The following is a 72,089-nucleotide window of genomic DNA, read 5'->3' as shown; positions in this document are numbered from 1 at the left end:
TCATTTGTTGTAACATCTCAGGATCTATATATGTGTATATTTTGTGTTAAATTGTTCCAAGGATGTCTTATGATTTTTCTCATTCCCTCTCTCACCCCCACAAACCAAACTATGAATAATGAAATAATTCTCCTTAATTCTTTCATTTAGAGAGGTACACAAACAGAACACATTCTCTCTTAAGAAGCTTTAATTTCAGCAAGATTTCCCTCCACAAGAGACATACTACCTTTAAAATCATGTTCTAATTTTTAAAAATTATCTGAATAAGTTACATCTAGATTTATGCAGCATAATATCCTATAATATTCTAAGATTGCAAATGCAAATCTGACATTATTATTTTTCCCAGGAAGCCTCAAACGAGCTATTACCAATGAAGTACTTTTGGCTGTGATTTGTCATAAATCTTAACCAAACTATGAATAATGAAATAATTCTCATTAATACTTTCATTAAGGAAGAATTTTGACAATCTAAAATTGTCAATACATTTTTCCTGTGGAGGGAAAGTAAAACCATAGGAACCAAGGCATGCCATGGTAGGAGCCTTTCATAAATCTTTTAAATAAGGAGAAACAAGTGCCTTTAATAACTTCAATCCCAGGGTTAAGAATTTGAAAAATTGAGAATGCTAAACAAAGAGGAACTGATATTATTTCAGAATACTTCAATATATTATCCAATTATAAACATTTTAATGATACCTTAAAAGTAGATAGGATATTGTCTCCATTTTATAAATATGGAAACCAAAGACTAGAAGTTAAATGACTTATCCAAAATTGTTAGCTACTTCTATATTGAGGACTAGAACTGAAGTTTCTTGGTCTCCAGGGTCTTTCTAATAAGCCCTATTATTGAACACCTGTTTGTGTGAAGGGGCAGCTATGGATGCCATTTAAACTCACGTAACTGAGAATTAACTTTTGGAATGTAGTTACCAAATCAAAGAGCTCACCAAAAAATAGCCCAAGACTATTTAATGCAATCTTATATAGTTACCATTTGTTATTAAGTTAAAGCTCAGTTGGTATTACAAAGAGGAAAAACATTAAGCTAAACCTAAAAAAAAATAATGGGTCATTAAATTTCAGAAAGGAGCCTTATTACAATTTCAGATTTGAGTATAATTTCCATCACCCTAATTCAACTATTTGAGCTTTTTTTAAGAATACATGTAACTTGACTAGTATTAGATTACTCACCGTTTCCCATCTCTGTATTAAACATAAATCACAGATACCAAGATTCACTTGAGATATGAGGAAAATGGTTTTAATGGACACAAAGGAGTCAGCCACGTTGGAACCAACATGGTTTCATACCACGTTGAAACCATGTGTTTGATATGTGAATAACAGCAAATACTTTTTTCACTATTGTCAATGCCAATGCATTGAAATGCCCAGAAAATGAGAAAAGGATAACAAATAAACTTTTGATAAAAAGGTAAGATTTTCTGTGTGGATGTTTCTCAGTTTCTGGGAAAATTTTGCTACAAAAGACACTTAAATAATTTAGGAGGCAGTCTTTCGCATGGTATTTTTGGCTTAGCTTTGAATTCAGTGGACCTGTAATGTGTAAGAATGAAGAACGTGCTTAGCAAACTGAAATGAGAAGACTTCTATTTCTTAAATTTCTATTCCTGAGATTATACAAAATTTCAAGCAAAGAGTAAGCATTAGCTTTAAATACTTCTTCCAAATGTTCATAGAATTTTGAGACAAAGATTGTAAAAAATTAATGTTTGTCTTTGTTTCAGGCAGAACTAGGAATATTAAGTAGTGAGAGTGCTACAATTTCCCTTTTGCCTACATAAAAGCATTTTAAAATTAGTTTTATGATTTCTTTGTAAGCTTTATTTAAATTCGAAGTCTTTTTCATAACACTTAGAGAAAGAGCCCTTTGTACTTCTTAGTATCTCTTTGTCCTGGCCGGGCGCGGTAGCTCAAGCCTGTAATCCCAGCACTTTGGGAGGCCGAGACGGGCGGATCACGAGGTCAGGAGTTCAAGACCATCCTGGCTAACACGGTGAAACCCCGTCTCTACTAAAAAAAATACAAAAAACTAGCCGGGCGAGGTGGTGGGCGCCTGTAGTCCCAGCTACTCGGGAGGCTGAGGCAGGAGAATGGCGTAAAAACCCAGGAGGCGGAGCTTGCAATGAGCTGAGATCCGGCCACTGCACTCCAGCCTGGGCGACACAGCAAGACTCCGTCTCAAAAAAAAAAAAAAAAAAAGTATCTCTTTGTCCCAAATATAGTCTGTGGTTTATTTTAGGAAAAACATCAACTCTGAATACCTGGAAAAGTCAAGAGAAAATAAAATTGGCAAAATGAAAAATTTCCAAGTAAGATAACCGGTTACATTTGTGAGTTATGTGAAGTAAATTTAGAAGTTAAATTTCCATTTTCTAAGAGAAAAACATCTTACTTGGCAGATCTTTTCTTTTGGAGCTAATTATTCTTTAAGTCCACTTAAGAGAATGAACTTTGATATCAGCTTTTCTGATTTTTTAACAAAGGCTACCCTTGTTTATTATGAAAAATATTACTTTTATAATTCTATTTTGAATTTCTAAATTTTGAAATAATTCCAAACTTACAGGAAGAGTTGCAAAAAAAGTACAAAGAACCTTTTTCCCTGAGCCATGGAGTCAGTGATGCCCCATGATCTTAAAGGCTTCAGTGTGTCATTTCTACAAACCAGGACATTCTTTTACTTAACCACAACACAGTGATCAAAATCAGGAAATTAACACTGATATATTACCATCTAACCTACAGACCCTGTTCAAGTTGCCAGTTGTCCCATCAATGTCCTTCATAGTCAAGTGCTCACATTGCATTTTGTTACATCTCTTTAGTCTCCACCACTCTTACAAGTTTGTCTTTCTTGACTTTAATTACTTTAACATTTTTTAAGATTTCAGGTCAGTTATTTTGTAGACCGTTCCTCAATTTGGGTTTGCCTGATGTTTCCTTTTTATTAGATTCAGATTGTACCTTTTTGGCAAGAAAACCACAAAAGAGAGATTGTCGTCTTCTTGCATCTTATCAGGTGTCACACAGTTTTGATTTGTCCAGTTTATTTCCTCTGCACTAACCCTGCAAAGGGCTTTTTCTCTAAGATCTGATCTCTTTTAGCAGAAAATGGTATTTAGAAACCAAGATCTGGGCAGTAGGCATGCTCATTGTTTTGTGCCATTGCTGTTTCCAAGCCCTCTCATGGAACAGAGCTAGGGAACAAACATGAATGCATGTGCATGCACACACACACACACACACATACACCTATACATCTCTGTATCTACACATACTGAAATCTGTAAGAGTTTATACCAGTACTTCCAATTCCAACCTTATTCTAGTTTTCACCCTTTCCAAATTTGTAATTCTCTTCTCTGACTATAAGAAATCTGGCTCCTGCTTTTTCCCTGCCGCCACCGAGTTGTATAGAGGTGGAGTCTCGGGTGCATTCAAGATTTGGCTTCACTCGTAACCCACTGCCATGGCGGAGGATGGCAGTGCTGCTGGAGGTGCAATGGACATTAATACTGTTTTACAGGAGGTGCTGAAGACCGCCGTCATCCATGATGGCCTAGCATGTGAAATTTGCAAAGCTGCCAAAGGCTTAGACAAGTGCCAAGCCCATCTTTGAGTGCTGTGTGTGCTTGCATCCAACTGTGATGAGCCTATGTATGTCCAGTTGGTGGAGGCCCTTTGTGCTGAACACCAAATCAACCTAATTAAGGTTGATGACAAGAAACTAGGAGAATGGGCAGGCCTCTGTAAAACTGACAGAGGGGAAACCCCGTAAAGTGGTTGGTTGAAGTTGTGTAGTAGTTAAGAACTATGGCAAGGAGTCTCAGGCCAAGGACGTCATTGAAGAGTACTTCAAATGCAAGAAATGAACAAATAAATTTTTGGCATACACACACACAGACACGCACTTAAAAAAAAAAGAAAAAAGAAAGAAAAAAGAAATTTGACTCAGTCCTCCTCAAAAATAACCAATCTATTGCTGCGTCATTATTCACAGTCCCCTCCCTGCTGCCCTCAGATGTTCTCCTCAGGCTCCACACTGCAGCCCTACACTAGGCCACTACCACTGCCCCCTGTGGTAACATCTTCTTGCACTTTGTACAGAACAACCAAATGGCATTTGTCCTGAATTATTCAGGAAGGGAGGCAGACAGGTAGGAAGGAAGTCAGGAAGGCAGAAAATAAAAATCGTTTGATACCACAGAAATACGAAGGATCAAAGGAGATTATTAGGAACAATTATATATTATATGCCAACAATTGGATCACCTAGAAGTGGACAGATTTCCAGACGCATACAACCTACCAAGAATGAATCATAAACAGAAAATCTAAACAGACCAATAGCAAATAAGGGTCACCATTACTCTGAGGAGAGGACAGTAGGTAGGGAAGCAGTACAACTTTTAACTTGGAGCAAAACCATGCTCTAGGGAAGCATTATTAGCATCCCCAGCAACAGCAGCAGCCATCGCTGCTGCCAATACCTGCAAATGGGAAAAAGGCCAGCAGCCAAAATGAAGGCTTGACTATTGACCCCAAGCATTTTAGGAAACCAGGAAAGAAGCCCTTCACCAAACAAAGCTATTCCTTTGTGGGAAGTGTTCCTTCTGACATCACTGAGGAGGAAATGAGGAAATGTGAGAAATACGGGAAGGCAATTTCACAGAAAGAGGATTTAAATAAACAAAAAGGAAAAATTAAAAAATTAAAAACAATAACAACAATAACAAAAAAGAAACATGGGAAGGCAGGTGAGGTCTTCATAAGGATAAAGGCTTTGACTTTATGCACTTGGAAGCACAAACCCTAGTAGAGATTGCCAAAGTGGGTCTGGACAATATGCAGCTGTGTGCACTCTGCCTGCCACAGTGCATCCCTTACAGTCCGAAACCTTCTAACAAACTTTTGGAAGAAGCCTTTTCTTTATTTGGCCAGGTGGAGGGGGCTGTAGTCACTGTGGATGATCAAGGAAGGCCCTCAGGGAAAGGCACTGTTGAGTTCTCAGGGCAGCCAGTTGCTCAGAAAGTGCAGGCTGCTTCCTGCTAACCACATTTCCTCATCCTGTTACTGTGTAGCCCATAGGCTAATTAGGTGACAAAGAAGGACTTCCAGAGAAGCTGGTTGTAAAAAATCAGCAATTTCACAAGGAGTGAGAACAGCCACCCCAGTATGCACAGCATGGCTTTTGAATATGAGTATGCCATGCACTGGAGGGTGCTCATTGAGATGGAGAAGCAGCAGCAGGACGAAGTGGATCACAGTATCAAGGAGGCTCATGAGAAGCTGGAGATGGAGATAGGGGTTGCTTGCCTTCATCAATGCCAGGTCATGCTAATGAGGCAGGATTTGATGAGGTGCCAAGAAGAGCTGTGGAGGATGGAAGAGCTGAACAACCAAGAGATGCAAAAACGACGGCAACTGGAGCCCATGCGAGAGGAGTGCAGGCACTAGAAGGAAGTGATGCACTGGTAATGGTAGGAAAGATTCACCGGAACCTTCTCTGATATGAGAGAGCAGGAGAGACAGCTGTGCCAGATGGCTGCGGGAGGTGCTACGGGCATAACAGAGGCACCATGCCCCCTGCTTCTGTGCCAGCTGTTACCCCAGCTCTTCCAGAACCTGAACCTATGATGCTAGTTGACCTCACCAACGATGGAATGCTTTGGCCAAGCTGCTGCAATGGAAGGAATTGGGGCAATTGGTGGAACTCCTCCTGCATTGAACTGTGCAACTCCTGAAGCTGAATTTCCTCCAAACACACGTTGCTGATACTAATAAAGTTACAGTGTCTAGTTCCTGAAAACCTTTAAGAGGACCCATTTGGACTAGCCAGAATTCTACCCTAGAAAATTGAGATTCCTCCCGATAGTTAGGTCTACACTACCTACACTACTCTAGGGAGTATTTTGGAGGAAGAGAGCAAGGGAGGAGTGGTATTTAACAAACCAGTTCTGTGTGGTATACTGTTTAACTGAAAATTCTCTGTGGTGCATTACTGAAGTCTTAAATGCGACTGTTGAAGACCTGGGGGAACCACGGTGAAATGAATCCAGTTAGAGACCCATTAATCTTGATCATTCCTTTTTTCTCCATCCTGTTTCATTTGCTTTCTTATCCATACACTAACCAACCCCAGAGACACCACACATATACCACAAAAAACAAACCTCCTCCAATGTCCTTCGCCCCACTGCTCCATTCACTCCCAGGTGAGAATTCAGGCAAATGTCCACAGAGGTCACAAACAATGTACATATAGTTCTTTTATATCCCATATATTATCCCTTCATGTCCTAAGGAAGACATTTTCTCTTAGAGATTCATTTCAGTATACCTTTTTAAAAATCTTGTATTAACTTGCCTCAATCTTTTTCTTGGATGAGGACAATCCAGGAATGGCCCTTTTGTGTCTATGATGTTGCTATTCACAGCTTTCCTTGATAGGCCTAGTACAGTCTTGGAAACAGGGTTGCTGGATGCTGAAGGTCTGAGAGCAGCTCTTAGCCTTGCCTATCTTACTTAGTAGTTATGCTGTGCATATTTAATTGATGTACTATGTTTGATTTGTTGCTAATAGTTTAAATTTGAAGTTTTTCTGAGAAATGGAGCAGCAATGCAGCATCACTTGTTAAAATACATTTTAAGCCTTAAAAAAAAAAGGAGATTGAATCAGTAATCCCAGCACATTGGGAGGCTGAGGTGGGTAGATCACAAGGTCAAGAGATTGAAACCATCCTGGCCAACATGTTGAAACCCCGTCTCTACTGAAAATACAAAAATTAGCTGGGTGTTGTGGCGCGCACCTGTAGTCCCAGCTACTTGGGAGGCTGAGGCAAGAGAATCACTTGAACCCGGAAGGCAGAGGTTGTAGTGAGCCGAGATCGCGCCACTGTACTCCAGCCTGGTGAGAGAGCGAGACTCAGCCTCAAAAAAAAAAAAAGTCTCCTTTGGGTATATACCCAGTAATGGGATGGCTGGGTCATGTGGTACNAAACCTGCACGTTATGCACATGTACCCTAGAACTTAAAGTATAATAATAATAAAAAATAAATAAAAAATAATAATAAACAAATCAGCATGGGTGTGTACCAATAAAACTTTATTTATGGACACTGAAAACAAACAAAATAAAATAAAATAAAATAAAATAAAGGATTTAAGGAGAGGCCAGGCCAGCTATGGTGACTCGTGCTTGTAATCCCGCACTTTGGGAGGCCAAGGCGGGTGGATCACTTGAGCTTGATCCACTTTGGGAGGCCAAGGCGGGTGGATCACTTGAGCTTGAGTTTGAAACCAGCCTGGATAACATGGTGAAACTCCGTCTCTACAAAAAATACAAAAATTGGCCGGGCATGGTGTCATGCACCTGTAGTCCCAGCTACTTGGGAGGCTGAGGTGGGAGGATCTCTTGAGCCCAGGAGGCATAAGTTGCAGTGAGTTGTGATCGTGCCATTGCACTCCAGCCTGGGTGACACTCCAGCCTTTTGAGACTCTGTCTCAAAAAAGAGAAGAGACACCCTAGATCTCCATCCTTCTCTCTCTACCATGTGAGGATGGTGGGAAGGCAGCCATCTGCAAGCCAGGAGGAAAGCCTCAGCATAAACCATCCTAGTACCCCTGATCTTGGACTTTTAGCCTCCAGGACTCCGAAAACAGACTTTTGTTGGTTAAGCCAAAAAAGGAAAAAGGAAAAAAATCTTGAAAGAAGGCACTTCAGTACTCTACAAAATTATTTCAAAGGACAGTTACATATGCAACCATATTCAGCAACAGCATTCCATAAAAAATGTCTAATGTTTCTAAGCAACCAAAACTACCTTTTCCTATTAGGAAGATGCTATAAATATGAAGAAAATCTGATTGATATTTTAAAAGTTAAATAGCAACAAAATTTCAGCAAGTATTTTAGAATATTTCCATTTATTATCAAGAAAAAAATCACTCTATACAAAGATATTACAAATGTAATAAAATATTCTGTATAACAAACGGCATTTTGGCATTTTAAAAACAATTGCATCTTGATACTAAACTTAACATTAAATAACTGAACAGTACCTGAGAACTTTAAAAAATCACTTTCATCAGTGCCTCCAAATTCATTTCAGTCATTAAGCATATACAAATACTCAGCCAAAAAAATAGGATTTTGGCATTCTGCTGGGATCTAGATTCATCACAGCCAAAGATATTTTAAGTACATACTTTTAAAACAGAAATCACTTCTAAAGGATTCACCTGGTCAAAACCATGCATTTAAGAATGCTGGTTACCCAAAAGTTTTGTGTTTTTCTTGCCACGTCATCTGAAAGCTACTTGAACTGTGAGACAGTGACCAACATTATCAGCTAATTACCCAGTAAAACTCAAGTGTATCACCAATGAAGTCTCATTAAACTCAATTCCACAAATGGATCCTCAAATATTCCAACCTTATCTATATTTTATTACATCTTATGGAAAACTATGTTTTGATTAGATAATAAAGTTTAACAGGAAAAATGGGCAAGATGAATGTTTGATACTTTTACCAAAAATTTATATTTCATTTACTTGCTGATTTCCCTGAAAACTCAATTTGTTGAAGAAGCAACATTCTGTACTAATTACTGTGTATTACTATTCACACACAGGTGTTTAATGAATTTGACTTGTAAATCTTTAAATTTTTGAAAGTCCAATAGTAAACTAAAGTTGTGGAAACAACTGATAAGAATATTAGAGGATGATAAATTCTACATCTTTAAATAGATAAGTACTAGCAGGTGGTATTTTCCTAAAGCCATAGACATTTAGAATAAATAGAGGGATTACTTTTTAAAACTTTGATCTGTATTTTGTTTATTAATAGGGCATGAGTGGTTTTGTCTGTGCTTTTTGCATGCATTACAAACATTACAGACATGATTACTTTTGAGATTCAATCTTACCCACTGTTAACCTTGTGCTTAACTAACTGCTAAGATGTATTAGTTAAAATATTAATTTGACTATGTCTCAGACAAAAAAGGCATAAAACTGGATACAGACAACCCATACATTTATCTCTGATTAGTCACCTATTTCTGGGCTTATAACAAATGATAAATGGCATGACATTTTCTATTACATGTGATATAAAAAGCATTACAATTTTTCCCCTTTTATAGTCAACATTTGAAAACAAAACAGATGAGAAACATTTCAGTGGCAACTTCATGAGCTATGAGATTCGTTTTTAGGAAAAGTCAAACCACTCCCAATTCATAATCAACTTTTACAAATAAATTAAGAGTCACAAAATTTCAGAATTGAAGTCATTAAAATTGGCCTTACCTTCACTAATCAATAGGAAATGTTTCTGGAAAAATAAGGCCAAAAGAAGGCTCTCCAAATCTGGGCAATAACTAGTCATTCTAATGAGAAGTCCATCTTAGGTTTCTTACTAAAGAACCTAATCCATAATGATCTTTCTCACTCTGTTGTGTATGAGATAACTAGAAGGAGTATCTGAATTAAAGATTAACCAGGGCCATAGGTTATACACAGATATTGGTTTATTAACAATATTTGCATATACACCATGGAATACTATGCAGCCATAAAAAAGGATGAGTTCGTGTCCTTTGTAGGGACATGGATGCAGCTGGAAACCATCATTCTCAGCAAACTATCGCAAGAACAGAAAACCAAACACTGCATGTTCTCACTCATAGAATTAGGGAATTGAACAATGAAATCACTTGGACACAGGAAGGGGAACATCACACACCGGGGCCTATTGTGGGGAGCAGGGAAGGGGGAGGGATAGCATTAGGAGATATACCTAATGTAAATGACAAGTTAATGGGTGCAGCACACCAACATGGCACATGTATACATATGTAACAAACCTGCATGTTGTGCACATGTATCCTAGAACTTAAAGTATAATAAAAAAAAACCAATATTTGATTCGCACTACATAATTTACAGTGTATCTTATGTACCATTTTATTTAGTACAATACAACCTGTTAGGTAGCAGGCTGGGTATTACCTGACTAAAAAGTCCCTATTCTTTCCATTTCTCCATGCTACTTAATAGCATGTGGTGATCCTTCAAGAAATCAATTAAAGATATAACAAATTATTTGATGCCATTAGGCACCCTGGATCACCAATTCCAAGTATTTTTTTTTGAGACAGGGTCTTGCCCAGGCTGGAGTGCAGTGGCGTAATCGCTGCTCACTACAGACTCAACCTCCTGGGCTCAAGGGATTCTCCCACCTCAGCCTCCCTAATAGCTGGGACCACAGGCACATGTCACCATGCCAGGCTAATTTTTTTTTTTTTTTTTTGCAGAGACAGGTTTTCCTTATATTACCCAGGCTGGTCTTGAACTCCTGGGCTCAAGCAATCCCCCCACCTCGGCCTCCCAAAGTGCTGGGATTACAGGCGTGATCCATCCACCATGCCCAATGTCCAGCTCCATGTCTCTCTTAACATGGAAACTATCACAAGTTTTCCTGAAGTATTAGGTTAGACATTGATAACCCAGCTGTTTCTGTTCACTATGGTTGTGAGAGGCCCAGTTATTTAAAAGGCCATTAAGATTGAAAATAGATTTAGAGGTGTAGGTACAGATTGGGAAGGGGCATGAAGGAAATTTCGGGGGTGGTTGGAAATGTCCTAAACATGGTGGTGACATGGGTGTTAACATACATAAAAATTAATTAAGCTGTACATTTAAAATTAGTCTCCTTTATGCATTTTACTCTACATGTGTTATCCTTGCAAAGAAAAAGACTGACATCTTTGAGAGCAAGAGTTTTTGTCTTATTCACCTCTGTATAATTTCCAACATGGGGCTTTGTACATTAGACATTCAAAAAATGTTATACAAGATTGGTTGCATCAATACTGGAGTGTCTGTGTAAGGGTTAGGTGCTGAGGCTGAGAAGTATACGAGGGAGACTTGAGATTAAACCTGCCACATAAAGTGGAGAGAAGTAGCAAGGTCAGGGCTATGAAATAATCCTAAAAACTTTAGAATTTCTACATAATACAGTTGACACTACTATTCTCAATAGAGCTGCTTTCAGTCTCAAAGGGCTGTGGTATGTGTGCGTGTGTGTGGTAAAAAAGGGAAGCAGCAGGTCAAGGAAGAGAAGTGTATTTCACAAGACCTAAGTAATCTTGTCATTGCTGCTTTTCCTGCCAGAAAATCATTACCTTTCCCTTTAAAAATCATTTCCATATACATTGCAATAATCGCTCCTATGTCAATTCCACCCTTCCTTCTCTAATAATAGCTACTATTTATTCAGCACCAACTAGTATACTAGGGACTATGCTGGGTGCTGGAGTCCCAATGACGAATGAGACAAACACTTAAATAAAAGGATGTCCATAATACAGGCATGTACAAAGCTTCACCTCAACTGAGGAGGCAGGACCAACCTTCATAGAGAAGCCCAGTCTTCAAGGATGAGTGTTCTAGTTCCAGAAGAGCAGAAGCAGAGTGGGTAACATGTTAAAGGTATGGAGGCCTGAAAGAATTGCCTTTTTTCAAGGAATGCTAACTATGTAATAAGGTATAGGGAGAACGTGGTATTTTAACTGGAACATATGGAAAAGATTATTACTAGGGAAAAAAGAATGAAGGCCTTTACTAAGAAAGCAGCAGGAATGAAGAAGGGACAGATGCAAGAGGAGACAAGCTCAAAAGGACTCGATGATTAAGTATGAGTGTGACGGAGAAAAAGAATACAATACTTTGAGGTCCTAGTAAGCTTCTTGGGTGGCGTGGTAAATGGTAATGCCATTATGGAAGGTAAAGAAGAGAGGGAGCCAGTTTACCAGGGCATTCAGGTAGCACGAAAGAAAACTGAACCTGTGGGCTCTGATAAGATCATCCAGGGGGAAAAATAGCACCAATTGAGGGGAGAGGTTGAGACTCATGGGAAATAAATCTCAGGGAGGAATCTTGTCTACCACAGAAAACCCAGACGAATATCCAAACAGGGAAGTATAGGAGGTTATAAATAGGTCAAGCAGTGTGAGGACAGATAAAAAGACACTAGACTTGACAAGACGGGCAGTCTCTGCTCATCTTTCCCAGAATATCCTAAGAAAATTGTAGGAGCTAAAGATAGAGATCACTGGGCTAAGGCATAACTGGGAAGGGAGAAAACGGAGGCTGGAGGCATTTCAGAAGTCAGGATGCAAAGGCATCCAGGTGGTAGGAAAGGTTTTATTTGGACTTTCCTTTTAGGCTAATGAAGACATTTACCCTGTTTATACAAAGAAAGGAAGCACTAAGTGGTGATGTAAGGATTTTAAACACAGCCTGGGAGAGAAAGGAGGAGGGATCCAGTGCACAAGTAGAGTTCAGAAAAGTGCCTTAGAAACTAAAAGTGGGTGTTAAAAGAGCAGGGGAAAGGATAAATACATGTAGAAATAGAGGAGAAATGTTGCCAAATTCGTTTTAAATTAAAGTCTATGATCAAAAAATAGCACCTGAAAAATGAAAAATCCATTGGGAATATTCTAAACACAGTGTAGCAGAACCTTAATTCTGCTTATACTTACTTATACTAAGTAGCCAAAGCTTATTTAGTTAAAAAAAAATCCATATAGCTATTCTAACAGTCAGTGTTTAAACTGATTGGTGCTAATTAATCCAAAACTATGAGATTGTGTTAAAAAAAAAAAAAAAAAAAAAACCTCACCACCTATCCATCACCATCTAGAGCCATCCTGGGTTCATATTTTGAACAGAAAAGAAATTGTGCCTTCAGGTTTTTCTTTCTCCCTGGTAAGTTCTATTTATGTGCTTATGATTTTAAAAATTTATTTTAATTTATATTTTTAAATAAAAAATAAAAAAATATTTTCTACCTTTTTTACTGCAGTCTATGATTCTTGTGAGATTTCACAACTGCTGCTCATGAAAAATTTATAATACAGAAATATTTCCTTTTGAAATAATAATTTCTGAGGAATATTAATGGTACTCTTAGGTTCTTTAATTCTTTTTGTTTTTCCTTCCTGAACCATCCTGACCCCAAGCCTTATCTTGCTCTCTTCCCTATTTCCCAGTATCATTTAACTGAGAATTTTTGTTTTTATGGCATTCATACATTCCTCAATTTGACCAAAACAACTAATTCATGTAAAGTTATGGTTTGGTTAGACATCGTGTAAGTAAAATGACAGACTGCTTCTTGCTAGGAAGATATTCAACATTTAGGGCAGGTTCTAGTTGTAGCAACAAACTAGGTCTTGAATAAGTTAATTACTTAGCATAATGATAATTCCATCACAATTAAGATTACTGCCCAACTTTAATCTGTAATGAAATATAATGATCTAATTAACCCTTACAATGTCTTTGAGAAATAAAAGGGCAAAATAAATAATTACATATCAAATGAAAACTCCTAAAATATAACTATGTTTTGAAGCACAAGTAAAAGGTTTCTAAATGCCAGAATTACCAAAAGTTAGGAAACAGAAAGGGCAAATACAGTGTCATGTTACAGCTACAACAACTCAAATAAAGCATGCAGAAACAACTAGGAAACACTGAGAATTTTAAATCTGATGAAGGAGCCAGCAGAGATTACCCAGCATTCAGCTCACCATTTGAGACCAGCCAAATGAATATGTGACAAGTCTCTTTTAAAAATCTTGCACTTTGAAAAGGAAATGTGTTATAAGCGTTACTCAATCTAGAAGTTATGGTGAGCTTGACAATGTCAAAACATGGATTTAGAGATTCTCAATGAACAGATGTTTTACCTTCAATAAAATCTCCTTTCGTAAAAGGAAAAAAAAGATTACCCAAATTCTACCATCATTTTGCCACTGGGATTATTTTCCTTTCGAACAATTTGGATGACCATTATTATTCCTGGACTTGAATGTACATGATTCTTATAAACCCAATGTCACACTAAGTAAAACTGCAAAAATCATATACATCTTATAATTAAAGTTACTATTTCTTTCAAAAACTAAAGTTCTATTAGTATTACTTTTAATGTTCAATACATATTTTCTGAGTGTTTAATATAAGGTATCCATTTTTCTACAAATTGGAGATTCAACAGTAAAGCACAAAAATTTCTGTCCTTAGAAAGTTAGTATTTCAGTATGGGAAAACAAACAGTAAATGAATAAATGCTTAGTAAAGTCAGATCATGGTGAGTGCTATGGACATACATAAAGCAGGGGGGACAGCAAATGCTGATGTATATATTCAAGGAAGACCTGCTCAGGTAACAGTGGAGTGACACCTGAAGGATGTAAAAGAGTGAACTATGCATTTTTCTGGGAGAAGAACATTCAAGGCAGAGGGAATACAAAGAGTCCAAGGCATGTGCATACTTGATGCTTTGAGGAGCACTGAGGCCAAGGTGCCCAGAGCTGCATGACGAGGTGGGACATGGTAGTACCTGAAGTAGGACAGGGAGTCTAGGCCTGCAACTTTTAAGGACTTTGACTGCTCTGAGTGAGATGAGAAGCCACTGGATGGTTTTGAGCAGATGAATGGTAGGAGTTGACTTGTTTTAAAAATAATCATTCTGGCTACTTTATGGGGAACAGACTGTAGGAATGCAAGGATATAAGGAGAATTTTTGTAGATGACAGCTTCAATCCAGGGAAGAGATGATGGTGGCTTGGAATAGGGCGTTAATACTAGAGATCAAAAGAAGTGGTCAGCTTTAGATATATTATGAAGGTAGGGTCTACTAGACTTGCTAATGGATTGGATATGGGATCTAAAAGAAGAATCAAGGATGACTTCAGGGTTTTTGGCCTGAGCAACTAGAAGTATGGCATTGCCATTTACTGAGTTGGGGAAGACTGAAGGAGAAGCAAGTTTGGGAGGGAAGACCAAGAATTCAGTTTCAGATACACTGAGTGTGAGCTTTAATTAGATTTCTAGATAGAGATGTCAAATAGGCAGTTTTATGAGATCACGGGGAGTTAGAACATCTAAGAAAGGAGAATGGTCCAAGGAAACTTCTTCCCCTTAAAAAATATGAGTGTAAAGCTAAAATCATAAGCAACTCTTAAGGCATAGACTGAAATAGTATAAAATGTAGAAAACCTCCCATACCTTGAAAGCTCACTTCAACTGCCTTCTGCCCAACTTAACATTCTAAGGATATTTTGATACACATACAAATCTAAGAAGCCCCAAGAAGCCTAAGAAAACCCCTTAGGGGTTACCTTGGCCCATGGGCCTCAAAAATAAGAAATTAAGTTTTTCAATGGCATAGCCATTACAAGTTTTATCTTAAATTTGCTTGAAATTTAAGAATACATTAAAACATTATAAAAAGAAATATAAAAAAGCATTTTTTTTTTTTTTGAGACAGAGTCTCACTCTGTCACCCACGCTGGAGTGCGGTGGTGTGATCTCAGCTCACTGCAACCTCCGCTTCCTGGGTTCAAGCAATTATTGTGCCTCAGCCTCCCAAGTAGCTGACAGTACAGGTGCGTACCACCATGCTCAGCTAATTTTTGTATTTTTAGTAGAGACGGGGTTTCACCATGTTGGCCAGGCTGGTCTCGAATTCCTGGTCTCAAGTGATCCACCCGCCTCGGCCTCCCAAAGTGCTAGGATTACAGGTGTGAGGTCCTGCACCTGGCCTCTGAGTTGTCCTTTTATGACAGCTTCCAATTTTGTATTCACTATGTCCAAAGTTGTATGCTTCTTCCCTGAAAAAAGTTTTTTATATTCTCAAATACAGTATTATTCTTCTCAGTCAGTATTATATATACAGTATAAATACAGTATTATATTCCCAGTTAGACAAATACAAAACGGTGCATCTATACCGGTGGTATCAAGATTTAAAAGGATTTAAATCTTGCAAGTTATACTTGAAAAAATTCATATGGAAAGGAGTCACTCAATTGCTCATTTTGCATACTGCCAATACCTGAATACTGAGTATCTTGAACAAAACTATGACTGTTTGGATTAGTACTGTTTGATGGGCCCGACTCATTTATCATGCTGTTATCTGCACAATTGAAGTCAGATCCCTCAAATGCATCTGATTGTGAAACAAAAACAGTAGTATTGGCATTGGCACCTGCCGACATACTGGAAGAGGACATCTGATGGAGCTGTCTCAAGTCTCTTGGGTCTAACACTGAATTACATGAGGGGTTTTCAAGATTCATGCTCAGAAGTCTTGGATTATCCGTCTCTTCCATGCTATCATTGCTGGTTGTCATCATATTCACAGAACAATTAGACAGCATGTTGTGATCAGAAATACCATATAAGTCTGCTGGTGGCATGGATGACGCTTCCATTCCAACTATGTCATCGGCATTGTTATAAATGCAAGCGTTAGAAGCATTTAAATCATTCCCAATAGGTATTCTCAGGAATGGTGGGATACCTTGCGAATTAGAAGGAAGTGTCCCTGTTGAAAAACTACTCAGTGGGTTTGTATTGCCTGAGCGTGGGTTGGGGTGGGCCACTGATGACCAGCTTGAAGAAGGAAGAGGTGTCATTGAGGCATGATGTGACAATCCACTTGAGATGGGCCCAGGTGAGGGATAGTAGGATTCTGCTTGACTTGAAACCCCTGTAGGCATTTCTCTCACAACTGCATCATGAGAAAACAAGTTTGGTTCTGTGGGAGGAAAAATTTGTTTTACAAAATTAAAAGGAACAAAATTATAAAAAGTATTTCTAAATTAAAATTGCATAAGCACACAAATATATATATAAAGAAAAATGTCAGGGAAACCAACGTAACATTTCAAATAAAAAAATGTAAAAAGCACTAAAATTATTACACGAATCCAAAATGAAATTCTGTAACATACATACCATTTTACAAATACAGGTAAAATGATTTTTGCAAGTTACTTTGGCATATGTAATGTCACTCCAGTTAAATATGAAAATCTAGTTTCTGAGGCTCTATAAAGGTATTTTTGAAAACTAAAAGATAAATATTAGAATTACAATTAATGGGACTCCAAATAGCCAAAATCATCTCTTAGGAGAAAATGGAAGGATGGAGAAAACACTCATTAGGGATAAGAAAATACACACAACTTTTAAGATATATTACGACAGAACCCTAAGAGACTATAAAATTCACAGTCAGAAAAAATTACAGAAAAAATTAATTCTGTATTTATTTACATATTATACAAATGCTTTATGAACTAAACCAGGAAAAAGCACTGATTTAAGAATGTACATGGGGGAAAAAGACTTCTAATTAGCCCTTGGTTGAATTATCTAAACTAGGAATTGGTAATTTTTTTTTTCTGTAAAAAGTCAGATTGTAAATATTTTAGGCTTTGTGAGCTATATACAGCCTCTGTTCGAACTATTCAACCCTGTTACCATAGTGTTAAAAAAAAAAAGCAGTTTAGAGATAATATTTAATCAAATATTCATAGCCATGTTCCAGTAAAATTTTATTTATAAAAATAGGTAACTAACCAAATCAATAACATTTTTTTCCATGACGCAATGTAACTAATAAAATCACTACCATATGAATGACATGTAATTTCTTGAACAATAAATTCCAAAAACACGATCGGTTTCTAACACAACCTTCAGAAGTCATGCTTAATTTATTCTATACTGAAAGCATGAAAAATTTGGAGAGAAAATTTTCAAAGAAGCAGTTATTCATTCCTAAAAACAGAATTCCAATATATTGTGCAAAGCACTGGTCTTTCTGATCACGAGAAATATGCTATAGGAAATAAAATACCTTTTTTGAAGTATCTTCCTTCTCCAATTGAACCGAGGAGACCAGGTCTTGGTCTCTCAGGAAAATTAACTGTTAGGATAAAGTTTTTCCATTATTAAATGGCATCTGAAAAATAACATTATCAGTTAAAATCTGAAAAACTGGCAGGGAGTGGTGGCTCCCACCTGCACTTTGGGAGGCCGAGGTGGGTGGATCACCTGAGGTCAGGAGTTCAAGACCATCCTGGTCAACAAGGCAAAACCCCGTTTCTACTAAAAGTACAAAAATTAGCCGGGTGTGGTGGCACACACCTGTAATCTCAGTTACCCAGAAGGCTGAGGCAGAATTGTTGAACCTGCAAGGGGAGAGGTTGCAGTGAGTTGAGACTGCCCCACCGCACTCCAGCCTGGGTGACAGACAGAGACGCTGTCTCAAAAAAACAAGCAAAAACAAAACAAAACAAAAATAATAAAATTTGAAAAACTGAATACAGTAAATAAAACAAAACCTATTTAAATATGAATCAATCCAAAATATTCTTACCGTGATCCTGGCACAGTTTCTGGAAAAGCAGAGTTGTCTTTTGTTTCTTTGCTTTATTGCCATAAGTATCTGATTAGAAAGAAATCAGGAAAGCAGACAAAAAATTATAGGATTGTTTCCTCTCCTTTAATAAACAAATATTTTATTCACATATAGAAAATGTTTTCAATAAATACATATGTAATTTAGATTAAATAAGTATTATAGAATACGTCCCAAATCAGTAGTATCAGTAGAAAAGGATATTTTTCTCTTAGTAAAAAATTGTTTAAAGTAATCCCAGCACTTTGGGAGGCTGAGGCAGGTGGATCACTTGAGCCCAGGAGTTTGAGGCCAACCTGAGCAACATGGCAAAACCCTGTCTCCATAAAAAACAGAAAAACTGGCCGGGTGCAGTGGCTCATGCCTGCAATCCCAGCACTTTGGGAGGCTGAGGCAGGTGGATCACCTGAGTTCAGGAGCTTGAGACTAGCTTGGCCAACATGGTGAAACCCCATCTCTACTAAAAGTAATACAAAATTAGTTGGGTGTGGTGGCACATGCCACCAGCTAATCAGGAGGCTGAGACAGGAGAACTGCTTGAACCCAAGAGGCAGAGGCTGCAGTGAGCCGGGATTACGTCACTGTACTCCAGCCTGGGCAAGACAGAGTGAGACTCCATCTCAAAACAAAAAAACAAAAAAATCCCACCAAAATTAGCCAGGTGTGGTGGTGTGCACCTGTAGTCCCAGGTACTCAGGAGGCTGAGGTGGGATGATCACCTGAGCACAGGAGGTTGAAGTTCTGGTGAACCACGATCATGCCACTGTACTCCAGCTTGAGTGACAGAGTGAGACCCTGTCTCAAAAAAACCCAAAACAAACTGTTTAAAATATTCATCTTGTTTTCTTATCACACAAGTTAGTAATGTCAACTAGTGCAATAAGGTTTGATAAGAAACCAATATAGAGACTATTCTCTGAGTGGTAAGGGCACAAGGACTAAAACAGACCTTCAAAAATAAAACAGAAATTTTAGTAAGCAGTTTAGATACTTTGAAATTATTCCATCCTAATCAAACCTCTTTCTGAAGAAAGAGATGCAGAGACAAGTCTAGCCAACATGGTGAAACCCTGGCTCTACTAAAACTACAAAAGTAGCCTGGCGTGGTGGCACGTGCCTGTATAGTCCCAGCTACTCGGGAGGCTGAGGCAGGAGAATCGCTTGAACCCGGGAGGTGGAGGTTGCAGTGAGCTAAGATTGTGCCACTGCACTCTAGCCTGGGTGACAGTGAGACTCTGTCTCAAAGAAAAACGAAAAACAAAAAAACAAAACAAAACCAAAAAAACAAAGAAATGCAAAGAGCATAAAGAAAAAACCCAACAGAAAGCTTCCAGGAAAAGAAACATAAATTGTGAATATACATAACTGTACTCAAATGAATCTTACAAGATGTTATTAGCAGGACCACTTTAAGAAATATATAAATTATCACCAGCAAAATGTCATACCTTTTTCATCTGGCAGATATCTAAAATCCATAGATTCACTAACTTCCTGGTCAGAAGGTCTCCGCAACTGCATTTTTACTGTTACGGGTTCTGTGATAGCTTTGCAATATGGCGGAGTTTTGAAAACAATGGCTACTTGACGGTGTACATCAGCTTGTGAAAAGATGCCTTTTGCTTCCCAATCGTTCAACACAAAACGAACTTCTATGTCATCTAGTGAATAAGAAACCAAAAAAATAATAATGGGAAAACAAAGTAACTGTATCTATTAATCTAAAATTTATTCTAAATTCAATGAAATAAATAAATACCTTTCTGAACTTTGTCGCAAAGTAGAAATATTTCATCTCCTCCTCTGACACTTCCACAATTCTTGTTTACACGACAAATCCTTAATTCTGCAGTATTTGGAGCACCTAAATAAAAAGGATTTTCAAAAAAATGAGTTGCTACCTTAGTAATATTTTATTCCTTTTTGCAGGGAAGAATTTGAGGAAAACCATATACAAAATAAAAGTTTTAGTGTATAAAGAACACTAAATACATTAATCATCTATGTATCTGTCCACTTCCTAACTGCTTTACTTCAGACTTTGTGGCTTCATTTCTAGGTAATGACATATTCTTTAATTACATCTCCCTGCTTCTAAATTCTGATTCTGCCAGTCAATCCTATGCACTGTCACCAGATTAATCTTCATAAATCATGACCATATCTCTATGGCAATACAATTTTCCCTACGGCAATACATCTCCCTATGGCAATACAACTTTCATGCTTCCTATTATGTGGCCATAAGATTATTATAATTATTCCTGGCATTTAAAGCTCTACATGATAAGGATACTCTGATCTACCTTTATAGCCCTACATCTCTCTATCCTTCTACACATAAAACAGGTATGGCCATACACCATTGGTGAACGTATATATAAGTCTATGTACACACACACACACACACACAGTATTTTGGGGGAAAGTTTCATAATCTTTTAAAATGAGATATATCCATATCCTTCGATCCAGCATTTGCCATGCAGTGAGGCATGATTACACCACTGCACTCCAGCTTGGGTGACAGAGTGAGACCCTGTCTCCAAAAAAAAAAAAAAAAAACCAATTTAAAAAAACATATACAAGAATATGTATTGCAGTACACTTTGCTAGGCCAAAAAGAAAAAATGAGAAAAGAAACAAACCAAATGTCTTATAAGAAGGTAATTAATAAAATTATGATATAACTACATAATAAAATATGCTGCTACTGAAAAGAATAAGGTGATTGAAAGGAAGATGTTCAAGATATATGGTAAGAAGAAAGTTTTTAAACAATCATCACTTATGATTTTAAGTTGCCACAATTGTACTGTGTCAAAAATGATGACAACAATGTATTTATGTATATATAGGAAGAAAAAACTGGTAAAATATGTACCTAAGGATAGTGATTATCCCTGGAGGATGAGATTAGAGAAGATTTCCTTTCTGTTATGTATTTCTGTAATGCCTGGAAGTTTTCCTATCATGAATATATTGTTTTTCTAATTACCAAAATACTTTTAAGACTTAAACCATTACAAAAAAACAAGACTACAAATGTAAGAAAATGAAGTACTTACGGTTATCATAAATTGGGTTCGAGACAACAGGAGGAAGAGCAGTCGTCAAATTACCATGTTCATCAGGGAGGAAAACTTGAAAACATAGTCTCACCACATTGAGGTCACAATCTTCAATATCATTCAGCTGTTTTTCAGGGACTGAATAGTAAAAAAAAAAAAAAAAAAAAATTTAAGAATGTAATAGTCACATAGACCTAAAGTCCTGCTAGGTCCTCCTCCCTGCCCATTATAGCCAATAACCTTGAATAGAATCCAAATCTGTACGAATACAAATAGGATAGTATACAAAGAATGCCTTGTATCATTCTTATCAAGTAGTCACTATCAAACAGTATTTGATAAATTATAGCCATGTTCAGGAAGTAACTATCTCCTCACCTGGGGATAATCCCAAGTTGACATTAATACCAAATCAAAGTTTTAAAAAAAAGTTGCAAGTTTGTACACAACAAAGAATGGCATTTACCCATTCATTCAGCAAACATGTATTTGGTCCAGGTGTTGTATTAAGGACTCTGTAAATTATCTCCTAAATCTGTAAAAGAATTACTTTCACCCTCATTTTACAAATGAGGAACTGAGTTTAATTAGCTTTTTTGAGATGGGGGTCTCACTCTGTTGCCCAGGCTGGAGTGCAATGATGCGATTTTGCCTCACCCCAACCTCTGCCTCCCAGGCTCAAGTGATCTTCCCATCTCAGCCTCCCGAGTAGCTGGGACTACAGGCACATGCCACCACGCCCAGCTAATTTTTCTATTTTTTTGTAGAGATGGGGTTTCACTATGTTGCCCAAGGTGGTCACGAACTCCCAGGCTCAAGTGATCCAGCCACCTTGGCCTCCCAAAGTATTGAGTTTACAGGCGTAAGCCACTGAGCCTGGCCTGGAACTGATTTTAAAGAGAGGAATTACTTGCCCAAAGTTTCACAGTGGCAAAGTGGAAATGTGAACTCAAGTCATTAAATTTAGAGCCTATGCTTTTAAAAATTGAACTCTATTAGAAAATTGTACATATGTTATACATAAAAATGACATAAACAAGAATATCTACTAAAATGTGGATCAACATTTTAAGGATGAAATACCAAGAAACAAACAAAGTAAGATAGCTAGTTTCCATAAGAAATTTTATGTGTAAATTAGCTTTGTTTAAAAATTTTTTTAATTAAAAATTTTACAGTTCTATAAAACTAGAAAAGCTCATGACAGAATATAGTATAATAGTTTGTTAAATTAATATTTGAACCAGAAATCCAGTTCCAAAAGAAAATATTGCCTTTTCAAATGCCATAAGCTAAAGCACTAAGTTATATTTTTAAAAAGCATGACATGCACATTATTTACACAACAATTTTACTTTGCAAAGTATTAAATTTTGAAACACTAAATTTAGAAACACAGTTAAGCCCAAATTCCTTATTTTACAGGCAATAACTAATAAAAATGATTATGTATTTTGTACTGTTTTTATTTAATGACACTGACAGCCTACGTAGCTATCACATTTAGAAGTATCCCAGTATTAGCATTCTTAGCCTAACCTTTGAAAGAGTGCATTAAAAAAATCTGTACTCTGTACAACTGAAAGGTCAAAATGTTATGATACCAACGCTTGGGTTACAGCAGCATACTCTACTGGCACTATTGTGTAGGCGATACGAGAGCTACCTCTTCAAAACCCATTTTTATAGCATTATAAATGTAGCGTTCAAGATATTGGTGTCTATCAATTGCAAAGATGAGTAATCAATATGCAAAAAAGATAAATTTGTAGCTAGATGTTCCTGATAAGTTTAAAAACAAACCTATGTGAACTCTGTCAATGGATAAACCAACTGTGGTATAGTCCTACAATGGAATAAACTCAGCAATAAGAGAGAACAAACTGGCCAGGCGTGGTGGCTCACGCCTGTATTCCCAGTACTTTGGGAGGCCGAGGTGGGCGGATCATGAGGTCAGGAGATCGAGAACATCCTGGCTAACATGGTGAAACCCCGCCTCTACTAAAAATACAAAAAATTAGCCGGGCGTGGTGGCGGGCGCCTATAATCCCAGCTACTCAGGAGGGTGAGGCAGGAGAATGGTGAACCCGGGAGACAGAGTTTGTAGTGAGCCAAGATCGTGCCACTGCACTCCAGCCAGGGGGACAGAGCGATACTCCATCTCAAAAAAAAAAAAAAAGAAAAAAAGAACTATGGGGGGTATATACTCCCAAATGAATGTATCTCAAAACCATGCTGAGCAAAAGAAACCAGATACAAAAGTATACTGTATGCTTCCATTTATATGCAGTTTTAGAAAAGATTAATCTCCAGTGACAGAAGGCAGATTAGTAATTGACTGAGGCAGAGGCAGGGTAGGGAAATGAGCGAGAAGGGGACCAAGGAAATTTTAGGGGGTAATGGAGATGTTCCACATCTTGATTGTGGTGGTGGTTATGTGGCAGGATATATTCTGGTAGATTTTATTGCACCTCAATAAAAATTTATTTTAAATATTTTTAAATGTTACATAAAAGAAAAATAAATAAACTGGTCAATAAGCCAAAGTTTAAAAACATTTAGTCACATAATAGCTCTACTACAGGGAAGAAATTTTACCTACCTCTCAGAAAAAATCACTATTTATGAGATTTTGCTTTGAATCTTCTCAATGTGTGGAAATACAATTACTACTGCATCAGAATTACTTTCATCTCTGCACAACATGGTTAAAAACTCCTGACAGGCAAGAATGACAGATACCCTTTTTTACCCAATGCAAAATTCAGTGTAAGGCTGAAAACCCAGTTCAAAACTTCTTTTCTATAAAGCCTAACTTCATCTTCTGCAGTGGAAGGAATATTTCTCCTCTCTAAATCAGTGCAAGACTTGACCTATACCTTTTTTTTTTTTGAGACGGAGTCTTGCTCTGTCGCCCAGGCTGGAGTGCAGTGGCACGATCTCGGCTCACTGTAAGCTCCACCTCCTCGGTTCACACCATTCTCCTGCCTTAGCCTCCCGAGTAGCTGGGACTACAGGTGCCCACCACCATGCCCGGCTAATTTTATTTTATTTTTTTGTATTTTTAGTAGACGGGGTTTCACTGTGTTAGCCAGGATGGTCTCGATCTCCTGATCTCGTGATCTGCCCGCCTCGGCCTCCCTAAGTGCTGGGATTACAGGTGTGAGCCACTGCGTCTGGACGACCTATATCTTTCTTATGCACTTAAAAGTTTTAAAATCTTACATGATAATCATTTATGTATGCCTCTTCTATCTTATTAGACAAAGTTTCAAATGAAGTCAGAAGGGGTGTCTGATGTATCTCCACTAGGCATCGAACATAGTGGTTTTCAAACATTTGGTATTTATTATACATTTCCTCAATTAACATAAATGACTGAAGAATTACTTAAAGGCCTATCAAATAACCAAACATTTAGATATTTTTCACAAATTACTGAAGAAAGCATAAAGTAAAAGTTAATAAAAAAGAAGTTCTACTTTTGGTAATGGCAGATGATAATCCATAAACTGGGACCAATTCAACCATAAGAAAGTGGACAAAATATGAAACAAAATTTCTCTAATGACATCAGACAGTTAACAGGGTCATAAAAATCATGGGACCAAGATAGGAGAGAAGAAAACCCACAGTTCAGAATGAGAGGCCACTTTTATCTAAATATAGCCTGACAATTTTCTAAGAGATGGTTAAGAAGATTGAGATGAATTCTCAATAAACTATGGGGGAAAATAAAGGAGTTAAGAGTCTGCCAAGGATGTGGGATCTGATAAATACCCAAGGCTTTGGGGGATTTGAGGTCTGGAAGAGCTATACCCTAGGAGTAAGGGTGAACTGGAAACATATCAGATTTCAGGGATGAAAGCCCATCTTCAAATAACCTAAATCATTCACTGATTTTAGGTGATCTGGGATTGCTAGTGTACTTGGCCACTAGCCAGAAGAAAATTTTCTGCAGGGAGATAATATTGTAGGCCTAAAATCTTTACACTTTTTCACAGAAAATGACTGGTATTTTATCTTAGATAATCAGACATATGAGGAGGCAAAATAAAAAAAATTTTTTTTTTTTTTTAAAAAGAAAGCAACAGGCAATAAAAACATACCACAAAATATCCAAATAATGAAGTTTTCAGAAACATAATTTAAAGTAACTATACTTAATATATTCAAGGAATTAAGATTGAGAGTTTACTGGAGATCTTGAAACTGAAAAAAAGGAATCAAATTCTAGAACTGAAAAATATAATAAATTGAGATGAAGAATACAATCAAATTTATCAAAAGTTTTATAGAAAATATGTTGTGTCTTGTCTTTTTATACCCCAAGGATTGAAATGTTTACCAACATAGTCTACCATAAATTTTTAAAGTGTTGATTCACTTTAAAGCCTTTAATCCATCTTCAGCTGATATTTGTATATGATGTGAGGTAGGGAATCCAACTTAATTAAATAACTATTTTTTTCAAGCTTCCTTTCTCGAACATTTCCTCCTTTCCTCTTGATATGACATGCCACCTCTGTCATACATTAAAGTTGCGTATTTCCTTAGCTCTGTTTCTGGGCTCTCAATTCTTTTTCTTTTTTCAATAATTATACATTTTTATCTTATAAAAATTGGGTGAATATGTAGATTTAAATTGACAAAAATGTGTATTGAACAGTTCTGTCTTTTATAGCTTAAAAGAAAGATTTTGGACGAAAATGAAATATCTCTTCTTGAAATGATTTATTTCTATTTTATAATACTTTTGAGCACTCTTGCAACTTCAGAAGATCTTTTATATTTTTAATTTCAAATCTGCTTATACAAACAGTAAGTCTTCACTTAATGTCTTCTAGGATGATGTCTATAGGTTCTTGGAAATCACAACTTCAAGTGAAACAACACTGTAATAAAACCAATTTTACCATAGGCTAATCAATATAAATAAGAGTTAAGTTTCTACGGCAAACTTCTGGTCACAAAAACATTACTAAATGTATAAGTAAAGACCAAAACACTTGTAATATTAAATACTGAAATAAATCTGAGCTATACATACATTTAAGAAAGATTAATAAAAACAAGTTAAGATAATAATTTACCCAATTATTCCAGTTCAGGGTCACAGGTGATTGGAGTCTCTTCGGGGCTCTCAATTCTACTCTAATTAGTCAATCTGTCTATTCTTATCCCAATATGACACTGCTTTAATTAGTATTAATAGTTCTCTCCGATGAGGTCAATTTCTCCTCACTGTTCTTTTTCTATAAAGTATTCTGTTCCTGTTTAGAATTACCATATTTAATATGGAATTGCATTGAATCTATTTATCAAGTGGGGGAAAATGACTTTTTTTTTTTTTGAGACAAGAGTCTTGCTCTTCACTCAGGCCGGAGTGCAGTGGCATGATCTTGGCTTACTGCAACCTCCACCTCCCGGGTTCAAGTGATTCTCCTGCCTCAGCCTCCCGAGTAGCTGGGACTACAGGCCCATGCCACCACACCCAGCTAATTTTGTATTTTAAGTAGGGACAGGGTTTCATCATGTTGGCCAGGATAGTCTCAATCTCTTGACCTCGTGATCCGCCCACCTTGGCCTCCCAAAGTGCTGGGATTACAGGTGCAAGCCACCGTGCCCAGCCCAGGAAAATGACATTTTTACAATATTACTATTAGAGAGCATGGAATATCTCTCCATTTATTTAAGTATTCTCTAAGATCTCATAATAAAATTTTATAATTTCCCCTAAATAAATCTTGATTATCATTTCTTTGTTTCTACGTACTTTGTATTTCCTGACGATATTTGCTTTAATGATGTTTTCTAGCTATTTGCTGCTGAGGTATGGAAACATGATTGACTTTTGTATACTAATTTTTACATCCACTAACCCTTTTAAACTTTATTTTTTATTCAGTCTCCAAAAAGACTGTCAAAAATTGCCAATGCTGACTATACTGAAAGTCATGACAACAGGGTATTAGGAAAAAGTTTTCAATTAACAATAACCACTCCTGAGATAAACCTCACTTGGCTATACTGTCAATGTGCAAAGCTCACTCTTTTAAACTTATTTGAAAAATCCATTTATATATCTTTTGGGTTATCACTATAATAATTTCAAATAATTACAGTTTTATTTCCTCATTTTTCAATCCTATGCCTCTACTTTTTGGGGGAGTCTCACTGTACACTGGCTACAATGCTCACTGCCCTGGCTATGATCTTCACTACAATGTTGAATAGAAGTGGTAAAAGTGTGCCTCGGTTTCTCATTCTTAATTTCAAAGTGAATGCTTCTGATATTTCTCTTATTTAGGATAACGCTTACTGTAGGCTTTTTAATAGATACATATTCTATAATACAAAATGCAGTGTTTTATTCTGTAATGTGAAAACTGATACTCAGTTTTGTTTTGTTTTGTTTTGTTTGAGATGGAGTCTCACTCTGTAGCCCAGGTTAGAGCGCAGTGTTGTGATCTTGGCTCACTGCAGCCTCCAGCTCCAGGGTTTAAGAGATTCTCATGCCTCCGCCTCCCAAGTAGCTGGGATTACAGGCGTGCACCACCATGTCTGGCTAATTTTTGTATTTTTAGTAGAGACGGGGTTTCACCATGTTGGCCAGACTGGTCTGGAACTCCTGACCTCAAGTGATCTGCCCACCTTGGGCCCCCATAGTGCTGGGATTACAGGTGTGAGCGGCCATGCCTGGCCTGATACTCAGTTTTAACATTTGCAAAAACTAACGGAAGGAAGCATGAGACCAATAAAATGCTCTCAAATTCCTCTTAAACTAGTTTAAAATTTCACTTTGTAGTTAGTCAAAAGAATGTAAGGTAATAACTATTCTACTTCCTTTTTATGTGTTTTTGGGGTTTTTTTGTTTTTGTTTTTTGAGACGTAGTCTTGCTCTGTCGCCCAGGCTGGAGTGCAATGATGCGCTTGGTTCACTGCAAGCTCTGCCTCCCGGGTTCACGCCATTCTCCTGCCTCAGCCTCCCAAGTAGCTGGGACTCCAGGCGCCCATCACCATGCCCAGCTAATTTTTTGTATTTTTAGTAGAGATGGGGTTTCACCATGTTAGCCAGGATGGTCTTGATCTCCTGACCTTGTGATCCGACCGCCTCAGCCTCCCAAAGTGTTGGGATGACAGGCGTGAGCCACCGCGCCCAGCCCCTTCCTTTTTATGTTAAATGTTTAATCTACCTTTAGAAAGAAATATCACTCCTTTAACCCTAAAATCAGGTGTGTAATGAGAATTTCATTTTTAACCAAGAAGATATTATCATGCTACATTTCTTTCATAAGCAGGAATTAACTTTTTACAATCAATTATGATATTTACTAGCTCTAGAAGTGTAACATTTCTAAAATTCTAATACTGTCAAACACTACTAAAATAAATAATAAGGCAAAAATACACAGCATATGGAAAAACAATTTTTTTTTTTTGAGACGGAGTCTTGCTCTGTCTTCAGGCTGGAGTGCAGTGGCGCCATCTCAGCTCACTGCAACCTCCGCCTCCGGGTTCAAATGATTCTCCTCCTGCCTCAGCCTCCCAAGTAGCTAGGACTACAGGTGTGCACCACCATGCCCAGCTAATTTTTGTATTTTTAGTAGAGATAGGGTTTCACCACGTTGGCCAGGATGGTCTGTATCTCTTGACCTCGCAATCCGCCCATCTCGGCCTCCCAAAGTGCTGGGATTACAGGCATGAGTCACTGCACCCGGCCTGAAATAACAATTTTAAGAACTATGTCTCAGCCAGGCAAGGTGGCTCATGCCTGTAATCTCAGCACTTTAGGAAACTGAGGCAGGAAGTTCACTTCAGCCCAGGAGTTCAACACCAGCCTGGGCAACATACGGAGACCCTGTCTCTACAAATCATAGAAAAAAAAAAAATGAACTAGGTCTCACTTAAGGACAAATTTAAAATTTAGTTATAATTAATTTACATTTTTGTTACTTAAAAAAGTATATAAACTATCCTATATATATAATAATAAAAGCTGACATTTAAGTGTTCATGTGCCAGGCAAACGGTAAAGATGCTAGAAGTATACTAGAAGTATATCATTAATTTACTCAATCTTTCAACATACTTATTGAGTATCTATTATGTGCTACCCCAGTAAAATGTTAGATACAAATATGAAAAGACAATGCCTGACCTCAGTGAGATGAGTATCCGGATGAGAAATAGATACATAAACTGAAATTATATAATGCAACATGAAAAATGTTATAATGGAAGTATGCTCAAGGAATACTGAAAGCAAGAAAGTACACAAGTTCTGCCTAGGGTAATGAAAAAAAGGCTTCGAAAACTCTGACTGCAATGAAGAAAGGACAACGAAGTACATATGAGCCAGTTTTTTCAAGCTTTAAGTTCTCAGTTGTAAGGAAAGGCTTTTTCTTGTATTAGACCAGACTTCAGAAATAAGAATCTATGTTAGACTACTTGTCTTATTAAACCGTATTCCCTTTCAGACTACTAAGTAATGTAGTTTTCCCAAACTCAACTGTATAGCAGCCTTTTACTCTCATAACGACTCAAGATTCTCTTCGTGGGAAAATAGCAAAATACCTAATAAAACTTAATTGCAAATTCTTTATTGTCAAAATCAATTTTATTGCACAAAATTTAAAATTTAATATAGAGTTTAGATATTCTATGGAGTTTAACTGCCGCATACTAGAAATCCTAACATTTCATTACCAAAACACGTAACTAGAAAATGATATATAATTAAAAATTTTTTGGCCGGGTGCGGTGGCTCACACCTGTAATTCCAGCACTTTGGGAGGCTGAGGTGGCCGGACCACGAGGTCAGGAGATGGAGACCATCCTGGCTAACATGGTGAAATCCCGTCTCTACTAAAAAATACCAAAAATTAGCCAGGCATGGTGGTGGGTGCCTGGAGTCCCAGCTACTTGGGAGGCTGAGGCAGGAGAAGGGCGTGAACCCGGGAGGCGGAGCTTGCAGTGAGCCGAGATGGCGCCACTGCACTCCAGCCTGGGCGATAGAGCGAGACTCCGTATCAAAAATAACAATAATTTTTTTCAACTTTTGCAGTTAAGAGTCCTCTACAAAGTCTAACTGCCACTCTTGTTCTAGCTAAGTACACACTGTTAAAATCTGATACTGGAGTCTTTAAATTCCTCACCCAAGTTAGACTTTGGCACATATTAAACAATTTGAATAATCCTTTACTTGAAGCCTCAAATTTGACAGTATTAAACTGCTTTATGTCCCCTTAGATACTGTTCCTTAGTTTTAAAGAACTAATGACAAGAAAGATACAGACCGACCTTAAAACAACTAACTGGGGAATCTATTGTGTGCAGGCAGAAACTCAATAGCTCAAGGCACTTAGCTGAGAAGGTAGAGATTTATATAACAGTAAAACAAATACATTGTTTAGGTGCCAAAGTGAAATGGAAACAAGATTCCATCACAGACCCTGTCCACAATGAGCATGAAATTAATATTTGAAGACAATTCCTGAAGAATCAAATGATCTAACAGATAACACAAAACTTTCAATGATTAATTGCTGAGTATACAGTATAATTAGGAAGATACTACCTCAGACTTAAGAGAACTGAGAAGGCTTTCAGGGCATCTCAGATAAAGAAAACAACTGTGATATTTTTGGTAGAAAAGTACAAATAAGACATGTTTGTCCATTTATTCTTTCAACATTTTTTTGTCTGTTTTGTTTTTTGAGACGGGGTCTCACTGTTATCTAGGCTGAAGTGCAGCGGGATGATCTGGGCTCACTGCAACCCAGCCTGCTGGGCTCAAGTGATCCTCCCACCTCAGCCTCTGGAGCAGGCTGGGACTTGCAGCAAGCACCACTATACCCACCCAATTTTTTGTAAGACGGGGTTTCACCGCGTTGGCCAGGCGGTGTCTGCCAACGTTGTCTAGGAGTCTCAAACTCCTAGACTCAAGTGATCCAACCACCTCGGCCTCCCCAAGTGCTGGGATTACAGGCATGAGCCACCGTGCCTGGCCCTTTAAACACATTTTAATCAAGCTTCTTTCATGTGCCAGAGATACATGGAAGACAGATCTCATCCTCCAGAATTTCATGATTTAGTGAAGGAAAAACATGTAAACAAAGTTATAGCAAACCATATTAGAAATATATACAGGATGGCCGGGTGCGGTGGCTCACGCCTGTAATCCCAGCACTTGGGGAGGCTGAGGCAGGTATATCACAAGGTCAGGAGATCGAGACCATCCTGGCTAACATGGTAAAACCCCGTCTCTACTAAAAATACAAAAAAAAAATTAGCCGGGTGTGCTGGCAGGCACCTGTAGTCCCAGCAACTCAGGAGGCTGAGGCAGGAGAATGGCATGAACCTGGGAGGTGGAGCTTGCAGTGAACCTAGATCTCGCCACTGCACTCCAGCCTGGGCGAAGACTCCGTCTTAAAAAAGAAAAAAGAAAAAAAGAAAGAAATATATACAGGTACTGGCCAGGCACGGTGGCTCACACCTGTAATCCCAGCACTGTGGGAGGCCAAGGTGGGCAGATCACCTGAGGTCAGGAGTTCAAGACCAGTCTGGCCATGGTGAAACCCCGTCTCTACTAAAAATGAAAAAAAAATTAGCCGGGTGTGCTGGCAGGCACCTGTAGTCCCAGCAACTCAGGAGGCTGAGGCAGGAGAATGGCATGAACCTGGGAGGTGGAGCTTGCAGTGAACCTAGATCTCGCCATTGCACTCCAGCCTGGGCGAAGACTCCGTCTTAAAAAAGAAAAAAGAAAAAAAGAAAGAAATATATACAGGTACTGGCCAGGCACGGTGGCTCACACCTGTAATCTCAGCACTGTGGGAGGCCAAGGTGGGCAGATCACCTGAGGTCAGGAGTTCAAGACCAGTCTGGCCATGGTGAAACCCCGTCTCTACTAAAAATAAAAAAAAAATTAGCCAGGCGTGGTGGTGCGCACCTGTAATCCCAGCTACTCAGGAGGCTGAGGCAGGAGAATCACTTGAACCTGGGAGACAGAGGTTGCGGTGAGCCAAGATTGTGTATATATATATATATACGGGTACTTTGGGAAAACAGAGTAAAGGTCAGGGAAGGCTTTAAAGAGGATGTGATCCTTAAACTTGGAGGATGAGTAAGAAAAATTCACCAGGCAGATCAGGGTATTTCATGCAAAGGAACTGCACATATAAAAGCAGAGAGGTAAGAAAGAACATGGCTCTTCTAACGGTGCAGATAGTTCAGAATGGCAGAAACAAGTTACGTGCATGTGTGCACTCAGAGGTAGAGGAAGGTGGGGTAGGAAGCTGAGGTACAGAATGAAAGACAGAATGGAAAGCAAGGCTTCCAGATTATGAAAGGCTTTAAATGCCATACTTGACAAGCTGAATTCAGCATGTAGATCAGATCAAAGTTCCTCAAAGTAGACTCTGTGGATCACTTGCATCAGAATCATCTGAGATAGAGATTTTCAAATTGTAGTTTGGGAACCACTGACTGTAAAATTAATTTAGTGGGCTAGGTAAGCACTAACAAAGCAAGAGAGAAAGAAAAAGAAGAGAAAGGAAAGGTACAGAATAGAATAGAGAACACTGCATGTAGTAGGGTGATATGGTTTGGCTCTGTGTCTCCACCCAAATCTCATCTTGAATTGTACTCCCATAACTCTTATGCGTTGTGGGAGGGACCCAGTGGGAGATAATCTGAATCATCAGGGTGGTTCCCCCATACTGCTCTCGTGGTAGTGAATAAGTCTCACAAGATATGATGGTTTTATCAGGGGTTTCTGCTTTTGCATTTTCCTCATTTTCTCTTGCTGCCGCCACGTAAGAAGTGCCTTTCACCTCCTGCCATGATACTGAGGCCTCCCCAGCCATGTGGAAACTGTAAGTCCAATTAAACTTCTTTTTCTTCCCATTCTCAGGTACGTCTTTATCAGCAGAGTGAAAACGGACTAATATACAGGGTATCGTTGTCCTAAGGGTGTGGTGTATGTATATATATTGAGCTGAAAAATAAAATCTATTTCTTACTGTGGGTCACAAAGAGTTAAGAAATACTGATCTAGATGTTTGTTAAAATGCAGATTCCCAGCACACCTGTCTTTCAAGTCACCTGCTTGGCCCTCTTCCAAGTGTACTTTTCTTCCTTTCCTTCCTGCTCTAAAGCTTTTTAATAAACTTTCACTCCTGCTCTAAAGCTTGTCTCAGTCTCTCCTTCTGTCTCCTGAGGAGGCAAGAATTGGGGCTGCTGCAGACCTGAACAGATACTTCTGGCTGCTAACACACTTTGGTGCCATGTGACTCAGATAAGTTATTATTTTAAAAATGTTTTTTAAAATGCAGATTCCCAGGATCCATACCAGCCCTATCAAATTAGTGGAAGTGAGGCCTGAAATCTGCATTTTTAACAAGTACTAAGATATTCCTATGCACATTCAAATTGAGAACCACTGGCCGGGCGCGGTGGCTCAACCCTGTAATCCTAGCACTTTGGGAGGCCGAGACGGGCGGATCACGAGGTCAGAAGATCGAGACCATCCTGGCTAACACGGTGAAACCCCGTCTCTACTAAAAAATACAAAAAACTAGCCAGGCAAGGTGGCGGGCGCCTGTAGTCCCAGCTACTCGGGAGGCTGAGGCAGGAGAATGGCGTAAACCCGGGAGGCGGAGCTTGCAGTGAGCTGAGATCCGGCCACTGCACTCCAGCCCGGGCGACAGAGCCAGACTCCGTCTCAAAAAAAAAAAAAAAAAAAAAAAAGAGAACCACTGAAGTGCTCGGGAAGGAATGAATGTTTTAAAAACAAGTAAACAACAACAGAAAACGTAAATAGTGGGAAGGATTAACTGGCAGAATTGTTCCTTCCCCAAATCAATATTCATCCAGGCAGCACGGTAGAGCTGTTAAAAGCATGACCTTAGAGCCAGGCTCCCTGTGTTCAAATCCTGGCGCTACCACTCATCAGCTATATAACCTTGAACAAATTACTTTCCTTTTCTTTGCTTAGAGATGGGGTCTCGTTCTGTCACCCAGGCTGAAGTGCAATAGTGAGAACACCATTCACTGCAGGCTTGACCTCCCAGGCTGAAGCAGTTTTCCTACCTCGGCCTCCTGAGTAGCTAAGACCACAGCTGTGTGACACTGCATCTGGTTAATTAAAACATTTCTTTTGTAGAGATGGGGTTTCACCGTATTGCGTAGGCTGGTCTCAAACTCCTGGGCTCAAGCAATCCTCTCCACCTTGGCCTCCCAAAGTGCTGGGATTATAGGCGTAAGCCACTGTGCCTGGCCTACTTATTCTTTTTTTTAAATAATCAATCTTTTTTTTTTTGAGACGGACTTTCACTCTTGTTGCCCAGGTTAGAGTTCAATGGCGCGATCTCAGCTCACCACAACCTCCGCCTCCCGGGTTCAAGCAATTCTTCTGCCTCAGCCTCCTGAGTAGCTGGGATTACAGATGTGCGCCACCACGCCCGGCTAATTTTTTTTTTTTTAAATTGAGACAGAGTCTCGTTCTGTCGCCCAGGCTGGAATGCAGTGGCGCAATCTTGGCTCACTGCAACCTCCACCTCCTGGGTTCAAGCAATTCTCCTGCCTCAGCCTCCCAAGTAGCTGGGACTACAGGCGCATGCCACCACATCCAGCTAATTTTTTGTATTTTTAGTAGAGATGAGGTTTCACCACGTTGGTCAGGCTGGTCTCGAACTCCTGATCTCGTGATCCACCCTCCTTGGCCTCCCAAAGTGCTGGGATTACAGGCCTGAGTTAATTTTCCTATGCTTCCATTTTCTTATTTATAAAATTGAGTTAATAATAGTACCTATTTCGTAGGTTGTTATAAACATTAAATGAAATAAAATAAAGCACTTACTATCTACCAAGAACTATTTTAAGTGCCATTATGAGTATTCACTATTAATTATCATGCCTGAGTCGGGCTCAGTGGCTCACACCTGTAATCCCAGCATTTTGCGAGGCAGAGACAGATGGATCACTGGAGCCCAGGAGTCTGAAACCAGCCTGGGGAATATGGCAAAACCCATCTCTACAAAAAATATAAAAACTCTTGCTGGGCGTGGTGGGTAACACCTGTAATCCCAACGCTTTGGGAGGCCAAGGCAGGAGGATCACTTGAGGTCGGGAGTTCAAGACCAGGCTGGCCGACATGGTGAAACCCTGTGTCTACTAAAAATACAAAAATTAGCCAGGCATAGTACATGTCTATAATTCCAGCTACTCGAGAGGCTGAGGCACGAGAATTGCTTGAATCCAGGAGGTGGGGGTTGCAGCGAGCCGAGACTGTGACACTGCACTCCAGCCTGGGTGACAGGGTGAGACTCTGTCTCAAAAAAAAAAAAAAAAAATTAGCTGGGCATGGTGATGCACACCTGTAGTCTCAGCTACTTGGGAAGCTGAGGTGGGAGAATCACCTGAGCCTGGGAGATCAAGGCTGCAGTGAGTTGTGATCACATCCCTGCACTCCAGCCCAGGCATCTCAAAAAACATGCCTGATTCTGAACTGCCAAAACTAAGAAAAAGAAACTCCACAGACAGCATCTTCCTTTTTAACCCTTTATCACTGGAGTCAAGGAACCTGTAAATGAATCCCAGGTCTGCCACTTATATTTGCAGCATGATTTGGGACGGTTAACTAACAAAAGCCTTGGTATTCCCTTCCATAAAGCAGAATTGTTCCAACGATTAAATAAAATAGTGTACATAAAGCACTAACGTTTACTCCCTGACATACAACAAGTGCTTAATAAATGACAGCTATCACTTATAATTTCCTTGTTTTATATTGCATCTAGACTTATCTGCCTCTTTAAAAGTCTGGCCTATTAATTTGGCAATGATTCACAATTTTAAATGAGCATACTCTTGACCCAGAAATTTTCCATTTCCAAAAATTTATCCTAGGGAAATAATCACACAAGAGCTCAAAGTGTATGTTCAGTGGAGCTTTTAAAACAAAATGAAAACAACATAAATGTTCATTAATAGAAGACTAAATAGACCAGGTGCAGAGGCTCATGCCTGTAATCCCAGCACTTCAGGAGGCTGAGGCAAGTGGATTGCTGAGCTCAGAAGTTCTGAGACTAGCCTGGGAAACATGGCGAGACCCTGTCTCTACAAAAAATACAAAAACTAGCTGGGCATGGTGGTGCGCCAACTACTCAGGAGGCTGAGGTGGGATGATCGCTTGAGCCCAGGATGTCAATGCTGCAGTGATCTGTGATCACATCACTGCACTCCATCCTGGGTGACAGAACAAGACTACCTCAAAAGAAAAAAAAAAAAAAAAGATGACTAAATAAACAAGTTATGTTCCACCCAAACAATAAAATACTCTGTTAAAAAAAAATAAAAAGATTTGTAAGTACTGACACAGAAAGTTTAAGGTATATTCCTGAGTGGAAAAAAATGAAGGAATAGAATAGGATATATAGCATGATTCCTTTTATATAAAATATATATTTCTACATATAACTAAATATGTATAAAGAAAATTCCAGAAAAATATACGTCAAACTTAATAGCAGTCTCCCCTGCTAAGGCTGGAAGGGAAGAAGGGGACTTTTGCTTTCAGCTTTATACTAAATAGTATGAAAAATAAAACCTAGAGAAAAGAGATGCAGATCTTATGGCTCATAAAACAGTAATTATCTGTGAATATATTCCTTAAATTATCAACATAGCTCTTAAATTACTTTTATACATCCAGGAAAAATACAAACCACTAGTATAAGGATGTCTTAAATATGACCAAGAAATATATTCTTTGAAAATATTATAGTCAATTAATTCCTGGCTTCTGCATATTTAAGTAGCTGCAGAAGACTTCAGAATGGAGGCTACTCTAAGTATAGGATGCCAGCATCTACTGTGGTAGTACCTACCTACTCAAACAATACAGACAGCTTACAAGTAACAGGAAGTATTAAGTATTTATACCTATAGCACAAGGCAGATAGTACTATAAGTATAAATACTTAATAAATGCTATCCTCAATAAAATTCACTAAACAGTAGATAAACATATACACAAATATGCTATGAAAATACTTTGTGTGATATCTATTATCTCTATGCTTCTTCTTCCACATTGGGATTAAATCTTACTGGCGAATATACCCTTGAGCTAAATGCACCCCAATACCTTATAAACACAGTGCCTATTTAACATTCAAAAGGGGCAGAGTATGTTGTCAGCTGGAAGTGGCATAAGGATGGCCACATTCAGAAAGGATCACAACATTTTGAAGTTTTATTATATAAAACAGTGATACTCTCCAACAATACCAAAAACCTCTGTGTGCGTAAGATTTTTTTCAACAACTGTGAAGAAACTATTTTAAATAGTATACTTCATTCCTCAGATACAGGTATAAGTCAACAAGTAGAAAAGTAAACACAGAATTTAAAACACAGGTTCAAGATATAAATAGCTGGGCACAATGGCTCACACCTGTAATCCCAGCACTTTGGGATGCCAAAGCGGGTAGATCACCTGATGTCAGGTGTTCGAGACCAGCCTGGCTAACATGGTGAAACCCCATCTCTACTTAAAATACAAAAATTAGCTGGGTGTGATGGTGGGTGCCTGTAATCCCAGCTACTTCGGAGGCTGAGGCAGGAGAATCGCTTGAACCTGGGAGATGGAGGTTGCAGTGAGCTGAGATTGTGCCATTGCGCTCCAGCCTAGTGACAAGAGCAAAATTCTGTCTCAAAAAAAAAAAAAAGGCCGGGGGGCGGGGGAGAAAAAATAAATAGAAATCAACACCCAAATAAAGAGAAATGATTTTATCAAACATACTTACCATTGAATGGATTGATTCCTGCCTTTATTCTTGAAATAATAGCTTCTTTTACTTCTTTTTTCTTCACACATCGAATACCCAGATTTTGGAAACTAGGAGGAAAAAAACAATATTCAAAACTGCATTATAAACACATGGAATACTGCAAAAAGCAAACATAGCAATACTGAAGTTATCATGCTGTCAGCTGGACATACCAAAGCATGAATGTGCTTCCAATTGCCCTTAATAAAGATCAGAGAGTAAGAAGTGGGGTTATATGGCTGGGTGCGTGGCATGCCTGTAATCCCAGCACTTTGGGAGGCCAAGGCAGGTGGATCACCTGAGGTCGGGAGTTCGAGACCAGCCTGACCAACATGGAGAAACCCCGTCTCTACTAAAAATACAAAATTAGCCGGGCATAGTGGCGCATGCTTGTAATCTCAGCTACTCGGGAGGCTGAGGCAGGAGAATCGCTTGAGCCCGGGAGGCAGAGGTTGCAGTGAGCCGAGATCACACCATTGCGCTCCAGCCTGGGCAGCAAGAGCAAAACTCCGTCTCAAAAAAAAAAAAAAAAAGGAAGTGGGGCTGTACTTCTAAGAACTGTTAAAATGATATATACTATATCATTTTAACATACAGTGTTTTACAATTACATCTTACTAATATGCCTATGTCAAACATACCAAAATATAGATTAACTGTAAAGCAATACCAAATGGTAAAATTTACCTCCCAAATTCGGAATCAAATCAATAAAGTCTGTATGTTTGATAACACAAAGCAAAAGCTGTAAAAAGATGTTCACAGGCTGGAGCTCACACCTATGTTTTGCTAGGCCCACAAAAGTGTTGCCTATATTTTTAAAAATCTGCACAGATTATCTACATTTAGAAATCGGGTAATTGCATATGAACATCTGGATTTCTGGCTTCTCTTGTACATGTTAAAGACCTGGCAATACTAGGTTGGCACAGAAACAACAGGCTAGGGACTGAACCCCATTTATGCAGGGCTCTTCAGTTTGCTATAGTGCCTGTTAGTCCTCCTACACTTGACCCACACCACTCTTTTATGCTGTTTGCCTAGCTCCACAGAGATTTGCTTTTTGAGCCCTGAATTCACTGTTACTAGCAGTAGAATATGTTTTGTGCCATATAAAGTTACAGCCATTCATCACAAAAAATTACTAAAATTTTTTTATTAGAAAGAATTTTAATGCTAACAATAATATTTAACAAGTTTCAAAATGTCATTTACGAAAAACTTCCCAATAGCTACAAATATTACTAATTTGCATATGTGTAGCATAGATGATGGTGGGGGGAACTCCCCCACCACCATCAGTCATACTTGTTCCCACATGGAAAAACCATGACATCAGTAAAATTGGGTGGGTGTGAATAAGGAAGCAAAACTCAATTATAATAACATTACTATTGTTCAAACTTCACATGACACTGGCAACTAGAGGCTACTTTGTCTGCCTGTCTCCATGCTCATGCTGTCTTATGTTCATGCTCTTCACATTCAACACACTTACAATTTTGCTAGCACCTAAAATATCTCACATTTCCTTCCTCTGCCTCCAATAACTACAAAAATAAATCTTAAAAAAAAAATTTTTTTTTGAGATGATCTCACTCGGCCACCCAGGCTGGAGTGCAGTGGCACCATAACAGCTCACTGCAAACTCCACCTCCCAGGCTCAGGTGATCCTCCCACCTCAGTCTCCTGAGTAGCTGGACTACAGGTACATGACACTCTACCCAGCTAATTTTTATATTTTTCTAGAGTAAGGGTTTCACCATGTTGCCCAGGCTGGTCTGAAGCTCCTGGACTCAAGCATCTGCCTGCCTCAGCCTCCCAAAGTGCTAAGATTATAGGGATGAGCCACTACGCTTAGTCGGCTAAAGTTTGAATTCTTAATCCTTTCTTGAAATCTAGGAACTATAATCCTCTTCCTGAAAAGTATTCCACTTCTTTGAAAGATTCTTGGTTTGATTCTTTTTCTTTGGCAAAAGATTTTACAGAATTCTTCATATTAATATATTTATATTACTTCATTTTGTTTCATATGGATAATCTCATATTTGACTGCTAGTCACAGAATATTAGAGGTGGTGGTAATTTTTGAAATTCTGAAATGAAGGATCAAGAGATTGTTTGAATCAATTATTCATTCATTCATTCACAGACATTCAACAAGTTTTGGGGTTCGTACTATATACCAAAAACTCTGCAAAGTAATGGGGATATACAATCCCTTTCCTCAAGAAGCTTACAGTCTAGTGGAAAGGTTGGCAAACTAACTCATCGACCAAATCCAGCATCTTGTCTGTCTTTGCACATAAAGTTTTATTGGAACACAGCCAAACTGATGTTTACATATTATCTATGGCCGCTTTCATGCTACAACAGCACAGCTGAGCAACAGAGACCATACAGCTTGCAAAACCCCAAATATTTACTATCTAGTACTTTACAGAAAAAGTCTGGTAGTCTCTGGTCTAGTGAAGCAGATATACATTAAATAATCACACATACACAAATGCTAAACTGCAATCATAACAAGTTTTATGAAGGAAGTATACATGATGTTATGGGAGCCTATGATGGAACAGAAGAGACTTCCAGGCAAAAGGAACAGGTCACACAGAGACCCCTATAGAAGAGCACTGGAGGAGGAAACAGAGGAAACTACAGGAAGGCTTTGTGAGTGGAGTGTAAAAATTAAGGAAAGTAGAGTTAATTGGAGGCTAGAAATACAGGTGGGTCATGTGGGCCTTATAGGATATAGAAGGAATGCTGTCTTTATTCCAAGAGCCAAACAAACCCATTAAAATGTTTTAAGCAAGGGAGAGACAATTCCATTTGTATGTGGAATTCCATAAGATCACTCTGGCTAAAGTGAGGAAAGATAGAAGGTTTGGAAAAGGTACAAAATGGTTGATGCAAGACCAGTCAGGTTATTCCAGCAGCCCCGGTTTAGACTATAGTGGTAGTACGACAGTGATGAATTTCACTGAGTGAAGTGGATAGATTCAGAACCGCTTGAGAAAGTAATTGTTAGTAGATTCAACGTGTACACCTGGATGAGGAATGCCAGAGATGACACCTATAGGCCTTTCATAGCAATCACTAACACATGGCACATTGGAACAAGACCAATTATGAGGGGAAAGAGAGATGATCACAGTAAAATCATGGTTTGGGGCATATTCTATTTGAAGTGCTTTTTTTTTTTTTTTTTTTTTTTTTTAAGAGATAAGATCTCGCTATGTTGCCCAGGCTGGACTCAAACTCCTGGGCTCAAGCAATCCTCCTGCTTCAGCCTCCTAAGTAGCTGTAACTACAAGCATTGGGCACTGTGCCTGGCTACTTAAGGTACTTTTGAGACATTAAAGGGAATATGTTGAGAAGGCAATCAGACTAAATACCATTCCCCACCAAAAGGAACCAAGAATCTCTGGAAAAAGCTGATAGCTTCATGGCTGGGCAAACAAAGCACAAGATGGCCAGGCATGGTGGCTCATGCCTGTAATCCCAGCATTTTGGGAGGCTGAGGCAGGAGGATCATTGAGGTCAGGAGTTTGAGACAAGCCTGGCCAACGTGATGAAACCCTGTATCTACTAAAAATACAAAAATTACCTGGGTATGGTGGTGCACGCTGGTAATCCCAGCTACTTGGGAGGCCAAGGCACAAAAATCACATGAACTCGGAAGGGGGAGGTTGCAGTGAGGCGAGATTGCACCACTGCACTCCAGCCTGGGCAACAGAGCGAGGCTCTGTCTCAAAAAAGAAAAGCACAAGTCTTGAACATTTTGTTTTGTCAGAAAGTAAAAAAGTGCTCAAAGAAAGATGAAGACATATCAAAAAAACACAGGAGACAGTTTGAAGAGGCTTGCATTAATCAAATCTGAGTCAATTTGAAAATCAAAAGAATAACAATAACTATAATACATTAAATACAAGAATGCATGAGTTTACAGTGATACTTTTTAAATGGAGAAAGAGAGGAAGGGAAAGTTCTTCTTTATAATAGAATGCCAAGATAATATTACTAATAATGTAAAAAACTGAAGGAATATTTTGAGAATTATACTGCATCACTTCTATAGATTTCTTGCCCAAAATGTTTAATGTTAACATGAAAATATTATTCATGTTATTCATGTTAAATATAATGCTACCTATAGTGTGTAATCCTTAATGGGATCCTGAATTGGGGAGAGAGATGGAACAGCCATAAAGAGCATTATTAGGACAGTAAGTAAGGTGATCCAAAAATTTAACTGCCTGTAACTAAGAAAGAACAGCCAGAAAAGCAGGAAGTAAAACGGAAGTTTGTTTTCACAGAAAATAAGGAATAAAAATATTTCAGGTAAAGAGTGATCACAGTGTAAAATGTTGTTGGGAGGTCAAGTAATATAGACAAATATTTGCCAAGTGTGTATAATACTAGATATTTTATGTTATTGTAAGAGGAGCATTTAAAGCATTTTTTTCTAAATGGTTATTACTAATATATGTAGAGACTATTAACTTCTTTTCTGTTGTAATTAGTTCATTTTTCCCCAAAAGCCAATACATGTTCATTACAAAAATGAATTATAAAATATAAGTTAAAAGAAAAACATAAAACCCTACAATCTTACCCACCCAGACAACTACTAATACCTTAGTATTAACATATATACATCATATATATGTATAAATTTATCTTAAACGAAAATAGGATTATTCTTTACATATCGTTTTAAAACCTATTTATCTGGCCAGGCAACGTGGCTCATGCTTGTAATCCCAGTACTTTGGGAGGCTGAGGCAGGTGGATCACCTGAGGTCAGGAATTCGAGACCAGCCCAGTCAACATGGTGAAACCCTGTCTCTAATAAAAATACCAAAAAATTAGCTGGGTGTGGTGGTACATGCCTGTAATACCAGCTAACATGGGAGGCTCAGGCAGGAGAATCGCTTGAACCAGGGAGGTGGAGGCTGCAGTGAGCCAAAATCACACCACTGCACTGCAGCCTGGGCAACAAAGCAAGACTCTGTCTCAAACACAAAAACAAAAAAACCAAAAAACAGAAAACCTATTTATCTAATATAGTGTGACTATCTTTACATACCAATAGACATACTGGCAATATGATTTTTAAGGCTGTACAGGAGTACATTGCATGAATGTATCAGTTTATTTAATTAATCCCCTTTGCTTACTATTTGAATTGCTTCTAGCTTTTTGCCATTAAAAAGAGAACTGCAACGAACAGCATTAGAGCATAATGTCTGAGTACATGTAATTATTTTCTGAGGCTAAACTCCTAGAAGTGGAATGGCTGGCTCAAGAGGCATTCATATTTTTCGGGCTTTTGTTATGCAGTTAAATTGCCTACCAGACGACTTTATTAATTTACATTCTAACATGATGAATGGGCCCATCTTCTGGTAGCCTCACTATCATGAAATATTACATGATTATTTTTCTCTTAGAACTATTGTTATATGTTAATTCTATAACCTGCCATTTTCTAAATAATAACTCTAGAGTTTTCCAGTTGATTTTTCTCACATCCAGGCATTTTTATGTTAACTGTAAATGGGTGTGGCACAATGGCTCACATCTGTAATCCCAAGCACTTTGGGAGGCCAAAGCAGGAAGATTGCTTGAGTCCAGGAGTTCAAGACCACCCTGGGCAACACAGCAAAACCCAATCTCTACAAAAAATACAAAAATTAGCCGGGCATGGTGGTGCATGCCTATAGTCCCAGCTACTCAGGAGGCTGAGGCTGAAGATGGCTTGAGTCTGGAGGTGAAGGATGCAATGGGCCGAGATCATGCCACTACACTCCAGCCTGGGTAACAGAGGGAGACCCTGTCTCAAAATAATAATAAGTTAACTATAAATGAAAAGACAGAGGCCGGGCGCGGTGGCCCACGCCTGTAATCCCAACACTTTGGGAGGCAGAGGCAGGCAGATCATCTGAGGTTGGGAGTTCGAGACCAGCCCGACCAACATGCAGAAACCCCATCTCTAATAAAAATACAAAAAAAATTAGCCAGGCGTGGTGGCGCATGCCTGTAATCCCAGCTACTCGGGAGGCTGAGGCAGGAGAATCGCTTGAACCCAGGAGGTGGAGGTTGCAGTGAGCCAAGATTGTGCCACTGCACTCTAGCCTAGGCAACAAGAGCAAAACTCCGTCTTGGAAAAAAAAAAAAAAAAGAGTGAAAAATTCTTTCAAAAACTGTCCACCCCAAGAAAGGAAATCACAGTATACAATAAGTTTACGTTTACTTTTAATAACAATAAAAATGTCTGCCTGCTAACCATCATAAGATGTGTCTACTAATGAAGAATGAAAGGGTAGTTCTAATGCAAATAGTAAAAATATAAGTGTAAAATATAGTAAATAGAAGTAGAATGAGAAAATTATTCTGCTAAAAAGTAACCGACTGTCATGGAGAAGAAACAGAATGTCCTATGTCTTATCTTATTTCTGAAGATGTCTGTAACTGAGTACTTACAACAAAGGTCTGCGTTCTTGTCCAAATTCTGCTTCATAGTAGCCGTCTCTGCAGTCTTTTCCAACTAAATCATGAGGATGAGGTTTATATGGGTCATTCTTTGTTACTAATGTAATTCTCACTTTTCCTTTTCCATAATAGTTCATAATCTGAAAAAAGGGGGAAATTAAATATATGATCCAAATAGATCGCATTAGAAACTGATCTACTAAATGAGAGTTCAATTTACATTAATTATAATGTAATTGGCACTAAATAAATAAAGTCCAACTGACAAACAACTGCACTTTAGATGAAGCTTTCCAGAGAATACCAGTATAGAAGAACTTACCTCTCAGCTTCTTGACATATTTTCTGCCCTAATTTCATTTGGTCATATCATTTGACTCTGCTTAATTCTCCTTTTAAAACAAGTAAAACTCTACCCAAATTTTATCATAGAACATGAGAAAACAGATGTTAAGTCACTAAATGCCCAGCTCTTAAATGTACTGTCATACCATAAACATTCCTTGAATATATATTTAAGCCACATTGGAAAGGATAGCACATAAATATGATCATTTTACTTAATATGTGACATTTCACTTCACAAAAATATTTTTTCAGTAAGCATACCCCAAGTGCACTCTAGAATAGGCAATAAATCAAATTGAGTTTAACAACATCAAATTTCACACAGAAAGTACATCTTAGAACACAGAGTAAAAAGGAGAGTTTAACATGGAAGAGGAATGAGGACAGGAAATAATGCTTAGTTTGAAAGCTAGTAAATTTGCAAGAACAAAGTGGGGAATATAAAAACCAGCATACCACAAAGGAGCAAGGTAAAGTAAGAATGGCTAGCTTACGAGGTAGAGGAAACTAAAATCCATAATTTTGAATTAGAATTTGAAAGTAACCAGGAAGTATTACATTTCTTTCTGTATGAAAGTAAAGGTAATTGCTCAAGACTGTAAGTAGGCAAATACACAACTCAAGCTGTAAAGTGTTTAGGACCTACTGGAATAGTAAAAATACAGATCTTAGAAATATTTTAGAGATGCATAGGATAAGACGAATTATGAAGAAAACTTTAAAAATGACTCAAAAAACTGGCCAGAGTATTTCCTTAGTTCCTTTTTATTAGTATCTCACCCATTTTAACATTTAAAAGACTTAGATAACCCAAATCCATACTACTGCCAAAAATGTGATAAAAAAAGAAATCTGGAATTCAATATATAATTTTGCCACTGATTTATTCTATAACTTAGCAATTCCCTTTAAGTTCATCAACAGAATAGACTTTGTAAATAATCTAGGTATAAAACAATGAATTAAGATCTGTTGATAAAAGTAACACTTTTCAAATAAAAAAAAAAGTAACACTTTTCAAAATCTACTTTACCATTCAAGTTTTTAATTGGCATTTAAAGGATAAACCCTTCACTGAAACTCAAATGAAAAACAGTTTACAAATAGAAAATATAAATTTAGTACATTGGGCTGGGTGCAGTGGCTCACGCCTGTAATCCCAGCACTTTGGGAGACCGAGGCGAGCGGATCATGAGGTCAGGAGATTGAGACCATCCTGGCTAACACGGTGAAACCCCGTCTCTACTAAAAATACAAAAATTAGCTGGGTGTGGTGGCACACGCCTGTAGTCCCAGCTACTCAGAAGGCTGAGACAGGAGAATCACTTGAACCCGGGAGGCGGAGGTTGCAGTGAGCCAAGATCATGCGATTGCCCTCCAGCCTGGGCGACAGAGTGAAACTCTGTCTCAAAAAAATAAAAAATAGGCCGGGCGTGGTGGCTCACACCTGTAATCCCAGCACTTTGGGAGGCTGAGGTGGGTGGATCACAAGGTCAGGAGATCAAGACCATCCTATCCTGGCTAACATGGTGAAACCCCATTTCTACTAAAAATGCAAAAAAATTAGCCAGGCACCAGTGGTGGTGAGCACCTGTAGTCCCAGCTACTCGGGAGGCTGAGGCAGGAGAATGGCGTGAACCCGGGAGGTGGAGCTTGCAGTGAGCAGAGATTGTGACACTGCACTACAGCCTAGGCAAAAGAGTGAGACTCCGTCTCAAAAAATAAATAAATAAATATATAATAAGTAAATAAATTTAGTACATCTTGGCCGGGCGCGGTGGCTCATGCCTGTAATCCCAACGCTTTGGGAGGCCGAGACGGGTGGATCACCTGAGGTCAGGAGTTTGAGATCAGCCTGGCCAACATGGTGAAACCTTGCCTCTACTAAAAAATACAAAAATCAGCTGGGCGTGGTGGTGGGCACCTGTAATCCCAGCTACTCGGTAGGCTGAGGCAGGAGAATCACTTGAACCCAGGAGGTGGAGGTCGCAGTGAGCCAAGATTGTGACATTGCACTCCAGCCTGGGCAACAAACACGAAACTCCATCTCAAAAATAAATAAATAAATTTAGTACATCTTATAACTATTAGTATGTTTACCAAAGTCATTTTTAGTCAAAAGCTTTTAAAAATTTATGCTAATGTGAGAAAACTACATTTATAAAGTGGTATTTCAAATCAGTCAATGACCCAGAGAATCAGAGACAAGCAACAAAGGTAAGAAAAAGGACAAAAAAATGTTCTAGCCCTAAGACTAGCCAAGAAGAATTATGATTGAGTTATCAAACCTATGTTTAATCTACAGAATAGTATCACTCACCTCTGTAGAGAATGGGTTTTCCTTATTATCTTTGTGTTCCATGAAAAAGAACATGATCCAAAAGCTGCCAACTACCCCCACCGCAGATAGCTATATGGTGCTGTGTATTAACCTAAGTAGAGCGACTAAACATTATGAGTCGCTCTACTTAGGTTAATACACAGCACCATATAACTATCTGCAGTGGGGAAGACTCCATATTATATTTAAGAGATGTCCTTAGACATCTCTCTAATAGATGTCTTTTTAACAGATCCATTTAGAAAAAAAAAAAGGCAAAAAGAAAAAGACAAAACTGTGGAGATGATTGTTAAGAAACTGTCCCTTTAAAATAATTGCTATAGCTAATATATGAAGCAACTAATAGCGAGATAGACATAGAAGAAGGGTCTATTACCTGAATAGAAGGGTATGTTCGGTTGTTGTCTGTGCTGTGCTCCCCTGGAATGCTGCCCGCTGATCGCCCTTCACATTTGTATCTAAAACGCATTCCCCTCTGCCTGGGTTGTTCAATTATCTCTATATACGGGTTATACGCACCTGAAAAGTTTTTTAAAAGGAGGAGGTCAGTGAGATTAATATAGCAATTAATAATGGATTTTAACACGTCTGTTTTTTCATAACAGCAGACTAAAATAAAGATTTTTTTTCCTCCTAACATTAAATAACAAGGTTGAAATGTTATCTTGGAGATTGGCTGGGAGAGGCACCTTTTTTTCCCATTCAGATTGAGTCCCTATGTAGTGTCAAAACAAGTCATTCAAACCATATTGATTGGTTAGCACTTTATAGCTTAATATCTATGGCTAACATCAATATGAACTTCTGAGATAACCACTTCAGAGATATCCACCTCCCACGTGAGACCTAGCAGAAGGGTTTCCCCCAAGATTCCCCAAGAAGGGTAAAGAAGATAGTACTCAGAAGTAAAATATTACACTCCTAAAGTGAGTTAAATGTATTTAACTGCTTGATTTTACATCATATTCATAATACTGAATGAAAAGACCATTCACTGAAAATGAAAATGCATTTAAATCCCTGCAGAAGCATATGTAAGTTTTTTCTATCTCCATTCAAATGTTAAAGGACTTACACATAGTATATCAAAACAAGCCCCAGGAGGGACTTTAGGCTCAAAGAATGTGTCATCAGTCCCATGTAAACCTTTTCTAAAGATACAACAGAGAAAAAAAATTATTTACTTTCTATAATAACTAAAATTCAAAATAAGCATCTGCAGAATGAATTGCTGATACATATAATAACATGATGACTCTCAAAATCATTATGCTGAGTGAAAGAAGTTAGACCAGAAGAGCACATACTGCATGATTCCATTTATATGAAACTCTAGGATATGTAAAGTAGCCTACAACGAACAATAGCAGATCACTGGTTGCCTAAGAACAAGAATATATGGTGGATAGGAAAGGCAGGGGGGACAATGGACATGTTAATTATCTTGTGATGATGATTCCAAGGTTGTATAGGTATGTCAAAAATTATCAAATTGCATACTTTAAAAGTGCAGTTTGTTGTACATAAATTATATGTCAATATGTCAATAAACTTATTTAAAATATATGTAACTTTACTATTTTTTATTATCCAAATTGTGGGGGAAAAGGTAAATAGACACTCAACTGTACTTGCAAGTAGGGGAGTTAATAGGGGTGTGAAGATGTTTTCCATTAAAAAAAAAAAAAGGGGTCCCTTAATCAGTTTAGTGCCGACTAAGGCTTCTCCTGTTAGAATGCAAGCAATCCTGAGAAATGGTAACACAGTGGGCCTTATCAGAACAGTATGAAGAAGAGGCCTCTGGAATCCTACCCCAGCTACTTCCTAACAGTAAGACCACGGAAAAGTTATTAAAATTAAAATCTCTTAGTTTCCGCCTCTGTAAAATAGGAATAATCATAATAGCACCTACCTCATTGGGTTGTTGTGAAGATTACAGATTATACGTGCTAAATTCTTACCAAGTGTCATATATACATATATGTTCAATAAATAGTGTCTATTATTTCAGATGCTTTCTTTATAACAATGATTTAGTGATACCATGGTGGCATCACAACTGTCACTCTAAAGGACCTTACAGAAGAGCAAGGCAAACAACACATATTATTAGACTACAGAAGGAAGGAAAGCACTAACAAAATTTTGTGGAAATAAGAGCGGAAGAGTCAGGAATGCCCAACTGTGTCAGTGGAAAAAGAGCGGTTAATGAAGCAAAAGAGTGGGGGAAATAAAGAGGAAAAAGTTAGGTATTCTAGGCAAAGGGGAACAATGTGTCCACAGAGGAGGGTTTATTTAAGAATCACCAATGTTTGTAAGTGGAATACACTTCCTCTCTTAGAAAGAGAACTAAAAGTCAGAGCACACTTGGCAATGTGGATTTCATTTTATGTGTGATGAAATCAATGAATAATTTGATGCAGGCAAATCACATGATCATATTTACGTTTTAGAGTAAAAATTTTAAGCGGGGCACAGTGGCTCACGCCTGTAATCCCAGCACTTTGGGAGGCCGAGGCGGGTAGATCACGAGGTCAGGAGATCGAGACCATCCTGGCTAACACGGTGAAACCCGTCTCTACTAAACATATAAAAAAAATTAGCCGGGCGTGGTGGTGGATGCCTGTAGTCCCAGCTACTCAGGAAGCTGAGGCAGGAGAATGGCATGAACCCGGGAGGCAAAGGTTGCAGTCAGCCGAGATCGGCCACTGCACTCCAGCCTGGGCAACAGAGCGAGACTCTGTCTCAAAAAAAAAAAAAAAAAAAAAAATTTTTAGTCACAGCAGACAGAAAAAAGAAAGCAACGTGATCAGTTTAGAGACCACTATAATAATGTGGGCAATGATGACAGTATGTCTGATATATGGCAGTGATAAAAGGAATGAAAGATTATTTAAAAGATAAAATTGACAGCACCTGGTGCCTGAACATTAGGGTTAAGAGAAATTAAAAAAATCACTGATGGCTCAGAAATTAAAGAATCATTGATGGTTCCATGGCTTCTACTTTGGGTTACTGAATAAAGTATTACCATTACTTTCAATTTTATTCTGTATGGTGCAAACTCCCTGTGCTTGAATCTACTACCTATTTGTTTATTCAAAAGATGAAGAGCCAGAGAAAACTGACTCTAACCCATACATAATCCTTATTTCAGTTTTACTCAAAAACATAAGATATGCAGATGAGTATTTCACAATTTTATCCTTGCATATTTCAAATATTTCAAATTCATACTGCAATTTCAATTTTTTTTTTTTTTTTTTTTTGAGACTTAGTCTCGCTCTGTCATCCAGGCTGGAGTGCAGTGGCGTGATATCGCCTCACTGCAAGCTCCGCCTCCCGTGTTCATGCCATTCTCCTGCCTCAGCCTCCCGAGTAGCTGGGACTACAGGTGCCCACCACCACGCCGGCTATACCTGGCTAGTTTTTTGTATTTTTAGTAGAGACGGGGTTTCACCGTGGTCTCGATCTCCTGACCTCGTAATCCGCCCACTTCGGCCTCCCAAAGTGCTGGGATTACAGATGTGAGCCACTGCGCCTGGCCGCAATTTCAAATATTTCATACCCTTATACATCCTTGTAGGAGTATTTAAGAAAGAGTATATTTTCCTCTTAAAAACTGTTAAAATCAACATTATTTTTTAAGTGACATTTTAAATAATTTATGTGGCTGAAGTAAAAGCCAAATAAATCCCCGCCCACTACTTATTTAAAGGTGTCTTGGTGGGAAACTGATATAAAATGACATCGTTGGCCGGGCGCGGTGGCTCAAGCCTGTAATCCCAGCACTTTGGGAGGCCAAGACGGGCGGATCACGAGGTCAGGAGATCGAGACCATCCTGGCTAACACAGTGAAACCCCGTCTCTACTAAAAAAAATACAAAAAACTAGCCGGGCGAGGTGGTGGGCGCCTGTAGTCCCAGCTACTTGGGAGGCTGAGGCAGGAGAATGACGTAAACCCGGGAGGTGGAGCTTGCAGTGAGCTGAGATCCGGCCACTGCACTCCACCCTGGGCAACAGAGCGAGACTCCGTCTCAACAACAAAAAAATAATAATAAAATAAAATAAAATGACATCGTTAATAAGTGTTTAACTTTGGGAGGGGAGAGTATGAATTAAAATTCTAGGTTCATAGTGAGCATTCAAGTATTTCACTGAGGCTGGGCATGGTGGCTCATACCTGTACACCCAGCACTTTGGGAGGCCAAGGTGGGTGGATCACTTGAGGTCGGGAGTTCCAGACCAGCCTGGTCAACGTGGTGAAACACCATCTCTACTAAAAATACAAAAAATTAGCTGGATGTGGTGGCAGGCACATGTAATCCCAGCTACTTAGGAGACTGAGGCAGTAGAATTGCTTGAATCCAAGAGGCAGAGGCTGCAGTGAGCCAAGATTGCACTATTGTACTCTAGCCTGGGTGACAGAGCGAGACTCCATCTCAAAAAAACCAAAACCAAAAACAAAAACAAAACAAAACTTCATTGGTTACAAGACACTTCTTTAGATTGTTTATGAAAATGTCTATTAAAAGAACAGAAAAGTAGTTGTTGAAAAGATTAAATAAAATATTTCTAAATAGTAAAAATTACATAAATATCGGTTATCATATAATATTGAGTATTTAAAATCCTTGGAATTTATTTTTCTTATTGCAGAAGCTCTTAATTGGTAAAAATTAACAAGCTGGGGGAATGCAGAGTATTACAACCAAGTAACAGAGTATATTGTAATGCTCTACATTCCCCCAGCTGGAAATAATCTCCCCTCCTTTAAACTACCATAGTATTCTGTTTATAGTAATTATTCCAAATAACTGTAATTTAGAGAAAATTACATCTTACCATCTTATTAAACTTACCATCTTATTTAATTAAAATTAAACTTACCATCTTATTTCTTCTTGAGATAAAGCTACTTGTTTTATTTCTTCAAGCTACTTGAAGGCAGAAATTGTGTTTTACTCATCAGTGCCTTGTATACAGATATTCATTAAACACCTATTGAATGAATGACTAAAATATCTTAAGGTATTTTGTTTATACAAGTTACTCAAACGTTAAATAATCATGTACGTGATTAGTCAGATTTTTTAATTAGATTCCACTACCAAGGAAAAAAAAAATAGTGCTTTGTAGGTACCAGGATTGCTACATCTCAGCATTTCCTCTACTCATTCATATTTCGATTTATCTGTGTTTATGATTTTTAAAAAACTTCCCAGCTATAAACCATTTATATAATGCATCAGTACAATGCACCAGTTATTTCCTTCCTCAGTACTGTGCTTTGAGCAGTGCCATTCTTCCTGAATATAAAATGTGCTGAAAAGTAGTCATCTATGGAGTGGAAGAGGGTAAAATATAAATCAGGAAATTGTAGGGAAAATAAGTACTCTTAATTAAGATAATCTCAAATCACCACAGTTTTGAAAAGCACAAAAACGTCTCCAAAGTTGGCTCTAAACAAGTTGATTACTGTATTTTTCTTTAAGCAATACTATGCAAAGTTGGGACTGACCCCTATATTCTGAAGAGTATTTTAAAAGGCTAATATACATCAGAATAATATCTGAAATACAGTTAAAATGTTTGTAAGATATATTTATGTTTTCATTTGCACTTAGGCAAGAAAGAGTGCTATTTTAAAACATAGTGCCTATTTAATAAAGTATGAGTTTTTAAGATAAAAAATTACATTGAAATAAATGTTTAAATGGATCATAAATTATCAGAAATAGACACATTAACTAACATCTTATTGCTAGAATGAGCAACCAGCATCAAGTATATAGAACAAAAAGTTAATTATTGTAATTACAACACTTTTGAAAGACCCCTTTATATACATTTCTCATTTGATCCTCTTAACTTTAATCTCCATTTGAAAAACAATAGAAATTATTATCCCAACTTACAGATGATAAAACTAAAGTTGAAAATTATATGGTTATAAGAAAAATGAATTATGAATGGTACACTAATATGGCACTGCCAAATTTAAAAAACAAGCATAAAAGCAACTGGAGGTAATAACTGATACAGCACAAAACCTGCAATCTAAAATAAATGCAACTTAATTTAAGAAGATAATGCATCCTGGTATAGCCAAATGAGTATTTAGATCCAAAGAAATCCCTAGAACAGAGTTCATACTGGGGATGAACATCAGAATCACTTAGGCAGTTTTTTAAAAACATGAATGTCCTTACCCCACTTGAGATGTTTAAAAGAAAAATAAATCTTCAAAGTTTTTAAAGCCCAGATACATGTTTCTGAAAAAGCCTTCCAAGAAATTCTAACACACTCCTGATTAAGAATAATTGCCTTAAAACATGAAGTGAAAGCAACAATGCACATATTGAGAGAAGTAATCTGCGCAAAGCAATTCTGGCTACTCGTAACTTGTTTTTCTCTCCCACTCAAAAAAGAACCTTATTCAAATGCAAGCAAGAAAAATGACAATACAGCGATAGCCTTCAAATGCTCTCATTTATTTAAAAAGTAAATAATTTACAACACAAATATTTTAACTCTTGCAACACATCACACAAATGATTGTCACACCAGTGTGTCAACACCATAGTTGAGAATAGCTGACTAGACTGCATGTCTCTCATAAAGGTCCTGGGTGACAGACTTTGCCTAAGACCTAAAGGAGCCAATGGAGCTAACAATGTACCTTTTTCCAAATATCACCTCTACTCAGTTTGGAGAAAAAGAAAATAAGAGCTACTATTTTTTTCCTCAAACCAGGTCTCTCATCAGCCAAAGGCTACTCCAATATATGAGGCTGACTTCATTACTCCAATACATCAGCTGACTTTCAACTGGGCCTTCAGAATCAAAGAAAGGAAATTTTCAGATGAGTGTTCAACTGATTCATGCACCACAAGGTAAAAACTGTAAAAGATTCTGGCAATAGGGATTCTGTTACCATGGGGGGTAAAAAGGTAAGTCTTGAAAAAACTCTTGCACGTGCCAGGGTAAAATAAAGAAATTTTAAATTCTGTCCTAGATTACACAGGTATTAAAGTTAAAAACAAATGGCAAGACCAAATCACCTCTATTTTAAAAATAAAAATAGAGGAGGCCCAGATAAATAGGAATTTCAGAAAAACAATTTTATCCCATGCAATATTTGGGTCATGTGCCTACAAACAAAACCATTTTCAGAGAACCCAGATGAGAGAAAGTTGGAACAAAAGGAAACTGAGTCCCTTAAAATGCATAACCTAGATGTTCCTAATTATGATTCATTGTCTGGCTCCTCCCTAGTCATTACATTAACTCATTCCCTTTATCTATGCCTATCACATGTCACCTTAATTATTTAACACCACTGTTATTTCTATTTTTTCAAGTGTTGCATTTCTGAAACATTCATGCTCATGTGTGGCCTTTTACTTAAAAAAAGAAGTCATTAGCTGTAGCTATCCATTCCTAACTTCCAGCCCTGTTATTAAAGATTAAGTTGCATCTTTACTTACTTCCATTTCCCCCCTTTAATCGAGAAAAATAACAGTTCTCTTGAAATTCACACTACAAATAGTTGGTAAGAAGTGAGGTTTACAAAAACAATTCATTCCAGTACTTCCTATTGTGTGACATAGAAGAACCATACTAACGAAAAATGTGAATAAAAATAAATTATCTAAATTTTAAAACATTTTACCAAAGACAGCACTAATTATTAGTTAACAGAGCTACATGCCACACAAAGACATTTTGCTCTTTTTACTGGAACAATGAGAAGGTTTAAATTCAGACATAAAATATCTAATTTTACTTATATTAAATAAAATAGAATAAATATACAAAAGCAACGACTGCCTACTATGCATACCTTAGTTGGGTTTGGGAACATTTTCCTTCACTATGTCTATTATTATGTCAAAAGACTGTAATCAAGGTGTAATTTTTTTTAAAAAAGCAACGAAAAGCAGCTTAATACAAGCTGTGAAATCCTAATTAACGTGCTAACTTATCTAAACAAAATTTAGAATCATATTATATACATGATTTTAAACTACATTCTAAATCACAAAATTTTGCTTGTAAGATTATGATTTATGTTACTTTTACATCATAGCTATCACATAATCAACACTTATACCTATTTACATATGACATCTGGTGAGAAATGAAGAAATGCTCTTAAATGCTTTGTAATGAATAAAAGTACTTTTTGAGGTTTTAATACTACCTTACTACAAAGAGAATCTAAACTAGACAATGAAAAACTAAGCAATTTCTTTTTCTTTTTTTTTTTTTTTTTGTGTCACTTTTCTGGTTAAATTGCTGTTTCAAAACAGAATAGGAATTTAGAATTTCATTACTGAATCTTTTTCTATCTCTAAGGTCTTTATAACAGATTAAGGAAAAGTACACAGATTCCTTTAAACATTTTCTTTTTTTTTTTTTTTTTTTTTAATTCCAGGCTTGGCAGTTTTCTAACAACTGAATTACAATTTAAATAACTTGTTACATTTTAAATAGTGCCATTTTAATGCAACTCTTGAGAAAAGACCAAAAAAACAAATAGTTAATCACCCTTCAACTTCTAAATCTTTTAAATTTTCTATTTCTTTAAACATTTCCTCCTTACTTTTAGGGAATCCTTCCTCCTCACAACAGCACAAAATACAGTGTCAATGAACAAATTTAAATTGTATTACATTTTAAAATCCTGTGGGTCTTAACAATACTCTATACAGAAATGGTTGTTTCCTCTCTCATTTGAAAAAATTATAAGTATTACATTTATGCAATACATCAATAAAGTTTGATTAAATCGCCAAGAGGCTGAACTTAACTTACAATGCTAGGCATTCTTCATTACTTCCAAACAAAATCTTTCTGATAACCAATAAATTAACAAAACATTTGAAGTCATCTTAGCACTTCTAATCTACACATGCTTTGAATTCACAAATTTACAGGATTATCTGAAAGTCTGGTGTCACTTAAGTGGGAAAAGGGAAAGCTGAAATATTTTAAACTTCACTTAGTATTCTCACAACCACAGACAAACTGAAATCAAATGTCATGTGAAACACCCCAATTTCCTTTTCTGCCTACAGCAATAGCTATGGCATTGTTCTGCTCAACCTTTTAAAAAGGTTCTTTAAGCTTCCTACTTCCTCATCTCCACTAGACATCAACCAACTTCTGAGGGTCACTGGACCAGGCAGTTTGGGGATGCGAGTCAAGTTCATAAACGGTGCCCCCTCTTCACTTTCTTAGGTACAGCATTTAACATATGCATTTAGCCCTCCCTGCCTTTGCTCACGCTGCTTCCTCTGTCTGGAAAGCGCCCCCCACTCACCTTGGCAAAATCCTGGTAAAAGACCAACTCGAACCCAGGCTACTTAATTTCTCCCACCACCCCGGCTCTCCCGTCCCCCCAATCTTGAGCTCCAGGCACCCCGAAACCACGTCTGTGTATACAGGAGGCTCTTCCTTGCTCTGCAATGTTTCTTATAAATTTATTTCCCCCCAAAGGGAGAGATCGAGCATTTATTAAGGGAAAATATACAGTCAAATAAGTGATAAAGTTGTATTCACTACTACCCATTATTTTAAAGCACGGATATTCTAAAACTCCTCTTTCCCCTTATTTCCAGCGGGAAGGAAGGGGGATTCAACGTCTCTATTCATCAGATTAGAAACTATGTGCTTTATCTCACAGTAAAAATTACACACTCTATTTTTTTTTTTTTTAATAGAGACAGGGTCTCTGTCGCCCATGCTGGAGAGAAGGGGCGCGATCTTGGCTCACTGCAACCTCCACCTCGCCCAGGTTCGAGCGATTCTCCTGCCTCAGCCTTCCGAGTAGCTGGGATTACAGGCGCGCGCCACCACGCCAGACTAATTTTTGTATTTTCAGTAGAAACGGAGTTTCAAAATGTTCGCCAGGCTGGTCTCGAACTTCCGACCTCAGATGACCTGCCCGCCTCGGCCTCCCAAAGTGCTGGGATTACAGGCGTGAGCCACCGCGCCCGGCCTACACCTGGTTGATGCAACATTAACACTTAAAATACCACGGATTTTTAAATTCGTGTTAAAATACCACGAATGATTTTTAAAGCCGTGCCGCATTTTGTACAACTGTCAGTACAAGGGGGATCACCTCTTTGCATCTGACGAAATTAAAAAGGGGGAGAGAGCTTGCCTGAGGTTTGAAGGTTCCTCATTCTTGTTCTAAAACATAAAACCACCACTTCAATACATATCCATTTTTAACATGAGAACTCCTCGTCCTCCTTTAGTTCGCTTATGACTTCCCTAATCCTAAAATCAAGTCATTAGGAATTTCTAAGTTTCCTGCTATGACAACAGAATCAAATTACAGACCGCGGCTTGGATTTTGCACGCAAACCCTGAAACAGGTAACTTTTTAAAAAGCTGACAATTTTACCATATGAGATTTTAAAGACAGAACGCGCCCCAGCCAAAACTGAGCTCCCTAAACTCACAGCGGCAGGACCCCAAGAAAAACTCCTTCTCCCCGGCCCAGGTCCCCGCCCCAGAACACTCACCGGAGGCCATGGCTCCGTTCCCTGCACCTTCCCGCAGGCAGTTCCCGGCGTCCTGGCCAGAGGCGGCCGTGGTCAGTCAGTCAGTCAGGAGGCCGAGGGACCTCTGCCGGCGGGGCCCCCAGTCCCCCGACCACCCCAGGGTCCTCCTCCTTCTTCCCGCCCTCCGCTGGGTTTGCGGCTCACACCTTCCCACCCCCTGAATTCTTGCGCTCCGGGTCACCAGCGTCGCCCGTCCACCGTGCGGGAGCCAGGGGCAGGGGGCGCAGCGGGGCGAGAGCCGAGTGCCGGCCAGGCCGAGAGGCTGGCAGCCTGGCGGGAGGGGAATTTCCCGCGGCTGACGTAGGCCCGACGCAGCCTTCAAGCCGGAGGCGTGGGGCGGGACGTCCTAGCTGCCGTCGCGCGCGCGACCGCCCCCAGCGCCCCGCCCTGCCCGCCCCCGCTCACGCTCACCGTCCGCCCCGGCGCGTACGCCCCCGGCGCTGCTGCGGCGGCGGGCTTGGGAGGGGGTCGAGGGAGCGGGAGCTTGGGGTGGGCTTCGGAAGCGCAGGGAACGGCGGCAGCCGGGAGGTCGCAGCGTGAGAAGGCCGCCGGCTCCCGAGAAATCCCCCTCCTCCAGGTTGTTCTTCCGAGTGTGGTTTAAAGTTCAGGAGCGGGCGGGGGGGTGCGGATGACGTAGAGAGGGCCGGCCGCCCGGGAGCTTTTAGGGGCGCGCCGGGCGGCCGAGCGGGGCCGACCCTCCAGGCCGGGGAGGGCGACGCCCGGGGTTTTCGAGAGGTGGTTCCCCCTCTTCCCGACTTCGCACATGCAAATCTCCACCCCCGCGCCAGCGCGGAGGGGGAAGTGCGGCTGCGGCAGAGCCTGTCTTCTTCTATAATTCCTCTATTTGCATACGGGGACCCCCCCACCCGGCTGATTTTTTCCTCTTTCTATCTAAATTGCGAGGGTACTGTGAACTTTACGTCTTTTACCTACTGAAACCCGTTTAAACTCAAAAGGTCCGCACTTCCAGGTCGTTGTCTCATTACGCAGTGCGCTGAAGTTTAGTGGACGCTGTATCCTGAGATTTCACACAGATACCGAGAAAGGGGAAAATGGAGCAAACATTTAGTGCATTAAAGGACCTAGGATAACTACGTTTCCTTCATTTGAATAGTACCTGCTATGCGTCAGATAATGTCTATACCTAATCTATGACGTATTTATTATTTCTAATTGTATAGATGAAGTATTCGGGGTTCAGAGAAGTTACTTCAACATACAGCACTTCCAAATGCTGGTAAGAAAAGGCACAGTTTAAAAAAGCCAGGGTTGTCTGACTCCAAAGCTCCATACCCTTGCCCCATCCCTTACTAGTTAAAATAAGTACGGAGAGGGAATGGGGAGTATCAGCCTGCCATACAAGTGCCCAAAACTGGGGGACCCAGGTGGGCAAATAATTAAAAATATCCCGCCAACTCCAAAGTATTCGTTCCACGAAATGCACAATGTACAACAAAAGAATGAAACAGTTTTATTATTGGATACGTACTAAAACATACCATGATGCACATCACAGGCAATCCACTGAAGAGGGTGCAAAGACTAAAAAAAAAAGAAACCTAATCCTTTCATATGGTCAGGCACATACAATCCATTATATACCTGTTAATTGTCTTTATCCAAAGGAAAATAATGGAAAGTTGTATCTTGGAGCCAAGAGCCAAGGCTTAAACCCCCCTAGAGACAGAGACGTGGAGCACCATCCTTGATGTTCACTTTCCAAGAGATGGCTCCAAGGCCCTCAAGAAAGACCTTCTGAGGATGCAAAACTAGCAAGAGGCTTATTTAGCTTTTTTAAAACATGTACATACCTTTCAAAGAGATGGAAAACATTTTCAATTCTCTGAAGGAATTTCAAAATGAAAAGTGACTGAGGGAGAGGAATGTTCTGAGGAGGTGACATTTGAGCTGAGTCCTCAGTATAAGAAAGAGCTGGCCGGGTGCGGTGGCTCACGACTGTAATCCCAGCACTTTGGGAGGCTGAGGCAGGTGGATCACGAGGTCGGGAGTTCAAGACCAGCCTGGCCAAGATGGTGAAACTCCGTCTCTACTAAAAATACAAAAATTAGCCAGGCATGGTGGCAGGCTCCTTGTAACCCCAGCTACTCGGGAGGCTGAGGCAGAGAATTGCTTGAACCTGGGAGGCGGAGGTTGCAGTGAGCCGAGATCATGCCACTTGCACTCCAGCCTGGGTGACACAGTGAGACTCTGTCTCAAAAAAAAAAAAAAATGCCATTCACAGGGAGATTCAGGGAAAGAACATTCCAGCTGGGGGAACAGCAGGCAGCAGGTCCTTGAGATAGGAAAGAGCGCAGTCAAGAATTGTCCCTCATCCTCACGACCTTCAAATGTCTCACCAAACATTCACATTTGTGTAGTTGAAATGCCTGTTTGAATAATATATGGTTAGAACACAACTCCCTTTCATATATAAATATGCAATATTTTTGTATGGTTTTAATATACACTGAATTTCCCAGGAATACAAATACTGTATAAATTGAAGACAGACTGTTTTATTTAAAAAGTTTTAAAAGTTGGAAAATTGTAACTCTGACAGCTCATCAATACAACACAGTATGCCAGGTGTGGTGGCTCACACCTGTAATCCCAGTACTTTGGGAGGCCGAGGTGGGTGGATTACCTGAATTCAGGAGTTCAAGACCAGCCTGGGCAACATGGTGAAACCCTGTCTCTACTAAAAATACAGAAATTAGCTGGGCGTGGTGGTGTGCACCTGTAATGCCAGCTACTCGGGAGGCTGAGGCACGAGAATCGCTAGAACCGGGCTGGCGGTGGTTGCAGTGAGCCGAGATCGTGCCATTGTACTCTAACCTGGGTGACAAAGCTAGACTCTGTCTTGGGGGGGGAAAAAAAAATACAACACAGTAATATCAGGCTGCATTTGCAGCACTTGCATTCACACTGATTCTAGGTACAAGTACAAACATCTGCCAACTTCATTGTGTCTTTTTTTTTTTTTTTGGAGACAGGGTCTCGCTCTGTCACCAAGGCTGGAATGCACTGGCATGAACACAGCTCACTGAAGCCTCCATCTCCTAGGCTCAAGCTATCCTCCTACCTCAGCCTCCCAAATAGCTGGGACTACAGGCATGTGCTACCACACCCGGCCCATTATAGCTTTTTTTTTTTTTAAAGAGATGGGGTCTTGCTACATTGCCCAGGCTGGTCTCGAACTCCTGAGCTCAAGCAATCCTGCCTCAGCCTCCCAAAATGCTGGGATTACAGGCATGAGCCACTGCATCTGGCCATATTATGTCTTTTAATGTAGTTATGCCCAAGTATTTACATACTGAGGTTGATATTATTTTCCTATAAATTGCTTTCTTTTTATTTATTAATATTGCTGTTAGAATATTATTTTTATTTATTTGAAAATGTTCATGTAAAGTAGATTATGAATTTCATTTCAAGCTACTAAAGGGGATGTTACAAATATATGTTATAAAACAGTAGGCACTGATCTGAAAGGGCAGAGAACCTTTAGAACTCTTGATACTAAAGAACTTACCTTAAATATATGAAAAAAATTTTTTTAATGATGCAGCAGTCAAAAAGTCACAATTCTCCAGGAAACAAACAAATCTGATTAGCAAATGGATGTGTTCTGAGTCTGTGATCCCAGAATATGAAAAAGTAAGAGTGAGGGATCAGAAGTGAAATTGCTCCATATGAGATTTTTTTCCTTGTTGAAAGAACAAGACACCCATCATTAAACTGAATGGATACAGTTGTAACAGTTTCAGAATAAAATCGAACGTTGTGGTCACCATAGGCTCGTAGAACTGGAACAAACATATATTATTTTGGCAGTCTTGAGCTTTCCCAGTCAGGAACTAAAGGTGACTGAAGTCATCATCCTAGGGACATGCTAGTATTTGTTTGGGTCTCTTAGTGTGGGGCATGGATAAAATAATGTGTGCTCAGAATCTGCAGTAGTTACAGGCCAAGGCTGAAGCCTAATGGAGAACAGGGCTCAGAGAAGCCTTGTTAGAGTGTCACCAAGGAGAGAGTCTTTGTAACCCACCACCCGGATTAAGATACAGAATGCTTTCAGCCACTCAAAAGGCTGCCTCAGGGCTGCTTCTAGTCAATATCCACCCCCAGAAGGCACCGGATATTCTGACCTCCTTGACAATAATTAGTTGTATCAGTTTTTTTAAACTTGATATAAATGGAGTCATGCAGTGTATACTCTTTAAGTATGACTTTCTCACTTAACATTATGTTTATGTATCATGTCCATACTGTGTGACAGTAGTACATTCATTATTGGGGAGAAATCCATTGTATGAATATAGCACATTTCATTCATCCAGTCTGTTGATAAATATTTGAGTTGTGTCCACATTGTTGTCCATCTTTTGGTGGATATAAGCACTTATTTCCGTTGGTTTACACCCAGGAGTAGTACTGCTGGATCATATGATAAATATATGTTAGTTTTAGTAGACACTGCCAGTTTTCCAAGGTTGTTGTACCAAATTATATTCCCACAAAAAAAAACTTAAGAGGCTGGGCATGGTGGCTCACGCCTGTAATCCCAGTACTTTGGGAGGCTAAGGTGGGCGGGTCACCTTAGGTCGGGAGTTCAAGACCAGCCTGACCAACATGGAGAAATCCTGTCTCTACTAAAAATACAAAATTAGCCCTGCATAGTGGCGCATGCCTGTAATCCCAGCTACTTGGGAGGCTGAGGCAGGAGAATCGCTTGAACTCGGGAGGCAGAGGTTGCAGTGAGCCAAGATCGTGCCATCACATTCCAGCCTGGGAGACAAGGGCGAAACTCCGTCTAAACAAACAAACAAACAAGATAATTCAATTTGTTTCACCAACACTTGGTATTGTCCTTTTAATTTTAGCCATTCTGATGGAGGTGTAGCAATACCTTCTTGTGGTTTTTATATACATTTTCCTGATAACTAGAGATGCTGAACCCTCTTTTTGTTTTTTTTGTTTATTTTGTTTTTTTTGGAGACAGAGTCTCACTTTGTCTCCCAGGCTGGAGTGCAGTGGCGCAATCTCAGCTCACTGGAACCTCCGCCTCCCAGGTTCAAGCGATTCTTCTGCCTCCACTTCCTGAGTAACTGGGACTACAGGCACGCCCACCACACGTGGCTAATTTTTGTATTTTTGGGGGGTTTTTTTTAATTTTTTTTTTTTTTTGCATTTTTAGTAGAGACAGGGTTTCTCCGTGTTGGTCAGACTAGTCTCGAACTCCTGTCCTCAGGTGATCCGCCTGACTTGGCCTCCCAAAGTGCTGGGCTTACAGGCGTGAGCCACCACGTCTGTCTGTATTTTTTTTTTTTTTTTATAAGAGACAGGGTTTCACCATATTGGCCAGGCTGGTCTCCAACTCCTGACCTTGTGATCTGCCCCCGTTCGCCTTCCAAAGTGCTGGAATTACAGGTGTGAGCCACTGCACCTGGCCAAGATACTGAACACCTTTGTACAAATTTATTAGTCATTTGGCTATCTTCCTTTGCAGAGTACCTGTTTCAGTCTTTTGTCCATTAAAAAAAAAAAACTGGGGCTGGGCACTTTGGGAGGCCGAGGCAGGCGGATCACGAGGTCGGTAGTTCGAGACTAGCCTGACCAACATGGTATAACCCCGTCTCTACTAAAAATACAAAATTTAGCCGGGCATGGTGGCACGCACATGTAATCCCAGCTGCTCAGGAGGCTGAGGCAGGAGAATCGCTTGAACCTGGGAGGAGGAGGCTGCAGTGAGCCAAGATCACACCATTGCACTCCAAACTGGCCACAAAGTGAGACTCATCTCAAAAAAAAAAAAAAAAAAAAATCGGATTATCTATCTTTTTCTTATCGATTTGTAGACATTCTTTATGCATTCTGGATATGAGTATATCAGGTGGGTTCTTTGGGAAGCAAGTACCAATATGAAATTAACAATGCAAGAGATTTATCGGGAGTAACATCCATGAAAGATAAAGGGGAAAGAAAAAAGTTACAGGCAGGGAAAATCTTAAGATGCAGGTCTGACACTGGTGAAAAGAAATGGGAAAGGAAGGTAAATTTGGTAGAAAGAGAGTGAGATGAGAGTGCATCTTTGAGGAAGTCTCAGTAAATCCAGTGGGGAGCTCTAACACAAACACTGTGCACAGAGCTAGTGAGTCCTTATACTACCTCTGTGCTTATAATTGGCTAGGTGGCTCCGAGGAAATTTGTGGCCTTGGCTTGAAAGCTGAGGCAGATCCCCTCTAGAATGGAGATCTGAGCAGAGCACCTCTATGAATGCCACAGAGTTGTTATCAAATATATGCATTGCAAGTATCCTCTCCTAGTATGTGGCTTGCCTTTTCGTTATTTTAGAGAAGTTTTTAACTTAATTAAGTCTGATATATTTTCTTTGATAGTGTTTTACATGTAATGTTAGAGAACTCTTCTTGGACTGAGGTTATGAAACTATTTTTGTATGTTTTCTTCTAAAAGTTTTATAATACTCAGTAATATTTAACGGAGGCTCTGAAAAACATCTGCTGAATTCTCTCTGTTCCACAGCTAAAGGCCCTGGCTTTGCAAACACACAGGCCTGGATTTGAATCTTAACTCGTCCTAGATTGTTAGCTGTGGGACTCTGGGCAAGTCCCTTAGCCTCTCTGTGCCTGTTTGCTTATCTGTAAAATAGGGGTAGTAATATGGTACCTACCTCACAGGCTTCTTGTGAGGACTAATTGTGATCACTAATACAAAGTGCCTGACACAGGGAAAGCACTCAAAAATGTTGGCAGGTTTTTTTCCTGTTTTACTATAAAAATTATTGGGACCAGACATGGTGGCTCATGCCTGTAATCCTAGCACTTTGGGATGCAAAGGTGGGAGGATCACTTGAGCCAGGAGTTCAGGACCAGCCTGGACAACAAAGTGAGACACCATCTCTACAAAAGATTTTTTTTTTTTTTAATTAGTCGGGTGTGGTGGCACATACCTGTGGTTCCAGCTACTTGCAAGGCTGAGGAGGGAGGATTGCTTGAGCCTAGGAGGTCAAGGCTACAGTGAGCCATGATCCTTGCACTGCATTCCAGCCTGGGCAACAGAGTAAGACCCATCTCAAAAAAAAAAAAAAAATTCAAATATACAGCCAAACTGAAAAACTTTTTCGGGGAACATATGTATACCCATTAACTGGATTCCACCACTAACATTTTACTGCACTTGCCTTATCACCTGTTTATTTTTCCATCCCTCTGTCTATCCATTCATCTATCTGGTTTTTAAAAATGTATTTCAAAATAAGTTGCAGACACTGGTACTCTTCCCTCTGAATACGTGGACATGTATAACAGTGATTCTTACACTTTAATAACCACCAAAATGATTGTATTTGTTGGATTCAATGGTGTTCTCCCTCAGATAATTCTAGATAAATGGCCAGATTTCGTCTTTGATACCCCCTTTATCTGAGTTACCTGTCTTCCATTATGTAGTTTATGTAGATACTTTACATCAATTTAAGCCACACGGTTCTCTTACAAAAAAATAGACCTGATCGAGAGTACCCTGTAGTCCCAATTAGCGTACTACAAGTCACTGCCCAACTCTCTGTAGTGAGGAGGTGTCCTTCCACTATTAAGGACAAATAGCTGCAACAGCTGGGTTCGACCACTATAAGTGAATTTCACCAGTGCTGTTGGCCAAACCCCGCTCCTGCTCTCCTGTTTACTTACTGCATTAGTATTGTTTGAGATCTCTGAAACTCACTTACGTGATTTATAAGGTTGTAAAAGACAAAACTAAGGGCAAAACAAAAAAACCATAAAGAATGAGAGTTGGGGCCGGGCGCGGTGGCTCACGCCTGTAATCCCAGCACTTTGGGAGGCTGAGGCGGGCAGATCACGAGGTCAGCAGATCGAGACCATCCTGGCTAACATGGTGAAACCCCGTCTCTACTAAAAATACAAAAAAATTAGCCGGACATGGTGGTGGATGCCTGTAGTCCCAGCTACTCGGGATGCTGAGGCAGGAGAATGGCATGAACCTGGGAGGCGGAGCTTGCAGTGAGCCGAGATCACGCCCCTACACTCCAGCCTGGGAGACAGAGCAAGACTCCATCTCAAAAAAAAAAAAAAAATGAGAGTCGGGTGTGGTGGCTCACCCATGTAATCCCAGCATTTGAGACTGAGACTTGAGACCAGGAATTGGAGACCAGCCTGGGCAGCATAGCGAGACCCCCATCTGTACAAAAAAAAAAATCCAGATGTGGGGGCGTGTACCTGTAATATTAGCTACTTGAGAGGCTTAGGTGGGAGAATCACTTGAACCCAGGAGTTTGAGACTGCAGTGAGCTTTGAACACACCACTGCACTCCAGCCTGGATGACAGAGCAAGACCCTGTCTCTTAAAAAAATTTCATAAATAGTTTGGCATGTGGCAGCAGACCCAGATCCTGTCATCAGTTTTGCCTGCTGTCCCTCCTATCTAACACAAGTTCATGTGCTGCCATCTTTAAAGCACACTTTAGGGGAAAGGGATAGTCCCTAAAGTAAAAACTATACCTCTGAGGAAACCTGCACCACTCACCTATTTTCATTTAAGGAACTGAAACATAAGATTAATGAACACCCAGAGAAATGAAATCTTAGTACATAAAAACTCCAAAAAGCATTCATAAGATATCCATTGTTAAAAATTTTCTTGGCTGGGCGCGGCGGCTCACGCCTGTAATCTTGACACTTTGGGAGGCTGAGGCAGGAGGATTGCTTGATCCCAGGATTTCTAAACCAGCCTGGGCAACATAGCAAAACCCTGTCTCTATTAAAAAAAAAAAAAAAATTGGCGGGTCGTGGTGGCTCACGCCTGTAATCCTAGCACTTTGGGAGGCCGAGGTGGGCATATCACTTGAGGTCAGGAGTTTGAAACCAGTTTGGCCATCATGGTGAAACCCCATCTCTACTAAAAATACAAAAAATTAGCGGGGCATGGTGGTGCATGCCTGTAATCCCAGCTACTCAGGAGACTGAGGCAGGAGAATCACTTGAACCTGGGAGGCAGAGATTGCAGTGAGCCGATCTCGTGCCACCGCACTCCAGACTGGGCAACAAAGCAAGACTGCATCTCAAAAAAAAAAAAAAAATCTCTTTTTAATCTTTTATTTATATTGTGTAGGCCCTATACTGTGGTATGCTAGTTTTGCGTATATAGCACTGCTTAGAAGTATGACACAGTGTGCTGACTTGGGTTTCTCTAACTATAGTAATATCTGATGTGTCACAACCATGAGATCCAGTGATTACTTGTTCCGATTTAGAATTAACATTTTTCAGAACGAGTAATGAAGTCATCATCACCTTCAAGTCATATGGTGCCTCTTTTATGTCTCAACAGGAGAGAGTTCAATTTTAAGGTTGGAAGGAACCCTATAGATCATTTAGTTCATCTCCCTCGTTTTACACATGAGGAAAATGAGGCACGGAAAGTGTAAGTACCTTGCCCATGTTCATTAGCTAGTTAATTGTTGAGTTGAGACTTGAAACCAGACCTCCAGACTCTTTGTTTCTTTTTCACTGTGTCACATCACCTTTCGAAATATGACCTGAGATATAAAGCAATATAACTGGCAGCCACAATCTTACTAATAAAAATGCAAATATATGAAGGTTTAGCATTCACAGGCTCCATATCTTTTAAGACTCTCATGTCTTTTGCCAAAAATTCTCAATTAAATACCTGTATGGGAAAAGTAAAAATCAGTGCGTTTACTTTTTTAATTAAAGGCATTGACTGTGTCTTGTTCATCTTTTATTCCCTAGAGTGGCTAGTATAGTGCCTTGAGCATTGTAGATGCTCATTAAATGCCAAATAAAATATAAATTATTACACATTGAATCACTCCAGTATTGATTGGAGTGACAATGTATCACCACTGGGCATTAGATACCACCAAGAAAAAAAAAAGAGACACAAGGCTCAACGCCTGCCCAAAGTGATAACTATGCCTGCAGAGAGGTATAATAGTGATTATATTAAGACAGGTATCAAAATCATGGATTAGTGTCATGAAAGCAGGCAAGCTGGGCCAACTGGTTACTAAGTTCATATGTATATTTTACTTATTTATTTTTAGATTGAGATGAGATTTCAGTATGTTGCCCAGGGCTGGTCTCAAACTCCTGGGCTCGAGCAGCCCTCCCACCTCAGCCTGCCAAAGTGCTGGGAATACAGGCATGAACCACTGCTCCCGGACCTAAATTCTTTAATAACATTCAAAGTCTTTGATTTTTTGCTAAAATATGTTTATTTTTAAATTACAACCTAAAAAAAATACACATATAAAACATTAAAGAAAGGCTGGGCATAGTGACTCACACCTGTAATCCCAGCACTTTGGGAGACCATGGTGGCAGGATCAGTTGAGGCCAGGAGTTCAAGACCAGCCTGGGCAACATAGTGAGACCCTGTCTCTATAAAACAAAACAAATAAACAAAATTAAATAAAGATTGGAGAAAAGAAGAAAACTCACCTATAATTCTACCTCAGTAATACAGACATCACCTACATGCATGTGTGAGTATGTTTGTATGTGTTGTCTTCTAGAGCTTTTTCATATGCAGGCTTTGGTTTATTTCTTCTTCTATTACTTGATCATGGTAAAAAAAATTAAGGCAGAGAAAATGAAAGTCAAGTAAAATGACCAACCCTATGCAAAAAATAACCAAGAGTAATAATTTGGAGTATATCCTTGTGTAACTTTTATTGTATATTTTATATCACTATAGATCATATATATATAAACTTTGGTAGCCTGGATTTTTCTTTCATGCCATAGACTTTTTTTTTTCTTTTTAGAGACCAGCTGTCACTCTGCAATGGCACAGTCACAGCTCACTGTAGCTTCAAATTCCTGGGCTCAAGTGATTCTCCTGCTTCAGCGTCATGAGAAGCTGGGATTACAGGGACAAGCCACCATATCTGGCTAATTTTACAATTATTTTTGTAGAGATGGGGTCTCCCTATGCTCGCTGGGCTCGTCTCGAACTCCTGGATTAAAGCAGTCCTCCTGCTTTGACCTCCCATAGTGCTGAGGTTATAGGCATGAGCCATCGCGCCTGACCTGGATTTTATACTGAGCACTATAAGGAAGGAGGTTGTCTAGAGAATAGATACCCTAGGAAACTGAGAATGGTTCCAAGGCTTGTAGGTCCTAATCAGCTTAAAGAACAGGTTTTATGTAACCAGGGAGTTGAAAAATTGGAAAAATAGGAAATTATGAGCAGGAGGTTGGGCTTTCTAAGTTATTGCATAAAAAAACCAGGCTTATATTTAGATATCTAATACCATTGAGATTGAAGACAAGCATGACTTTCATGTAATAATAGTTACGGCAAACTATCAAAAAGTCTAATGAGATTTAAAATATATTAAACCTAATTTTGGATATTCCAGATGAAATATTTTCATTTTCTTTTCTTTTCTTTCTTTTTTTTTTTTTTTTTGTTTGAGACAAAATCTCACTCTGTCGCCAGACTGGAGTGCTGTGACGTGATCTCAGCTTGCTGCAACCTCTGACTCCCTGGTTCAAGCAATTCTCCTGCCTCAGGCTCCCGAGTAGCTGAGATTACAGGCACGCGCCACCATGCCCAGCTTATTTTTTTTTATTTTTTATTTTTAGTAGAGACAGAGTTTCACTGTGCTGGCCAGGATGGTCTCAATCTCCTGACCTCGTGATCCGCCTGCCCCTGCCTCCTAAAGTGCTGGGATTACAGGCTTTGGGAGCCACCACACCCAGCTGAAATGTTTTCATTTTCACAGTAAATGTGTACATCTTTATTTTTACTTAGTGCTTAACTAAAAGTGATAGATCAGGTTGGGTGTGGTGGCTAATGCCTGTAATCCCAGCACTTTGGGAGGCCGAGGCAGGGAGATCACTTGAGGTCAGGAGTTTGAGACCAGCCTGGCCAGCCTGGTAAAACCCTATCTCTACCAAAAATATAAAAAATTAGCCAGGTGTGGTGGTGCGTGCCTGTAATCCCAGCTACTTGGGAGGCTGAGGCAGGATAATTGCTTGAACCCGGGAGGCGGAGGTTGCAGTGAGCCAAGATCGTGCCACTGCCCTCCAGCCTGGGCAACAGAGCGAGACTCCATCTCAAAAAAAAAAAAAAGGTGATAGATCAATATTATAAATAATAAACTTATACTTTCCTATTATTGGGTATATTTTGAATATATTTTTTTGCCTTAGACTTTTGAAACAATCTTGGTCACATTACTTATTATTATTTATTTTTTTGAGACAGAGTCTCACTCTGTTGTCCAGGCTGTGGAGTGCAGTGGCACAATCTTGGCTCACTGCAACCTCCACCTCCCGGATTTAAGTGATTTTCAATACCTCAGCCTCCTGAGTAGCTGGGACTACAGGCAGGTGCCATCTCGCCTAGCTAATTTTTGTATTTTTTGTAGAGACGGGTTTTCACCATGTTGGCCAGGCTGGTCTCAAACTCCTGACCTCAGGTGATGTGCCTGCCTTGGCCTCCCAAAGTTCTGGGATTCCGTGTGCAGCCTGGAATAGGTTTTTGCTATGGTTTGAATGTGTCCCTCAAAATTCATGTGTTGGAAGCCTAATTCCCAATGTGATAATATTAAGAGGTGGGGCCTTTAAGAGATGATTAAGTCATAAGGGTGGTGCCTTTATGGATGGGATTAGGCGCGGTGGCTCACGCCTGTAATCCCAGCACTTTGGGAGGCTGAGACGGGTGGATCACAAGGTCAGGAGATCGAGACCATCCTGGCTAATACGGTGAAACCCCATCTCTACTAAAAAATACAAAAAACTAGCCGGGCGAGGTGGCGGGCGCCTATAGTCCCAGCTACTCGGGAGGCTGAGGCAGGAGAATGGCGTGAACCCGGGAGGCAGAGGTTGCAGTGAGCTGAGATCCGGCCCCTGCACTCCAGCCTGGGCGACAAAGCGAGACTCCGTCTCAAAAAAAAAAGACTCAAGGTTGAAAGGGGAGCTCTCTTGCACTCTTACATGTGATGACACGCCAAGAAGGTCCTTGCAAGATGTCAGCACCTTGATCTTGGACTTCCCAGCCTCCAGAACTATGAGACAATTAATTTCTGTTCTTTATAAATTACTCAAAGTCTCCAATATTCTGTTATAGCGGCTCAAATGAACTGAAATAGTTTTTTTGTTTTGTTTTTTTCCCACTCATAAAAAGGGACACTCAGGAATTCACTAGACTTTGCTGTGTCTGCATGTGACAAGTAAACCACAGAAGCCATTTTAAGACAATGAGTTAAAAATAAAGCCACCATGGGCTGGGTGCAGTGGCTCACGCCTGTAATCTCAGCACTTTAGGAGGCCAAGGCAGGCAGATCACTTGAGGCCAGGAGTTCAAGACCAGCCTGGTCAACATGGCGAAACCCCATTTCTACTAAAAATACAAAAATTAGCCAGGCCTGGTGGTGCGCACCTGTAATCCCAGCTACTTGGGAGGCTGAGGCACGAGAATCACTTGAACCTGGGAGGTACAGGTTGCAGTGAGCCAAGATCATGCTACTGCATTCCAGCCTGGGTGACAGAGTGAGACCCTTTCTCAAAAAGTAAAAATAAAGCCACCATGCTGAAGATGTTAGAGCAGAAAGAACTGGAAGGAATCTGAGTTTTTGGTGACATGATTAGCTGCTGAATTAGAACCATCCTACCTCAGACTCTTTGTTATATGATATAACACATTTACATTATGATTTAAATCAGTTGAGTTTCCTGTTATTTGCAGCCCAAAATAAGAGAGATCCAACTATCCCTAAAAGAGAGACTCAGCCTGGCTGAGGTCTGAGCTCCTGAAAAATGGTCTCCACCATGTATTTCCTTAAACTGAGCATTTAATTCTATCAATCTTCAGACATAGTACTTTAATTTTCACTTCCTGTATTACACTTAACAGTTACCGTATGCGTACTGTTGCTCAAGACCACTGGCGGATTCAGAAATAGAACACAGTGCCTAGGTCAAAATGGAAGTTTACAACTTTAATGAAGCCCTTTGACAGAGTACAGGAAATCAAAGTCAACCAAACAGGAAGTAGATAGAGCAG

At 39.3% G+C, this 72,089-nt stretch overlaps 2 protein-coding genes, 1 non-coding gene and 2 pseudogenes across 6 annotated transcripts in view; 3 read left to right on the top strand and 2 right to left on the bottom strand.

The window, feature by feature from the left end:
- The window catches only part of PUS10 (pseudouridylate synthase 10), an 85,774-nt gene extending 83,936 nt beyond the window's left edge, over positions 1–1,838 (top strand). For all 4 annotated transcript variants that reach the window (XM_025354555.1, XM_025354551.1, XM_025354554.1 and 1 more), the window contains one exon: positions 1–1,838. This exon is cut by the window's left edge and continues 177 nt beyond it. The gene's annotated coding sequence lies outside the window, so the exon portion shown is untranslated.
- A 1,452-nt stretch (positions 1,839–3,290) lies between these two features.
- On the top strand, positions 3,291–3,913 carry LOC112605000 (annotated as a pseudogene).
- Positions 3,914–4,912: 999 nt separating this feature from the next.
- LOC112605001 lies at positions 4,913–5,675 on the top strand (annotated as a pseudogene).
- A 9,704-nt stretch (positions 5,676–15,379) lies between these two features.
- Positions 15,380–58,329, bottom strand: REL (REL proto-oncogene, NF-kB subunit). The gene is made up of 10 exons (XM_025353908.1): positions 57,975–58,329; positions 47,810–47,952; positions 44,736–44,884; positions 38,226–38,317; positions 21,412–21,552; positions 20,103–20,207; positions 19,792–20,004; positions 18,302–18,370; positions 17,780–17,848; positions 15,380–16,672 (listed from the first exon to the last, which is right to left on the bottom strand). Exons 1-10 carry the CDS (start codon positions 57,982–57,984, stop codon positions 15,900–15,902), a joined length of 1,764 nt encoding a protein of 587 aa, XP_025209693.1. The 5' UTR covers positions 57,985–58,329; the 3' UTR covers positions 15,380–15,899.
- On the bottom strand, positions 27,323–27,462 carry LOC112605520. The gene has a single exon (XR_003115498.1). It is a non-coding gene; the product is annotated as a U4 spliceosomal RNA (small nuclear RNA).
- Positions 58,330–72,089: the final 13,760 nt, after the last annotated feature.

This window comes from Theropithecus gelada, chromosome 13, assembly GCF_003255815.1.
Source record: "Theropithecus gelada isolate Dixy chromosome 13, Tgel_1.0, whole genome shotgun sequence".
Classification (NCBI taxonomy): Eukaryota; Metazoa; Chordata; class Mammalia; order Primates; family Cercopithecidae; genus Theropithecus; species Theropithecus gelada.
This window is presented reverse-complemented; position numbering and strand designations above follow the sequence as displayed.

Excerpts from the sequence above, each read along its gene's own strand:
- REL (XM_025353908.1), bottom strand. Across the intron at positions 44,885-47,809 it reads GAACATACCCTTCTATTCAG|ATTATGAACTATTATGGAAA; the intron begins GTAATAGACCCT and ends CCCTTTTTTCAG. Across the intron at positions 21,553-38,225 it reads AGGAATCAATCCATTCAATG|TCCCTGAAAAACAGCTGAAT; the intron begins GTAAGTATGTTT and ends TTTACTATTCAG.